Source organism: Scyliorhinus canicula, chromosome 7 (assembly GCF_902713615.1).
Source record: "Scyliorhinus canicula chromosome 7, sScyCan1.1, whole genome shotgun sequence".
Taxonomy (NCBI): Eukaryota; Metazoa; Chordata; class Chondrichthyes; order Carcharhiniformes; family Scyliorhinidae; genus Scyliorhinus; species Scyliorhinus canicula.
In genome coordinates this window covers 127,636,235-127,708,323 of record NC_052152.1, presented here as the reverse complement: position 1 = coordinate 127,708,323, position 72,089 = coordinate 127,636,235, and the positions used below count along the sequence as shown (strand labels likewise).

General features: G+C 46.2%; 1 protein-coding gene across 8 annotated transcripts; it reads left to right on the top strand.

The window, feature by feature from the left end:
• The first annotated feature begins 19,279 nt into the window (after positions 1–19,279).
• On the top strand, positions 19,280–71,538 carry LOC119969363. 8 transcript variants are annotated; one of them, XM_038802913.1, is made up of 4 exons: positions 19,280–19,486; positions 57,613–57,742; positions 68,800–68,908; positions 69,236–71,538. In XM_038802913.1, exon 4 carries the CDS (start codon positions 69,260–69,262, stop codon positions 71,390–71,392), a length of 2,133 nt encoding a protein of 710 aa, XP_038658841.1. In that variant the 5' UTR covers positions 19,280–19,486; positions 57,613–57,742; positions 68,800–68,908; positions 69,236–69,259; the 3' UTR covers positions 71,393–71,538. The 8 variants fall into 8 exon arrangements, with proteins under 8 accessions (XP_038658841.1, XP_038658839.1, XP_038658833.1 ...); XM_038802911.1 differs by having other exon boundaries at positions 68,800–68,921; XM_038802905.1 differs by lacking the exon at positions 68,800–68,908.
• Positions 71,539–72,089: the final 551 nt, after the last annotated feature.

The following is a 72,089-nucleotide window of genomic DNA, read 5'->3' as shown; positions in this document are numbered from 1 at the left end:
CGTGTTGAAGGTGCAGAACCTTCTGCTGGATTCTTCAAGTTGGATTTGCCAAAATTCTTGGGATGCGTCCAATTTTGTGAAGAAGCGCACATGTCCTATCACTTGTGATTTCTTCCATCTTCAGGATGGGGTAATGTTCCCGCATAATGTTTAGATCCTTGGGGTCAATGCAGATGCGTAGGTCCCCCGAAGGCTTCTTTATGCACACCATCAAGCTGACCCAGTCGGTTGGTTCAGTGACCTTGGAGATGATGCCTTTTTGTTGTAGACTCGTGAGCTCTGCCTTCAGCCGCTCTCTAAGTGGAGCAGGGACATGTCGTGGTGCGTGGGCCACTGGCTTAGCATCAGGCCGCAGTAGAATCTTGTACTCGTACGGCAGCGTGCCCATCCCACTAAATACATCTGGGTACTGGGTACTGGGTTAGGATGTCGTCGATGCTGGCCTGAAGATCCAAATGGGACGGCGTTGTGGTGTAGACCCTTTGAATGAGGTTCAGTGTCCACCTCGCGGTGTCGAATTTGTCCAGGATGGTTTGGTACTTCGTTTTGTCCTGCCCTTCAGAAAAGTGAAAGGAGTTGAAGATCACTATCACATGGTCACCCGCAGTGGTGAGGAGAAGAGCTATCTTCCGAGCATCGGTTGCGCCATTGAGATCGGATGCTTCCAAGTGTAGTTGGAATTTCTGCTTGAATGATCGCCAGTTGGCACTAAGATTGCCGGTGATCCTAAGCTGATGAGGAGCCTGAATCTTGTCAATTATAGATTATAGAACAGTACAGCACAGAACAGGCCCTTCGGCCCTCGATGTTGTGCCGAGCAATGATCACCCTACTTAAACCCACGTAACCCGTATACCCGTAACCCAACAATCCCCCCATTAACCTTACACTACGGGCAATTTAGCATGGCCAATCCACCTAACCCGCACATCTTTGGACTGTGGGAGGAAACCGGAGCACCCGGAGGAAACCCACGCACACACGGGGAGGACGTGCAGACTCCACACAGACAGTGACCCAGCCGGGAATCGAACCTGGGACCCTGGAGCTGTGAAGCATTGATGCATTGATGCTAACCACCATGCTACCGTGAGGCCCCTCTGTGCCTGTATTCAGTAGCTGGTTGTCACGAATCTTGCTGAGTTGAACTAAATTGATTGAACAGTCACTCCTGGTATCATGTTGTGTTATGCTGCTTCGGATAACACTGGCTGCTACTTGATGCAGTCTTAACTAAAGGATGCCCCAGACTCTGAAATTAGTTCAACGTATTTATTGCACTATTAACACAGTTCTCAAATGAGGTCAACTCTCTGCGGATCTAACTGTAGTAACTCTGTCTAACTGTATCAGCTTGCTCTAAGCTATGTGGTGGGGTGTGATGCTGATGATCAACCCTGTCTAACCCTCGAGATATCTGTCTGCGGAAGGAGGCAGGGTGAACAAAGAACAAAGAAAATTACAGCACTGGAACAGGCCCTTCGGCCCTCCCAGCATGCGCCGATCCCGATCCTTTATCTAAACCTGTCGCCTATTTTCCAAGGATCTACTTCCCTCTGTTCCCCGCCCGTTCATATATCTGTCCAGATGCATCTTAATTGATGTTGTCGTGCCCGCCGCTACCACCTCTGCTGGCAAAGCATTCCAGGCACCCACCACCCTCTGTGTAAAAAACTTTCCACGCACATCTCCTTTAAACTTTCCCCCTCTCACCTTGAAATCGTGACCCCTTGTAATTGACACCCCCACTCTTGGAAAAAGCTTGTTGCTATCCACCTGTCCAAACCTCTCATAATTTTGTAGACCTCAATCAGGTCCCCCCCAACCTCCGTCTTTCCAATGAAAACAATCCTAATCTACTCAACCTTTCTTCATAGCTAGCACCCTCCATACCAGGCAACATCCTGGTGAACATCCTCTGCACCCTCTCTAAAGCATCCACATCCTTCTGGTAATGTGGCGACAAGAACTGCATGCAGTATTCCAAATGTGGCCTAACCAAAGTCCTATAAAACTGTAACATGACCTGCCGACTCTTCTACTCAATACCCCGTCCAATGAAGGCAAGCATGCTGTATGTCTTCTTGACCACTCTATCGACCTGCGTTGCCACCTTCAGGGTACAATGGACCTGAACTCCCAGATCTCTCTGTACATCAATTTTCCCCAGGACTCTTCCATTGACCTGTAGTCCGCTTTTGAATTGGATCTTCCAAAATGCATCACCTCGCATTTGCCTGGATTGAACTCCATCTGCCATTTCTCTGCCCAACTTTCCAATCTATCTATATTTTGCTGTATTCTCTGACAGTCCTCCTCGCTATCTGCAACTCCACCAATCTTAGTATCATCTACAAATTTGCTAATCAGACCACCTATACCTTCGTCCAGATCATTTATGTATATCACAAACAACAGTGGTCCAAGCACTAGTCACCTTTCTCCATTTTGAGATATTCCCTTCCACCACTACTCTCTGTCTCCTGTTGCCCAGCCAGTTCTTTATCCATCTAGCTAGTACACCCTGAACCGCATGCGACTTCACTTATTCCATCAACCTGCCATGGGAAACGTTATCAAACGCCTTACTGAAGTCCATGTATATGACATCTACAGCCCTTCCCTCATCAATTAACTTTGTCACTTCCTCAAAGAATTCTATTAGGTTTGTAAGACATGACCTTCCCCGCACAAAACCATGTTGCCTATCACTGATAAGTCTGTTTTCTTCCAAATGTGAATAGATCCTATCCCTCAGTATCTTCTCGAACAGTTTGCCGACCACTGACGTCAAGCTCACAGGCCTATAATTCCCTGGATTATACCAGCTACCCTTCTTAAACAAAAGCACAACATTAGCAACTCTCCAGTCCTCCGGGACCTCACCCATGCTCAAGGATGCTGCAAAAATATCTGTTAAGGCCCCAGCTATTTCATCCCTCGCTTCCTTCAATAACCTGGGATAGATCCCATCCGGACCTGGGGACTTGTCCACCTTAATGCCTTTTAGAATACCCACAACATCCCCCTTCCTTATGCCGACTTGACCTAGAATATTTAAACATCCATCCCTAACCTCAACATCCGTGTGAGTGCCTCATCCCTTTTATAGTGTTTATGTCATGCCCCCTTGTGGTGATGCCACCTCTGAGTGTCCTGACTGCCCATTGGTTGTGTCCTATTCTGAGTATTCATTGGTTGTATGTTTGCATATCATGACACCGTCCTAACCTTTTTGGACACTAGGGGCAATTTATCATGGCCAATCCACCTAACCTGCACATGTTTGGACTGTGGGAAGAAACCAAAGCACCCAAAGGCAACGCACGCAGACAGGGGAGAACGTGCAGACTCCACACAGACAGTGACCCATCGGGGAATCGAACCTGCGACCCTGGAGCTGTGAAGCCACAGTGCTAATAACTATGCTACTGTGTTGCCCTTCCCTAAAGGATATTCATGATCAAGATGAGTTTTATGACAATTGAGTATTTTCATAGCCATCATCACAACTGATTTTCAATTCAATTTAAAATAATTTAAGTTCCCCATTTGCTTGCAGGCCTCTGGATTACAAATCCCACAATATCACCACTGTGCTACCATACCCCCAAATTTTATTCCGTCTTTTGCTTCTGAAACCTCATGGAAGGGGCAGTAAAAGATGCTGCTCAAGTGGCATCAATCCGTGTGTTGCGGGATCAGCATTTTGCAGATGCTATGTTCTAAACTAGACTGAGAACTGTGCGAAGGATTGAAAAATGTGAGGAGAACAGGGTACGATCAGAGGTTGAACGGGGTACTTAAGAGTTGTTGGGGTGCTAAACTGTTCAAAGGCTGAGTCAAGGAGCAGCACCACTGTGAGAGGATGTGAAGAAATTGTATATCTTTGATAAAACTTGAACATTTTCAGCAACATTTGAGGAAACAAGGTTCAGACAGGGCACTGGAGGGATACAAAATAGCCAGGAGGGAACTGAAGAAAGGGATTAGGAGAGCTAAGAGAGGGCATGAAAAATCTTTGGCGGGTAGGATCAAGGAAAACCCCAAGGCCTTTTACACATATGTGAGAAATATGAGAATGACTAGAGCGAGGTTAGGTCCAATCAAGGACAGTAGTGGGAGATTGTGTATTGAGTCTGAAGAGATAGGAGAGGTCTTGAACGAGTACTTTTCTTCAGTATTTACAAATGAGAGGGGCCATATTGTTGGAGAGGACAGTGTGAAACAGACTGGTAAACTCGAGGAGATGCGTGTTAGGAAGGAAGATGTGCTGGGCATTTTGAAAAACTTGAGGATAGACAAGTTCCCCGGGCCTGACGGGATATATCCAAAGATTCTATGGGAAGCAAGAGATGAAATTGCAGAGCCATTGGCAATGATCTCACTGTCAACAGGGGTGGTACCAGGGGATTGGAGAGTGGTGAATGTGGTGCCTCTGTTTAAAAAAGGGAATAGGGATAACCCTGGGAATTACAGGCCAGTTAGTCTTACTTTGGTGATAGGCAAAGTAATGGAAAGGGTACTGAGGGATAGGATTTCTGAGCATCTGGAAGGACACTGCTTGATTAGGGATAGTCAGCACGGATTTGTGAGGTGTAGGTCTTGCCTTATTGAATTCTTTGAGGAGGTGACCAAGCATGTGGATGAAGGTAAAGCAGTGGATATAGTGTACATGGATTTTAGTAAGGCATTTGATAAGGTTCCCCATGGGAGGCTTATGCAGAAAGTAAGGAGGTGTGGGATAGTGGGAAATTTGGCCAGTTGGATAACAAACTGGCTAACCAATAGAAGTCAGAGAGTGGTGGTGGCTGGCAAATATTCAACCTGGCGCCTAGTTACCAGTGGCATGCTGCAGGGATCAGTTCTGGGTCCTCTGCTGTTTGTGATTTTCATTAATGACTTGGATGAGGGAGTTGAAGGATGGGTCGGTAAATTTGAAGACAATACGAAGATTGGTGGAGTTGTGGATAGTGAGGAGGGCTGTTGTCAGCTGCAAAGAAACATAGATAGGATGCAGAGCTGGGCTGAGAAGTGACAGATGGAGTTTAACCCTGAAAAGTGTGAGGTTGTCCATTTTGGAAGGACAAATATGAATGCGGAATACAGGGTTATTGGTTCTTGGCAATGTGGAGCAGCAGAGAGATCTTGGGCTCTATGTTCATAGATCTTTGAAAGGTGCCACTCAAGTGGATAGAGATGTGAAGAAGGCCTATGGTGTGCTAGCGTTCATTAGCAGAGGGATTAAATTTAAGAGCCATGAGATGATGATGCAGGCTGTACAAAACCTTGGTAAAGCCACATTTGGAGTACTATGTGCAGTTCTGGTCACCTCATTTTAGGAAGGATGTGGAAGCTTTGTAAAAGGTACAAAGGAGATTTACCAGGATGTTGCCTGGAATGGAGAGTAGGTCTTAAGAGAAAAGGTTGAGGGTGCTAGGCCTTTTCTCATTAGAACGGAGAAGGATGAGGGGCGACTTGATAGAGGTTTACTAGATGATCAGGGGGATAGATAGAGTAGACAGTCAGAGACTTTTTCCCCGGGTGGAACAAACATTACGAGGAGACATAAATTTAAGGTGAATGGTGGAAGATATAGGGGGGATGTCAGAGGTAGGTTCTTTACCCAGAGAGTAGTGGGGGCATGGAATGTACTGCCTGTGGAAGTAGTTGAGTCGGATACATTAGGGACCTTCAAGCGGCTATTGGATAGGTACATGGATTACGGTAGCATGATGGAGTGTAGATTAATTTGTTTTTAAGGGCAGCACGGTAGCATTGTGGATAACACAATTGCTTCACAGCTCCAGGGTCCCAGGTTCGATTCCGGCTTGGGTCACCGTCTATGCAGAGTCTGCACATCCTCCCCGTGTGTGCGTGGATTTCCTCCGGGTGCTCCGGTTTCCTCCCACAGTCCAAAGATGTGCAAGTTAGGTGGATTGGCCATGATAAATTGCCCTTAGTGTCCAAAATTGCCCTTAGTGTTGGGTGGGGTTACTGGGTTACGGGGATAGGGTGGAGGTGTTGACCTTGGGTAAGGTGCTCTTTCCAGGAGCTGGTGCTGACCCGATGGGCCGAATGGCCTCCTTCTGCACTGTAAATTCTATGATAATCTATGATTAATCCAGGACAAACGTTCGGCACAACATCATGGGCCGAAGGACCTGTTCTGTGCTGTATTTTTCTACGTTCTATGTTGCACTTATTTACTTTGTAGAAGAAGGTTAATAAGGTGTAACCAGGAAAAAGCAACACATCATGATTTGTGGCACACTACCACCCAATGGTCAGAGTCTCGAAATACAAACACTATTTCCTCGCATTTTAGCATTGTTAGTACCATTAAGTCAAAATTGGAAACACTCATCACAATGCCACCTGCATGCAGAACATATACTGCAGCTTTTAGTACAGGCTTTCCCACTAAGATAGTGTGATCTTCAACAACTTGCATTTATATTGCATATTTAATGTAGTAAAAACAACCCGAACTTCGGATCATTCGGGAGGCGGAGGAGGTTATTGAGAGGAGTTATAGGGAGGTAGTCACACCTCAGGTAAAAGAAGAAGGTAGATGGGTTACCGTCAGGGGAGGGAGAGGGAACCGGCAGGCAGTGCAGGGATCCCCTGTGGTCGTTCCCCTCTATAACAAGTATACTGTTTTGGATACTGTTGCGGGGGACAACTTACCAGGGGTAAGCAATAGGGTACAGGTCTCTGGCACAGAGTCTGTCCCTGTTGCTCAGAAGGGAAGGGAGAAGAGGAACAGAGCACTTGTCATTGGGGACTCCATAGTTAGAGGAACAGATAGGAGGTTCTGTGGGAACGAAAGAGACTCACGGTTGGTGTGTTGCCTCCCAGGTGCCAGGGTTCGTGATGTCTCTGATCGTGTTTTTGGGATCCTTAAGGGGGAGGGGGAGCAGCCCCAAGTCGTGGTCCACATAGGTACCAACGACATAGGTAGGAAGAGAGATGGGGATTTGAGACAGAAATTCAGGGAGCTAGGGTGGAAGCTGAGGGCTAGAACAAACAGAGTTGTTATAGAACATAGAACATAGAACAGTACAGCACAGAACAGGCCCTTCGGCCCTCGATGTTGTGCCGTGCAATGATCACCCTACTCAAACCCACGTATCCACCCTATACCCGTAACCCAACAATCCCCCCATTAACCTTACAGTACGGGCAATTTAGCATGGCCAATCCACCTAACCCGCACATCTTTGGACTGTGGGAGGAAACCGGAGCACCCGGAGGAAACCCACGCACACACGGGGAGGACGTGCAGACTCCACACAGACAGTGACCCAGCCGGGAATCGAACCTGGGACCCTGGAGCTGTGAAGCATTTATGCTAACCACCATGCTACCGTGCTGCCCTTATCTCTGGGTTGTTACCCGTGCCACGTGCTAGTGAAGTGAGAAATAAGGAGAGAGAGGAGTTGAACACGTGGCTACAGGGATGGTGCAGGAGGGAGGGTTTTGGTTTCCTGGATAATTGGGGCTCATTCTGGGGTAGGTGGGACCTCTACAAACAGGATGGTCTTCACCTGAACCAGAGGGGTACCAATATCCTGGGGGGGAGATTTGCTAGTGCTCTTCGGGGGGGTTTAAACTAATTCAGCAGGGGGATGGGAACCTAAATTGTAGTCCCAGTGTACAGGATGTTGAGAGTAGTGAGGTCAGGGATAGGGTTAAAAGTACGAAAGAGGGCACCGGCAAGCAGGACACTGGTTTGAAGTGTGTCTACTTCAACGCCAGGAGCATCCGGAATAAGGTGGGTGAGCTTGCAGCATGGGTTGGTACCTGGGATCTCGATGTTGTGGCGATTTCGGAGACATGGGTAGAGCAGGGACAGGAATGGTTGTTGCAGGTTCCAGGATTTAGATGTTTCTGTAAGAACAGAGAAGATGGTAAAAGAGGGGGGGGTGTGGCATTGTTAATCAAGGAAAGTATTACGGCGGGAGAAAGGATGTTTGAGGACTCGTCTACTGAGGTAGTATGGGCCGAGGTTAGGAACAGGAGAGGAGAGGTCACCCTGTTGGGAGTTGTCTATAGACCTCCGAATAGTTCCAGAGATGTAGAGGAAAGGATTGCAAAGATGATTCTCGACAGGAGCGAGAGTAACAGGGTAGTTGTTATGGGGGACTTTAACTTTCCAAATATTGACTGGAAATACTATAGTTCGAGTACTATAGATGGGTCAGTTTTTGTACAGTGTGTGCAGGAGGGTTTTCTGACACAGTATGTAGACAGGCCAACAAGGGGCGAGGCCACATTGGATTTGGTACTGGGTAATGAACCCGGCCAGGTGTTAGATTTAGATGTAGGTGAGCACTTTGGTGATAGTGATCACAACTCGGTTATGTTTACTTTAGCAATGGGCAGGGATAGGTATATACCGCAAGGCAAGAATTATAGCTGGGAGAAAGGCAATTATGATGCTATTCGGCAAGATTTAGGATATATAGGATGGGGAAGGAAACTGCAGGGATGGGTACAATCGAAATGTGGAGCTTTTTCAAGGAACAGCTACTGCGTGTCCTTGATAAGTATGTACCTGTCAGGCAGGGAGGAAGTTGTCGAGCAAGGGAACCGTGGTTTACTAAGGAAGTTGAAGCACTTGTCAAGAGGAAGAAGAAGGCTTATGTTAGGATGAGACATGAAGGCTCAGTTAGGGCACTTGAGAGTTGCAAGTTAGCCAGGAAGGACCTAAAGGGAGAGTTAAGAAGAGCGAGGAGAGGACACGAAAAGTCGTTGGCGGATAGGATCAAGGAAAACCCTAAGGCTTTCTATAGGTATATCAGGAACAAAAGAATGACTAGAGTAAGATTAGGGCCAATCAAGGATAGTAGTGGAAAGTTGTGCGTGGAATCAGAGGAGATAGGGGAAGCGTTAAATGGATATTTTTCGTCAGTGTTTACACTGGAGAAAGACAATGTTGTCGAGGAGAATACTCAGGTTCAGTCGACCAGGCTAGATGGAATTGAGGTTCAAAAGGAGGAGGTGTTAGCAATTTTGGAAAATGTCAAAATAGATAAGTCCCCTGGGCCAGATGGGATTTATCCTAGGATTCTCTGGGAAGCCAGGGAGGAGATTGCAGAGCCTTTGTCCTTGATCTTTATGTCGTCTTTGTCGACAGGAATAGTGCCGGAAGACTGGAGGATAGCAAATGTTGTCCCCTTGTTCAAGAAGGGGAGTAGAGACAACCCTGGTAATTATAGACCTGTGAGCCTTACTTCGGTTGTGGGTAAAATGTTGGAAAAGGTTATAAGAGATAGGGTTTATAATCATCTTGAAAAGAACAAGTTGATTAGCGATAGTCAACACGGTTTTGTGAAGGGTAGGTCATGCCTCACAAACCTTATTGAGTTTTTTGAGAAGGTGACCAAACAGGTGGATCAGGGTAAAGCTGTTGATGTGGTGTATATGGATTTCAGTAAGGCGTTTGATAAGGTTCCCCACGGTAGGCTATTGCAGAAAATAAGGAAGTATGGAATTGAAGGTGATTTAGCGGTTTGGATCAGTAATTGGCTAGCTGAAAGAAGACAGAGGGTGGTGGTTGATGGCAAATGTTCATCCTGGAGTTCAGTTACTAGTGGTGTACCGCAAGGATCTGTTTTGGGGCCACTGCTGTTTGTCATTTTTATAAATGACCTGGAAGAGGGTGTAGAAGGATGGGTTAGTAAATTTGCAGATGACACGAAGGTCGGTGGAGTTGTGGATAGTGCTGAAGGATGTTATAGGATACAGAGGGACATAGATAAGCTGCAGAGCTGGGCTGAGAGGTGGCAGATGGAGTTTAATGCGGAAAAGTGTGAGGTGGTTCACTTTGGAAGGAGTAACAGGAATGCAGAGTACTGGGCTAATGGCAAGATTCTTGGTAGTGTAGATGAACAGAGAGATCTCGGCATCCAGGTACATAAATCCCTGAAAGTTGCCACCCAGGTTAATAGGGCTGTTAAGAAGGCATATGGTGTGCTAGCCTTTATAAGCAGGGGGATTGAGTTTCGGAACCACAAGGTCATGCTGCAGCTGTACATAACTCTGGTGCGGCCGCACCTGGAGTACTGCGTGCAGTTCTGGTCACCACATTATAGGAAGGATGTGGAAGCTTTGGAAAGGGTTCAGAGGAGATTTACTAGGATGTTGCCTGGTATGGAGGGAAGGTCTTACGAGGAAAGGCTCAGGGAATTGTGGTTGTTTTCGTTAGAGAGGAGAAGGCTGAGAGGTGACTTAATAGAGACATATAAGATAGTCAGAGGGTTAGATAGGGTGGACAGTGAGAGTCTTTTTCCTCGGATGGTGATGACCAACACGAGGGGACATAGCTTTAAATTGAGGGGTGATAGATATAGGACAGATGTCAGAGGCAGTTTCTTTACTCAGAGAGTAGTAGGGGTGTGGAACGCCCTGCCTGCAACAGTAGTAGACTCGCCAACTTTAAGGGCATTTAAGTGGTCACTGGATAGACATATGGATGAAAATGGAATAGTGTAGGTCAGATAGGCTTCAGATGGTTTCACAGGTCGGCGCAACATCGAGGGCCGAAGGGCTCGTACTGCGCTGTAGTGTTCTATGTTCTAACCCAAGGCACTTCACAGGAGTGTTGGAGTAGTGGTTTAGGAATCTGATGCATCTTGAAATACAACGTTGGGACCACAGAGTTATTTAAAAATAAAATAGATTTCTAATTAAATCCTTACAGCAGAGAAGAGTAGGTTTGAAAGTGATATTAAAAATCATGAAGGGTTTTGATAGAATAATTAAAGAAAATCCGATCCCACCGACTGAAGGGTCAGTGACAAGAGGTCACGGACTAACGATAACTGGTAAAAGAAGCAGAGGTGGAAGAACCACGGGCGGCACGGTGGCACAGTGGTTAGCAATGCTGCCTCGCAGCTCCAGGGTCCCAGGTTCAATTCCAGCCTCGAGTGACTGGGTGGAGTTTTCACATTCTCCCCCTCTCTGCATGGATTTCCTCCAGGTGCTCCAATTTCCTCCCACAGTCCAAAGAGGTGCAGGTGAGGTGGATTGGCCATGCTAAATTGTTCCTTAGTTTCCAAAATGGTAGGTGGGGTTACTAGATTGCAGGGATTGGGTGGAGGCATAGGGTGCTCTTTCCAAGGACCAGTGTAGACCTGATGGGCTGAATGGCTTCCTTCTGCACTGTAGATTCTATGATTCTAGGTGAGATAAGGGGCTAGTTTCTCTGGGCCCTCAGCCGCGTGTTTCTCGGGGGTGCACCGTTTGCTGCTGCTTATCAATGGGATTTTCCATTGAAACCAACCCACGATGTGGGGAACCTGCAGGCAGGGGTCCACTGCCAGCAGGAACAGAGAATGCCAACGGCTGGAGATTTCAGGCCAAGATTTCCTTTTTATGGAGTGAGTTGCTGTATTGTGAAATGCACTGCCTAAAATGTTTTATTTTTAAAAAGGTATATATGTTCTTGAAGGCAAAACATTTCAGGTTTAAGAGGAAAGGACAGAGGAGTAGAGCTCATTAGGTGGCTGAATAGCCTTCATCTGTGCTGTATCATTCTAGCTCACCCCTCAACCCTCTGAACTGCAGGGAATAGCCTGCCCTCATAACATAACCCTTTAAATTATGATAAATCATTTCTAAGGCTAGTATGGCCCTTAACCTCCTCTGCGATCCTGGACTTAAGTCACTGGACCGCCGCACATGTACGGCGCGATGACCCGGAAGTGCGGACAAACGGGTATGCGCATTGGAAGCGAATGGCATTCAAACATTTTTTTGACAGATTGGGTGAAGCACTGCATTGGACCTGCTGAATGCAAATTAAAGGGACAGCGCTAAATTGGTCGACTTGCCCTGATGTTAGTGTGGTGAATCATAATAGCATAATTCACACTGATATCACACATGTTGTACCATGCCTCTGTAAGCTCGGCACATGAGCAGTTGCGCTGCTCTGCCCCTAGGGGGAGGTGTACTGGAAATGTACGGAAGTTTGTACTGGGCTCCACCCTTGGCACCGCCCATGACTCCTCCCCCCCCACTTGTATAAAGCTTGGCAGTCAGAGCCTGCCTGCCAGTTCATCTAGAGTTCATCTCATCACAGGCAGGCTCTCTTGTAAGACGATTAAAACCACTGTTCACTTCTAACCACGTGTCGCGTGAATTGATGGTCTCATCAATTTAATCGTCTTAAGAAACAGTAAGGAACGACTATGGAATCAGCCCTCAAGCCTGATCGACTGGAACTCGACCCACAGGATGCAGAGGCGAAAGAAATCTTTTCACATTGGCTCCGATGTTTTAAGGCCTACCTGACCGAAGCAAGCACCACAGAAACGACGGAGGAGCAGAAACTCAGCCTACTGCACGCAAGGGTGAGCCATCGTATAGCTACTCAGTTAAATTGTACCGACTCATATACAGACGTACGACAAAATGTACGTGAGGCCCGTCAATGAGGTCTACACGCGCCACGTTTTTACTACTCGCCGCCAGCGCCCCACAGAATCGCTAGAAGAATTTCTAAGAGACTTAAAAGCCTTATCCCGGGACTGTAATTACCAGGCAGTAAATGCTGCTGAACATAGAGAACTTGCTGTCCGCGATGTCTTTGTTGCAGGCCTTAGATCGAATTACGTGTAGGTTAAGGTTAAGGGTTACGGGTATAGGGTGGATACATGGGTTTGAGTAGGGTGATCATTGCTCGGCACAACATCGAGGGCCGAAGGGCCTGTTCTGTGCTGTACTGTTCTATGTATTCTACGTGCGCCAGCGACTCCTGGAGAAAGCAGCTCAAAATTTAGAAGAAACTGTTGAACTCGCTACAACTATGCAGGTCTCGTTTCGTAGCCTCACCTCGCTTCCTGCGGATTCCGCGACCTCGTCATGGGCCCCCGACCAGCAACTGCCCCAGGCCTGCGCTGCGCGGCCGCCCAGCCACCATGCTGCCCCAGCCTGCCACTTTTGTGGCCAGTCCCAGCCCCCGCGGCAGCATTGCCCGGCCCGCAACGCGACCTGCAGCAGCTGCGGGTGAAAAGGACACTACGCCAGAGTGTGTCTGGCAAGGAAGGCCCCAGCCCCTAACCCTCCCGCGGCACAAAGCAACCGCTCTCCGCACTTGCAGGACCGCAGGCCCCGGAACGCTGCGGCCTATACCCCGACTCCGCCCCTGCCCGCCACGTGCGATCCATGGGGGGCCGCCATCTTGGCGGAGCCCCACCACGCGGCCGACCACGTGCGACTCATGGGGGCCGCTATCTTGGACACCATCTTCCTCACCGCCCGCCACCTGCGATCCACGGGGGTGGCCATCTTGGGCTCCATCCTCTCCAAACTCAGAAAATTTGATTGAAGACTGCGACCTCAGCGGGCACTCATCGCGGGGCCACCCCAGCGCAGCCGACCGAGCCACCGACAACCCGCAACTCAATGCAGTCACACTGGACCAATCGCGCCGAAAACATCTCCACAACTCTATGACGAACGTCCAAATCAACGGGTACAGTACACCGTGTCTTTTCGACTCCGGGAGCACCGAGAACTTCGTACACCCAGAACTGGTAAGACGCTGTTCGCTCCCTGTTTTTCCTGCACGGCAAACTATCTCCCTCGCTTCGGGCTCCCACTCTGTCCACATCCAAGGACGCACCGTCGCGACTCTAACGATCCAAGGCGCTAGTTACTCTAATTTTCAACTATACATCCTGCCCGAACTCTGTGCCCCAGTCTTACTGGGACTCGATTTTCAGTGCAATCTCAAGAGTCTCACCCTCAGCTTCAGCGGACCTCTACCCCCACTCACTATCTGCAGCCTAGCCACGCTGCGAATCCCCCCTCCCCCCCCCGCTTTGCGAATCTCACTCCGGACTGTAAACCCTTAGCCACTCGCAGCAGGCGGTACAGCCTACAGGACAGGGTGTTCATTCGAACCGAGGTCCGGAGGCTCCTACGTGAGGGGATCATAGAGGCCAGTAACAGTCCCTGGAGAGCTCAGGTGGTGGTCGTCAAGACCGGGGAAAAATTCCGCATGGTCGTAGACTATAGTCGGACTATTAATCGGTTTACGCTCCTCGACGCGTACCCCCTCCCCAGGATTGCAGACATGGTGAATCAGATAGCCCAGTATCGGATTTTCTCCACGGTGGATCTGAAGTTTGCATATCACCAGCTCCCAATCCGCCCAGAGGACCGCCACTTCATGGCGTTCGAGGCCGATGGCCGTCTCTTCCACTTCCTCCGGGTTCCCTTTGGTGTCACAAATGGGGTCTCTGTGTTCCAACGAGCAATGGACCGAATGGTGGACCAGTATGACCAGCAGGACCACGATGCCAACCTCAATCGATTTCTCCAGACGGCCCAGAAGCTTAATCTCACGTACAACAAGGAGAAATGCGTTTTCCGCACAACCAGACTAGCCATCCTCGGCTATGTCGTGGAAAACGGAGTCCTGGGCCCCGACCCGGACCGCATGCTCCATCTTAGAACTCCCTCTCCCTCATTGTCCCAGAGCCCTCAAACGGTGCCTGAGGTTCTTTTCATATTATGCCCAGTGGGTCCCTCAATATGCGGACAAAGCCCGCCCACTCTTTAAGGCCACACTTTTTCCCCCGTCAGCTGAGGCCCGTCAGGCCTTCAACTGCATCAAGGAGGACATCGCCAAAGCGGCCATGCGGGCGGTGGATGAATCCGTCCCTTTCCAGGTTGAGAGCGATGCCTCAGAGGTCGCTCTTGCAGCCACATTAAATCAGGCAGGGAGACCAGTCGCGTTTTTCCCCCGAACCCTCCGCTTCGGAACTTCGGCACTCCTCGGTCGAAAAGGAAGCACAAGCCATTGTGGAGGCTATTCGTCACTGGAGGCACTACCTCGCAGGTAGAAGGTTCACCCTCATCACCGACCAAAGATCAGTTGCCTTCATGTTTGACAACTCGCAAAGGGGCAAAATTCAAAATGATAAAATTCTGAGGTGGAGGATCAAGCTCTCCACCTACAAAAACGATATTATGTATCGACCGGGGAAGCTCAACGAGCCCCCAGATGCCCTGTCCCGCGGCACGTGCGCCAGCATGCAGAGCGACCACTTAAAAACCATCCACAATGACCTCTGCCACCCGGGGATCATCCGGCTCGCCCTATACATTAAAGCCCGTAATCTGCCTTTCTCCACCGAGGAGGTAAAAGCCGTCACCAGGGATTGCCCGATCTGCGCGGAGTGCAAACCGCACTTCTACAGACCAGACAGGGCCCACCTGATCAAGGCTTCTCGGCCCTTTGAACGCCTCACTATCGATTTCAAAGGGCCACTCCCCTCGACTAACCGGAATGTGTACTTCCTAAATGTCATCGACGAGTTCTCCCGATTCCTTTTTGCTATCCCGTGCCCCGACATGACCTCCCACACAGTCATCAGGGCCCTGCATAATAGCTTCACCCTTTTTGGTTTCACCAGCTATGTACACAGCGACCAGGGTTCGTCCTTCATGAGCGACGAGCTGCGTCAGTACCTGCTCGACAAGGGCATCGCCTCGAGCAGGACTACCAGCTATAAGCCCAGGGGAAACGGGCAGGTGGAGAGGGAGAATGCGACGATCTGGAAGACCGTCCTACTGACCCTCCGGTCCAGGAATCTCCCGATCTCCCATTGGCAAGAAGTCCTCCCAGACGCGCTCCACGCTATTAGGTCCCTCTTGTGTACCGCCACCAATCAGACCCCTCACGAGCGGCTCTTTATCTTTTCCAAGGGCACTACCACGGAGGTTTCACTCCCGGCATGGTTGAAGACACCGGGCCCAATGCTCCTCAGGAAGCACGTCAGGGCACACAAAACTGACCCGCTTGTGGAAAAAGTGCTCCTACTACACTCGAACCCCCAATACGCCTTCATAGAGTTCCCTGACGGCCGTCAGGACACCGTATCCCTCCGGGACCTAGCGTCTGCAGGATCAAACCCCACCACTACCACCGCCGAGATACCCCTCACACTACATCCCATCCAACTCGCAACACCCCACGCCCCCGCGCCTACCAGTTCGCTACACATGTTCCGCGTGCCCACACCCGCAAGCTCCCAGCGCCCCCACTCCCCATTCGAACCAGACCGGTACGAAGCTCGGACAGAATCAACCCCGGAGTCCGCCATCGTACCCCAACCGACCGTGATCATCCAGCCACCAGAAGAGACTGCATCCCCAGTGCTCCGCCGATCACAACGGACAACTCGACCACCGGACAGGTTCAATCTGTAAACCATCACCCCCGCCGGACTTTATTTTTTTACAGGGGGTGAATGTGGTGAATCATAATGCCATAATTCACACTGTTATCACACATGTTGTACCATGCCTCTGTAAGCTCGGCACACAAGCAGTTGCGCGGCTCTGCCCCTAGGGGGAGGTGTACTGGGAATGTACGGAAGTTTGTACTGGGCTCCACACTTGGCTCCGCCCATGACTCCTCCCCCCCCCCCCCCCCCCCCACTGGTTGTATAAAGCTTGGCAGTCGGAGCCTGCCTGCCAGTTCATCTAGAGTTCATCTCGTCACAGGCAGGCTCTGTTGTAAGACAATTAAAACCACTGTTCACTTCTAACCACGTGTCGCGTGAATTGATGGTCTCATCAGTTAGGTAAGTTTTTACCCCTTTTTATTTGTACTTTTATTTCTCGGTCCAGGATTCTCGAGAAAAGGCAGGAGATATAGTGAGATATTTGTTTGGTAGGTTAATGCTTTACGTTAACAGTGTTTGGCGTTTATAAATATGTTTAAAATGGCAATAAAGTGAAAGAAAGATACATTTTATTTTTTTTTAACTTTGGTTTGTCATGAGGCTGTTAATTCCCTTAAAGAGATACATTATTGTATAAAGTGAGTTTGGAGTCACAAAAAGTGAAAGAAAGATTTTTTATTAAACTTTGGTTTGTCATGGGGTGTTATTCCATTAAAGGAACTATAATAGATAGAATGGGGTGATCATTCACTAACGAGTATGATTGTTCACTGAAGATACTCCATGTTACTGGTCATGGGTTATGTGGGTTCTTGTGTTGCTGCTGAGCCCGATCCCAGAGCCAAACCTTCAATCACTCACTTGGCAGGAGTTATCTAAAAGGTGAGATCGGTCCTTGGGTGGTAGGGCTCAGGTATTCCTTTCTGAGGCTCCTTTTCCGGGCCTCCTCTTGCCGTCGGGTCTTCTCAAAGAATTGTGTCTCTTCAAATAGGACATTCCTCCAAGTACCTCAAGAGAAAATGCTGGAAAATCTCAGCAGGTCTGGCAGCGTCTGTAGGGAGAGAAAATAGCTAACATTTCGAGTCCAGATGACCCTTTCTCAAAGCTAAAAGGCATAGAAGGTGGGAGATATTTATACTGTGGGGTGAGGGACTGAAAGAGGAGTCATAGCCAAAGAAACCAAGGGAAAAGATGGCTAAAGCCGCAGAAACCAAGGGGAAAGAGTGCTAATGGCAGTCCCCAGAGAGAACAAAAGGTGTGAAAGGCCAAACAGCAGAGAAACTAAAATCAGAGGGTAAACTGTGACAAATGTAGGGGGAAGGGGGAAGTAAAGGGGAGAAAAGTTAAGGACAGGGGGGATGAGATGGGGGGGGGAGAGAATATATATATATATATATATATATATATATATATATATAAAGAAAGACAAGAAATAAATAAAAGGTCATGCCCGGAATTCATTGAGGTGGGGACGTAAGGATATAAAGTTGAGTCCTTTGCTGAAAACAGCATGCTCAGCCTCAGAGAAGGGAAGGTCGGAAGATATGGTGAATACGCAGCATGGGGTACGAGGGAGTGGGACTGGTGGAGAGCTTAGGATGGGAAGTGGTGCTGATAAGTTGTTGAAGCTTGCGTTCCTTAACATCTGCAAGGTAGAATTGAAGTTGAAATCCCCGTGGGGTAAGTCGGAGATGAAGGCAGTCACTGAGGAGGGAAATATGGCTGTGGAAGCTTGTCTTGGTAAATACCATGTCCAACACTAAGAGAGAAATGGAAAGCAGTGAAGGTGGATAACTGGGGAGGGACAGACAGGAATCCTCCAAGTAGGTCTCTTAGCAAAGGTCTGCCAGGCATTGGCGTTTATGTCCCATTTCTTGAGGAAAGCTTTCAAGATATCTTTGAAGAGCTACCTTTGTCCTTGTCTTGTTCGGGATCCTTCCTTGAACTTGGTGAAGAAGATTTACTTTGGCAGTCGAGACTCTGACATCCTAAGCATATAGGCTGCCCAGTGGATTTGGTTTTGGATGATTATGGCCTCGATAATTGTGCTATGACTCTTCACAAACACATTTAAGCATGCCACATGTAAAGTTACATAATAATATAGTGTAGATTTAAATAGTTTCACAGATTACAAAAAATAACCAAACCCATGTTCACTTGGAAATAATCACCTTTAATCATAAAACCAAAATGAAAATTATTTTGAAAGAACCAATAACAGGGCAGCATGGTGGTTCAGTGGTTAGCGCTGCTGCTTCATGATGACGAGGACCCGGATCCGATCCCGGCCCCAGGTTGCTGTCCCTGTGGAATTTGCACATTCTCTGAGTGTCTGCATGGATCTCACCCACAACCCAAAGATATGCAGGGTAGGATGGAACGTCCTCCATCCGTCTCCTGGTGGGGAGAGGGAGGCACATCACCATACTGGAACTCCCAAATGGCTCCAGATATGAGGAACTAAGAAGATAAATTGGAAAAGTTGGGGATGTTTCCCTTAAAGAAAAGAAGGCTGAGAGGGGATTTGATAGAGATTTTCAAAATCATAAAGGATCTGAACAGAGTAGATAGGGAGAAACTGCTCCTACTTACAAAAGGACTGAGAACAAGATTGTACAGCGTATTAGTAAAAGAAGCAAAAGTGGTACGAGGAGAAATAGTTTTGCAGAGCGAATGGTTAGGATTTGGACTGCCTGAGAGTGAGGTGCAGGCAGGTTAGAATGAAGCATTCAAAAGGCAATTAGACTGTTCTCTGAAAAAAAGCAATTGAAGGGTTACAGAGAGAGGGCGGGGAATGGGGCGAGATGTTCATTTGGAGAACCAGTGCAGACACCATCGGTCAAATGGCCTCCTTTTGCACTGTAACAATTCCGTGATATCACCTGTTTTACACCATCACTGAAGATCAATTTGATAGTAATCCATTTTCTGTCCAATGATACAATTTCATGCCTGGCAAACATCAAATTTGTAAAACCTTTCCATGTCATACACTGATTACATCATAAAGACAGTAGTCATCACTGTCATGCTGATTACATAATACAGCCAGCCCTGATATAATTCCTGCCACATACTTCACCTTCTGTCCCACTGTAAATCCTGTCACAAACTGTATATTACAACCTACCCCATTACCCTATCCCTGCCATTCCTACCATACACTGATTACACCATAAAGGCTGCTTCACGATTATTCCAGTTACAGCTGAAGAATTTAGTACGTACTAAAAACAAAATCAAAGACTTGCTGCTAATTCGGCTTGATGTCAATGGTAAGTGATCCGTGGATAATCAGAAACATACCTTGAACAGGCGCTGGGTAGTTGTGTAAAAAAGTGAAAGTTCTGTGTTTGTCCCAGAAATAAGGTTTTGTTACTTTAGAAAAGATTCTTTGGACCCATTTGAAGTTTAAGACGGGGAGAATTTGACATCACTGCTCCAAACAAAGGGTGTGATTCTCCGTTGACCAACGCCGAAATCGGGAAAGGTGATTGGGTGGAGAATAGGTTCTGATGCCAAATCGCGCAGTGCCAATTTGATGCCAAATCGCAATTCTCCATCACCTAGACAGCAGCATCAATGCATTCCGGAATGTACGCACAGTAAACACCATTTGCATGTCATTAGCGGGCGCAAGCGGTAGCCTCCAGGGCCTCCTCGGTGCTCCGCCTTTGATGGGCCGAGTTCCCGATGGCGCGGCTCACTTGTGCTTTTAAAAATCGTGAAGCCGTTGTGGCTGCTGAGGGAGAAAGAGGGGCTACAGAAAGTGTCCAACATCGCCATAGTGTTATATTACTATGATTGGTAATATGTTGTATTTTTGTCTTTTCTTCCAGAATGACCCAATGTAGTGTTGACAAAGAATATACCAATCAAAAGATTGAAACAAAACTAATTTATTATTACACTACTAATTAAATGAAGTTCACACACTCTATTGAGCTACAGAAAATAATTAATTGACATTGAATCTGTCTTACAGTACTCAATAATCTAATTAGTCACTAACTACATTACGATCTAACCTCGTGCTGACTCTATCCACTCTAATCTTCTTCATATGCTTTCATCATGCTTTCTCTTCATGCTACTGCCAGAATTCCCTCAGAGTCTGACTTAAATATAAAGAAGTAGGAACGCTCTGTAGTGTTTGATTTACACAGAAATTTAATTATTTATTTATTTTTTATAAATTTAGAGTATCCAATTTATTTTTTTTCCATTTAAGGGGCAATTTAGCATGGCCAATCCACCTAGCCTGCACATCTTTGGCTTGTGGGGGCGGAACCCACGCAAACACGGGGAGAATGTGCAAACTCCACACAGACAGTAACCCAGAGCCGGGATCGAACCTGGGACCTCGGCGTCGTGAGGCATCAGGGATAACCCACTGCGCCATCAGACTGCGTGCAGAGATGTAATTATTAACCCTTCACTAACCTGACTATTTACATATCATTACAACCCCCTTATTTTTTTAGACATTTCTTTTCTATTATCAAAAGGAAAAAATATATAACATCAGGACACAATACATGATTATGTATCTGACTTTAACATATGAGTGGAAAACAAATCAATAATTAAATAGTCCAACAGGTACGATTCACAAATTGAGTCTGTTTGGCTTCCTTCTATTCCTGGTTGACCTTCTTAAACAACAAAGAGAAGAGTCAGAACTTTTAACGTCTTCTGTGAATCTTCAATAACCTTGGAAGGTATCCTTGTATTGTGAAAGAGACTTTCACGCAGTTGTAGATCTGGAAAAATCTTGTCAGATGGTTTGATTTTCAAAAGTGCTCGTCGATTACATCGAACAATTGAACCTTCATTCGTTTGAATGATATAGAAACGTGGTGCTGCTTGACAAATAACTTTGGCAATGGCAGACCATCCTCCATCAGGAATTCAAATCCTGATTTGATCCCCTGGATTCAGTGTTTCCAGTGGAGTTATATGTTGATTGTAGTATAGTTGTTGTATATCGTGTTGACGTTTCATCTTTTTCATTCCGGGTGGGATGATCTGGATCAGATAGCCTAATGGACAGAAGAGTCGTCCTTAACTCCCTGTTCATCAACAATTGTGCTGGTGATAAACCCGTGGCAAGCGGAGTTGAGTAAAGCAAGGTTCATGTCAGCATGAGAATTAAAGGATTTATGAAGTTGCTTCATTATGTGAATCCCTTTGTCAACTTTCCCATTTGATGTAGATAGTGCGGACTTGATGTACTTGACTTGACTTGATGTGAGCAAAATTATATTCCTTGGTGAGACCGTTCTGAGACATGACAGTGTTCAGAATACCATGTCTCCCAAAGATTTATTTTGTAGCCTTTATAACAGATCGAGAAACAACTTGATGACTTCAGGATAATTCGAAAAGCAGTATATGATTAACACGTAATCACGGCCGTTGAAATGAAACAAATCAATTCCTACTTTTGACCATGGAGTTTTCTCCAGTGCAATGTGGAAGTTTTTCTTTGCATTGTGCAGATTCGAATTTTTGACATTTTCACACTCGAGTATAAGATTTGTGATGTCTCGATTGATACCAGGCCAGTAAACAGCTTGTCTTACTCTTTCATTTTTCAATGCCGTGGTGACCTTCGTGTATCTGGTTCAGAATCATGGGTCTAAGTGACATAGGAATCACTCTGCGATCAAGTCGAAGTAACAATCCATCCATAACTGTTAGTTCAGCTTCTATGTTCCTATACTTGGAATAATGTCCGTTTGGCCAATCGTTGTTTAAATGGCCTATGACATGAAGTAACATTGAATCTTTCTTGGTTTCTCCACGGATGAGTTTCAGTTTGTCCTCTGAGGCAGATAAGGTTTCAGCTCGAAGCAGCACTTGAGCTTCTATGTGCTGAATAAATTCAGATGGTTGCTCTTCTGAATTAACAGAATGTGATAACATGTCAGCAATTATCAATTACTTGCCTGGAGTATATACAAGTCAAAAATCGCATCTCTGTAGCTTCATCAGGATACGCTGTAACCTTGGTGTCATATCATTCAAATCCTTGTGAATGATGTGAACAAGTGGTCTGTGATCAGTCTCGACTGAAAATGTAGGAAGACCATATACATACTAGTGAAACTTGAGAATTTCTGTATACCTAAGCATTCCTCTTCTATTTGGGCATTCCGTTGTTCAGTAGGCGTCATTGCTCTTGAAGCATAGGCAACTGGTAACCATAAAGAATTGTCATCTCTCTATAGAAGAACTGCTCCAATTCCACTTTGACTTGCATCCGTTGAGATTTTTGTTTCTCTGTCGGGTCAACGAAAGAAAGAAGAGGTGCAGTAGTAGTCAATTGAGACTTCAGATCAATCCATTCATTTTGATGAGTGTCAGTCCATGCAAATGTGGTAGGCTTTTTGATGAGATGTCACAAAGAAGTCGTTCTGGATGAGAGGTTAGGAATTAACTTTTCCAGAAAATTCACAACACCGAAGAGTCTCAACACAGCTTTCTTGTCCTCTGGGACTTTCATTTTCTGTATGGCAGCAATCTTGTCATCATCAGGTTGCACACCATGTTCCAAAATTTGATCTCCAAGGAATTTCAGAGTTGAGATACCAGAACTACATTTGGCTCTATTCAGTTTCAAACCAAATTTATGTACTCGTTGGAATACTTGCAACAGCCTTGCATTGTGTTCTTCTCTTATAGATGACCAGACAATTATATCATCCACATGCACTCGTACACCTTCAATACCTTCAGTCATCTACCACATCACTCGATGAAAAATCTCTGATGCTGAGATAATTCCAAATGGCATTCTGTTGAAACAGTATCTACCAAACGGTGTGTTGAACGTACACAACTTCTTGCTCGTGTCATCTAACTGCATTTGACAAAATCCTCAGGAGGCTTCCAGTTTGGAAAAACTTTTAGCATTCGCCATTTCGCTGGTGATTTCTTCACACTTGGGTATAGGATGGTGCTCTCTCTTAATATTTTTATTAAGATCTTTAGGATCGATGCATATCCTTAATTCCCCAGAAGGTTTCTTTATACACACCATTGAACTGACCCAGTCAGTCGGTGCTGTTATTTTGGATATTGTGCCAAGATTTTGCTCGTGCTTCAATCTTTCCCGAAGTGGTGCAGAAACTCTTCTCGGCAGATGTACCACTGGTTTGGCATCTGGCTGTCACTGAATTTTATATTGATAGGGAAAAGTACCCATGTCTTCAAAGACATGCAGAAAGCGATCAAGAATTTCTTGTATGTCGTCTTGGACAGGTGGGTGAGATGAACTCGTGCTATAAATTCTCTGAATTAGGTAAAGATCCTTACAGGGTTGTGCACCTAAGAGTGAAGATTTGTTTGAATCAACAATCTCAAATCTTAGAGATGTGGCAGAGTCGTGATTTGTAACCAATAAATAGCAAGATCCCAATGAGGTGATAGCATTGCCATTATTGCCACGCAGTTGATTTTAGGAGTTTGCTTCAGTTGCAAAAGATCTTGCCTATTGAGCAAGTTTGCAGAAGCTACTGTGTCAAGTTTAAAATTGATTTGAGAGCCATTAACTTGAAGTACTGTATTCCATTCCAATTCCGTATTGATAGAATGAAATACATTGAGAGGAGATGAAACTTCTGTGGCATCAGCACATTTTTCAATAATGCATACGAAGAAGGAATTTTCTAAGCAGTAAGCATCAAGATCATTGGAAAAATTATCTTTCTGAAAAGCTTCACAGATTTCAATTTAAGAGTTGTTCTGCACTATGCAGCAAAGTGGTTATGTTTGCCACTTTGTGAGCTGATTTTTCCTCGTGCTGGACATTTATTTGTGTGGGTGGGCATGTCCACACGTCATGATGTTCACATGGTCACGCATGCGCAGATTGTCTTCTTCCGTCGCGCATCTTTTTGTGAAGTGCGCATGTGTAGGTCGGGAATGCGCGTGAGCAAGATGGCTGCCGTCCGAAATGCACATCTTTGAGCTTCACCACAACTCCAACGCATTCTACCTTGAGGCTTGATTTCGTGCCCTTTTCTCGCTGCAGCATCTCAATATATTGACTTTTGTATAATTGATGCATACAACATATTTCGATAGCGTTTTCAAGCTGGAGATCTTTCTGTCTCAGCAAATGTTCCCTGAGCTTATCATGTTATTCCAAACACAATTTAATCTCTGATCATTGAATCAGTTACAGCAGAGAAATTTCATGTTTGAGCTAAGAGTTTGAGATCAGTCACAGAATTTACAGTGCAGAAGGAGGCCATTCGGCCCATCGAGTCAGCATTGGCCCACTCCTCCACCCTATCCCCGTAACCCCACTCAACCTTTTTGGACACTAAGGGGCAATTTAGCATGGCCAATCCACCTAACTTGCACATCTTTGGATTGTGGGAGGAAACCAGAGCACCCGGAGGAAAAACACGCAGACACGGGGAGAACATGCAGACTCTGCACACAGAGTGACCCAAGCCTGGAATCGAACCTGATACTCTAGTGCTGTGAAGTCACAGTGCAAACCACTTTGCTACCATGCTGTCATGAAGCAATCAATCGATTCCCCATTATTTTACATCCTTCTCTGAAAGACAAAACACTTAAATGTTTCATTAATCTGTTTCTTGCAGTGAAGATCAAATTTTGCTATGACTACATCATATTTAGTCTTATCTTCGACCGGAGCAAATTGAAATGTGTTATACAGTTCTATGGCTTGTGGACGAGCCATCATTAGAAATAATACAAATTTCCGATCATTACTCACATCATTTAAATCAGAAGCTATCAGATATAACTGAAACTGTTGTTTGAACACTCGCCAGTTAACATCTAGTTTACTGGTGATCCGGAGTTGTGGAGCGTGAGCTTTCTCCATGAATCCTGGATTCTTCTCACAGTAACAGGTCTGTTCTTCAAAATTTGAGTTGCGTGTTAGTTCTTTGTTGACTAGATTCTGACTAAACTATTTATATAGCTTGAGAGTCATCTGGTACCATATTATATTGCCATGGTTGGTAATATGTTGTATTCTTTGTCCTTTCTTCCAGAATGACCCGATGTAATATTGACAAAGAATATATCAATCAAAAGATTGAAACAAAACTAAATTATTATTACATTACTAATTAAATGAAGTTTGCACACTCTACTGAGCACAGATAATTAAGTGATATTGAATCTGTCTTACAGTACTCAATAATCTAATTAGTCTCTAACTACACTATGATCTAACCTCGTGCTAACTCTTATCTATTCTAATCTTCCATGCTTTCACCATGCTCTCTCCTTATGCTACTCCCAGAATTCCCTCAGAGTCTGACTTAAATACAGAGAAGTGGTAATGCCCTCTGGTGTTTGATTTACACAGAGATGTAATTATTAACCCTTCACTAACCTGACTATATACATATCATTACAGTGTGCTAACCATTGTGCTGCTGGCCAGGGGGCTTCTGCCAGGGCTGGGGGGAGTAGCGGGGATGGCCAGCGGGTATACGGGCACAGAACACCATTGCTGCAGCCAGCAAGGCAGCCGTGCAATTGCACACGCCACTAACAGTCCACTGTGAACTTAGGGCCACGGGTCATATCAGTCCCCCCCCCCCCCCCCCCCATGGCAACCTCTGGCCCCTGCCAACCCATCAGCTGTATGGGCCTTGTTGGCTGGGAAGAGTGTGTGTGGGGAGTGTAATGTCTATGTGGAAACTGGCGCAACAGCTGTACCGATTCAGCTACTTCAAATGGGCTAGCACCATTACCACTTGGAATGCAATCAATTCCATGTAAAATGGTGCCGGATTTGCTGGGTCCATGATTGGCGCTCATGAGGCTCACACACCGCAGCCGCACTTAAACAATCCTTCCCCGCACACACCTTCCCAGTCAATAAGATGGATGAAAGGAGAGCAGCGCCACGGTTCAAGGACACTGAACTGGAGACCCTCATGGACGCCGTGTAGGAGAGGTAGATGACCGTGTAACCCGGCCCGGGACGAAGGGTACCATTGCCGCCGTTCGTGTGCCTGGGCGCAGGTGGCCGAGGCTGTGGGCAAATTCGTCCAGACTGGCATCCAGTGCCGGAATAAACTCCGCGACCTACTCAGGGTGGCCAGTGTGAACATAGAACATTACAGCGCAGTACAGGCCCTTCGGCCCTCGATGTTGCGCCGACCTGTGAAACCCCTCTAAAGCCCATCTACACTATTCCCTTATCGTCCATATGCCTACCCAATGACCATTTGAATGCGTTTAGTGTTGGCGAGTCCACTACTGTTGCAGGCAGGGCATTCCACGCCCTTAATACTCTCTGAGTAAAGAACCTACCTCTGACATCTATCCTATATCTATCTCCCCTCAATTTAAAGCTATGTCCCCTCGTGCTAGACATCACCATCCGAGGAAAAAGGCTCTCACTGTCCACCCAATCTAATCCTCTGATCATCTTGTATGCCTCTATTAAGTCACCTCTTAACCTTCTTCTCTCTAACAAAAACAGCCTCAAGTCCCTCAGCCTTTCCTCATAAGATCTTCCCTCCATACCAGGCAACATCCTGGTTAATCTCCTCTGCGCCCTTTCCAATTCCTCCACATCCTTCCTATAATGCGCCGACCAGAACTGAACGCAATACTCCAAATGCGGCCGCACCAGAGTTTTGTACAGCTGCAACATGACTTCATGGCTCCGAAACTCAATTCCTCTACCAATAAAAGCTAACACACCATATGCCTTCTTAACAACCCTCTCAACCTGGGTGGCAACTTTCAGGGATCTATGTACATGGACACCAAGATCTCTCTGCTCATCCACACTACCAAGAATCTTACCATTAGCCCAGTATTCTGTCTTCCTGTTATTCCTTCCAAAATGAATCAACACACTTTTCTGGCGTTGGCTGCACCATGCCCCTGGCACTAACCCCGCCCCCCCACACCCCCGTAACCCGGCATCTCCTCCCCCCAGGGGACGGCCAAACCCCCATCCTGCACCACATGCCAGCCGCCATAGCCAGGTGCCCTGGCCACTGAGGCCACCATCTACCCAACCCCTGGGCTGCATGCGTCGGAACGTCTAACGGTTTTGCAGTTTGTGTCCCCAAAACCCCCTCCCCAGGAGAAGACTGCGCACAACCTCCGGGAGTTGGAGAAGACCGGAGGGGAACACCAGAACTGCGGCCCCATCCAGTCCCAGCCACAGTGCAGGTGCAGTCAGAGACACAGGGACTACGGGAGGGGATGACGGTGGGCTTCCAGCACCTGCAAGCGCAAGTGGAGGAGTCCATCCGCATGCAGAAGTAGGGGGTGGTGCCAGTCATGTGTGCCACCCAGGCTGACACCGCACAGGTGGCATCCGCGGTGGAGGCATTGGGGACGACAGTTTCAGCCATGGATCAGCGTGGCCAAGGCCTAGGGCATTCTGTGCAGGCGGCGGCTGAAGCCCAGGACATGGCTGCCCTCTCACAGAAGGCATGTGCCAGAGCCACCTGGACATTGCAGTGGCGCGCCTCAGAATGTCACAGCAGGCCATTGCTGAGAACATCGGCGGCATTGCCCAGGTGCTGTCTGACGTTGCACAGACATTGGGTGGGGTGGCCCAATCCCAGAGGAAGGTGGCCCAGTCACTGGCTGATGTGGTACAGTACAGTGTGATGTGGTGTAGTCCCAGATAGCGAAGGTCCACTCCCTGTGCTCCATGGCCGCAAGCATGCAGACCCTGGTTGAGACCAGAGCGGGCCTCCAGGACTGCCCCGACCGTCCCCAGCACCCACACCCCAGGGATTCGACACCAGCTCGCATGCAGGGACCACCCAAGTGGAAGATGCTACTGTGGGCATGTCAGACATTGTCACGCGATGTGGAGCACCAGAGCTCATCGTAGAGCAGGTTGTCACCATCCTCCATTCCATGGACCAGACCCACTATCACTGCCAACCCAGGGCCGCACTTGAAACAAACTCTTTCAAAGGTTGGACATTGCCCTGGGCCATGTCAATTGCTGAATTTCTGACACAAGATGGCGGCTCCTGTCAGCCTCTTGAAATGGCCACCCGCACTGAGACTACGTTTCTTCACGACAAGCGTGACAGCACTAATGGCGCTGTTGTATTCCTCTGTGTTGGCACCACAATGTCTCGGGCTGAGTGCACTGTTTTGCTGTGTAGCCACCTCACTCGCAAGGCACATCTGAATAGGGCTTTTTGATTAAAGCCCTTCTTTCTGGGTATGCGTACTAACTATGTCACGTTCACATACTTCGTTATTTTCAATAGAGCAATACCAATCAAAGTACTTTAACACTTCATCTTGGTTCTTGTTCTGCTCTTTGCTGCCACAGGCAAAGGTATTATATAGTTTTGTTGCTTGGGGACCTGCTGCCGCAAGCAGCAATGTCGTCAGGCTGTGCCTGCAGGCCCAGAGCTACAATATAGAATCCAAATTGCTGCTTAAAGCAAGCCAATTTTGTTCTACGTTACCCGTGAATTGAAGCCAGTTGGGGTCCTTTTATACCGTCCATCTCTAACTCCATCCTTCGATTGCGCTGAGTCTCCAATGGTCACAGTTCAACAGGTCAGTTCATCCACCAACTTTTAGCTTTGTCACTGCCATCGTTACCTTCAAATCGTCATCACTCTGGTACCGTGTCGTGTGCGATGCCCAGCAAAGAATCCATAGAACTTCTTGTGACTTGCCCAAACCAGGATCATTATAAATCACACATGGAGTTTTGTGGTAGTAACCACTGCTGTATATATTAGGGTATGTATGGTAAGGCCCTGTACTACAGGTACGGGGGTAGTCCTTGCTTGCTGGCTCTGCCCAGTAGGCAGAGTATAAATATGTATGCTACTCGTACAGCAGCCATTTCGCCAGCTGCTGTAGGAGGCCACACATCTTAGTGTAATAAAGCCTCAGTTGTATTCAACTCTCGTCTTTGTGCAATTAATCGTGCATCAATTTATTACACTAAAGTTTTCAGAAGATGGACCTCCGCATCAAGTCAGATCGCCTGCAGCTGGATCCGCAATCAAGCAACGCCAAAAAGGACTTTGAACACTGGTTAGCTTGTTTCGAAGCTTACATCAGGTTTGCACCAGACCCAATTCCGGAAGCTCAGAAGATCCAGATCCTCTACACGCAGCTGAGCTCCAGCATTTTTCCACTTATCCAGGACGTGCCGACCTACGATGAAGCCATGGCGCTACTGAAAGAGAATTACGCTCAGCGGACTAACACGCTTTACGCCAGGCACGTCCTCTCAACTCGTAGCCAACTCCCTGGTGAGTCAATAGACGATTTCTGGCGTGCCCCAATTCCCCTGGTCAGAGACTGTGACTGTCAGGCCGTCACGGCCACGGAACACTTGAATTTACTCATGCGGCACGCTTTCGTTGCGGGGATTGCGTCAGATCACATCCGCCAGCGACTTTTAGAGGGGGCAACGCTCGATCTCGCGGCAACCAAAAAGCTGGCGCTATCAATGATGGTCGACTCGCGCAATATCCAAGCCTACACCCCTGGCCGCGCGGCCCACCCCTCCTACGCATCGTGGACTCAGCCAACCCTACGCCTATGCCACGCGCCAACCAGCCAACCCCAGGGGTCCCAGATGTTACATCTGCGGGCAGCCAAAACACCCCGTCAACGCTGCCCGGCCCGGAGCGCCCTTTGCAAGGCCTGCGGCAAAAAGGGGCACTTCTCTGTGGTGTGCCAGGCTCGCTCAGTCGCCACTATTACTCCGACCCCCCTCGCATACGGACAGGGGGCGCTGACATTCTCCCCACCCCCCCCCCCCCCCCCCCCCCCCGCAGACCACACACGGCCAGTGGGCGCCGCCATCTTCCCCTCCCCAGGCCAAGTGCGGCCCATGGGCGCCGCCATCTTGTCCTCCTCAGGATCGTCAGGTGCCACCATCTTGTCTCCCCCACAGCACCTAGGCGCCACCATCGTTCCAGGCCCCGTCTCCCCCCCAGGCACCCCATTGTCTGATACCAGCGGCAACCGGCCGTGGCTCGCCTCGGTCACGATCGACCAGTCTCGCCCACACAATCTAGCAACCGCCTCCACAAGCGTGAAAATCGATGGGCACGAGATCTCCTGTCTGCTGGACTCCGGGAGCACCGAGAGCTTCATACATCCCGATACGGTAAGGCACTGCTCCCTTGCGGTACACCCCGCCAATCAGAGAATCTCCCTGGCCTCCGGGTCCACTCCGTAGCGATCAGGGGGTACTGCATAGCCACGCTCACTATCCAGGGCGTAGAGTTCAGCGGCTTCCGCCTCTATGTCCTCCCCAACCTCTGCACTGCCCTGCTACTCGGCCTGGACTTCCAGTGTAACCTCCAGAGCCTAACATTGAAATTCGGTGGGCCCGTACCACCCCTTAATGTGTGCTGCCTCGTGACCCTAAAGGTCGACCCACCTTCTCTATTCGCAAACCTAACCCCGGATTGCAAACCCGTCGCCACCAGGAGCAGACGGTAGAGCACCCAGGACAGGACCTTCACCGGTCCGAGGTCCAGCGGCTGCTTCGGGAAGGCATCATCGAGGCCAGCAACAGCCCCTGGAGAGCTCAAGTGGTAGTGATGAAAACGGGGGAGAAACACAAAATGGTCGTGGACTACAGCCAGACCATCAATCGGTACACGCAGCTCGACGCGTACCCCCTCCCACGCATACCTGATATGGTCAGTCAGATTGCACAGTACCGGGTCTTCTCAACTGTAAACCTAAAATCCGCCTTCCACCAGCTCCCCATCCGTAAGGCGGACCGCCCATACACTGCCTCCGAGGCAGATGGCCGCCTCTACCACTTTCTTAGGGTTCCCTTCGGTGTCACCAATGGGGTCTCGGTCTTCCAAAGGGAGATGGACCGAATGGTTGACCAGTATGGGCTGAGGGCCACTTTCCCGTACCTAGACAATGTCACCATCTGCGGCCACGACCAGCAGGACCACGACGCCAACCTTGCCAAATTTCTACGCACCGTCACTCTCCTAAACCTCACTTTTAACAAGGAGAAGTGCGTATTCAGTACGAACCGCTTAGCCATCCTCGGCTATGTGGTCCAGAATGAAGTTCTGGGGCCCGACCCCGACCGCATGCGCCCCCTCATGGAACTCCCCCTTCCCCACTGTCCCAAGGCCCTCAAACGCTGCCTGGGGTTCGTTTCTTGCTACGCTCAGTGGGTTCCAAATTATGCGGACAAGGCCCACTCATCCAGTCCACCCTTTTCCCCCTGATGGCTGAGGCTCAACAGGCCTTCAACCGTATTAGGGCTGACATCGCTAAGGCCGGGATGCACGCAGTCGACGAGACGTTACCCTTTCAAGTGGAGAGCAACACATCAGTCGTCGCTCTAGCCGCCACCCTCAACCAGGCAGGCAGGCCCGTGGCATTCTTTTCACAAACCCTTCATGCCTCCGAATTTCGGCACTCCTCCATCGAAAAAGAGGCCCAGGCCATTGTTGAAGCTGTGCGACATTGGAGGCATTACCTGGCCGGCAGGAGATTCACTCTCCTCACTGACCAACGGTCAGTAGCCTTCATGTTTAACAACACACAGCGGGGCAAGATCAAAAATGATAAAATCTTGAGGTGGAGGATTGAGCTCTCCACCTAAAACTACGAGATTTTGTGTCGCCTCGGTATGCTCAACGAGCCCCCCAATGCCTTGTCCCGAGGTACATGTGCCAGCGCACAGGTCGACCGACTCCGGACTCTGCACGACAACCTTTGTCACCCGGGAGTCACACGGTTGTACCACTTCATTAAGGCCCACAATCTGCCCTACTCCGTCGAGGAAGTCAGGGCTATCACCAGAGACTGCCAGGTCTGTGCAGAATGCAAACCGCACTATTACCAGCCGGACCGTGCGCGCCTGGTGAAGGCTTCCCGCCCCTTTGAACGCCTCAGTGTGGACTTCAAAGGGCTCCACCGACCGGAACATGTATTTCCTCAGTGTGGTTGATGAATACTCCAGATTCCCCTTCGCCATCCCATGCCCCGACATGACGTCTGCCACCATCATCAAAGCCCTCAACACCATCTTCGCTCTGTTCGGCTTCCCCGCCTACTTCCTCAGTGACAGGGGATCCACATTCATGAGCAATGAGCTGCGTCAGTTCCAGCACCACAAGGGTATCGCCTCGAGCAGGACGACCAGCTATAATCCCCGGGGAAACGGACAGGTGGAGAGGGAGAATGGGACGGTCTGGAGTGCCGTCCAGCTGGCCCTACGGTCCAGAAATCCCCCGGCCTCCCGCTGGCAGGAGGTCCTCCCCAATGCACTGCACTTCATTCGGTCGCTCGTATGCACTGCGACTAACGGCACACCCCATGAACGTCTCTTTGCCTTCCCCAGGAAGTCCACCTCCGGGGTGTCGCTCCCGACTTGGCTCGCAGCTCCAGGACCCGTACTCCTCCTTAAGCAAGTACGACTCCACAAGGCGGACCCGTTGGTGGAAAGGGTACAGTTACTCCATGCCAACCCCCAGTATGCCAACCCCCAGTACCCCGACGGCCGCCAAGATACTGTCTCTTTCAGGGACCTGGCACCAGCAGGTTCCACACACACACACGCCCCCAGCCCAGCGCCACCCTCCCCTCACCTGGCACACCCAGCAGCAGCCCCCCCAGGACCACCCGTCCTGCCCACGCCCAAAGATGAAGAGGATCTCGGAAGGCTCCCGGAGTCATCAAGGACCCAACCGACACCAGAATCGCCACCGCCACTGTGTCGCTCCCAATGTCAGATCAAGACTCCGGACTGGCTAAACCTGTAATTGGTTCTGGATTCAAATATTTTTTCTCTGTATATTAAACTTGTGCTGTACATAGTTCTCCACCCCCGCCGGACTCTAACGGGGTGAATGTGGTAGTAACCACTGCTGTATATATTAGGGTATGTATGGTAAGGCCCTGTACTACAGGTACGGGGATAGCCCCTGCCTGCTGGCTCCGCCCAGTAGGCGGAGTATAAATATGTGTGCTCCTCGTACAGCAGCCATTTCGCCAACTGCTGTAGGAGGCCACTCATCTTAGTGTAATAAAGCCTCAGTTGTATTCAACTCTCGTCTGTACAATTGATCGTGCATCAAATTTCTTTATACTCCCCTCGAACTACCCCTATGCACGATTGTCCTCATGTACGTCTTATAACCATCTCCCAATCACCGGATGTGCCCGCACATAGTGCCTGTTCACATGACCACAGTCTCAATACCGCACAGTGGATCTGTACCCCCACCTGCTGGTCGGAGGTCGCAACACCAGCTATCTGCAATATTGTTTACAAGCATATCACCGGGGGGCATGTTCACAATCCAGTTGTCCCCAGGGCTCCGCGAGTATGGGTCTGCCATTTTGGGGGCGTTCAGTCTGGCTTGCCATGCCCACATGCCTATTAATGTCTATTAATGCTCCTTAGCCTTGATCGACAAGCTATTTATGCTCAGTTGCTTAATTGTGATTCATCCTCCTGCCATGAGTTAACCCATTGCACAATGAGCTTCCAATTCCATGAATTCAAAGGCTTACCTTCAGCATACGCTGAGAGGACCATAAAGGGTCACAGAGAGTGGCCACTCAGAGGCAACATTATTGGGCCAGAGTTGACCGACAATGGCTGATGTTCTTGGGGATGAGTGAGAACCAGAAGGAGTCACCAGTTTCCAAGGTCACGATCACACATCTTTGCCAGATTCTGCAAGTGTTAGCAGCATATGGCGTCAGAGGCCACCCATTGCCTGTCAGTCCTGAAGGTCACAGCCACCCTAAATCTCTATCCGTGGCTCCTTTCAAGGCTGCACTGGTGACCTTTGTGGCATCCCCCAGGCCTCCGCAAATAAGTGCATCAGGAAGGTCATGGATGTGCCCTTCACATCATACATTAATTTTGACCAGGCCAGAGCCATGGGGGTCACCCAGATAGCTGGCTTCCCACAAGTGCAGGGAGCCATTGACTGCATCCACAAACTCTCTGTTTTGCATGGCATCAAGGAGTCCCTTTCATAAATCCACTCCTTGAATGTCCAGCTCATCTATGGCCATGGAAAGCATCCCGCTGGTGTGGGCTAGGTTCCTGGAGAATGTCTCCAACAACTACATCCTTGGCCGTTCTCACATAGAACATAGAACGATACAGCGCAGAACAGGCCCTTCGGCCCACGATGTTGCACCGACATGGGAAGTCAAAAACTAAAGGCCATCTAACCTACACTATGCCATTATCATCCATATGCTTATCCAATAAACTTTTAAATGCCCTCAATGTTGGCGAGTTCACTACTGTTGCAGGTAGAGCATTCCACGGCCTCACCACTCTTTGCGTAAAAAACCTACCTCTGACCTCTGTCCGAAATCTATTACCCCTCAATTTAAGGCTATGTCCCCTCGTGCTAGCCACCTCCATCCGCGGGAGAAGGCTCTCACTGTCCACCCTATCTAACCCTCTGATCATTTTGTATGCCTCTATTAAGTCACCTCTTAACCTTCTTCTCTCTAACGAAAACAACCTCACGTCCATCAGCCTTTCCTCATAAGATTTTCCCTCCATACCAGGCAACTTCCTGGTAAATCTCCTCTGCACCCGTTCCAAAGCTTCCACGTCCTTCCTATAATGAGGCGACCAGAACTGTACGCAATACTCCAAATGCGGCCGTACCAGAGTTTTGTACAGCTGCAACATTACCTCATGGCTCCGGAACTCAATCCCTCTACCAATAAAGGCCAACACACCATGGGCCTTCTTCACAAGCCTATCAACCTGGGTGGCAACTTTCAGGGATCTATGTACATGGACACCGAGATCCCTCTGCTCATCCACACTGCTAAGAATTTTACCATTAGCCAAATATTCCGCGTTCCTGTTATTCTTTCCAAAGTGAATCACCTCACACTTCTCTACATTAAACTCCATTTGCCACCTCTCAGCCCAGCTCTGCAGCTTATCTGTGTCCCTCTGTAACCTGCAACATCCTTCCACACTGTCTACAACTCCACCGACTTTAGTGTCGTCTGCAAATTTACTCACCCAATCTTCTGTGCCCTCCTCTAGGTCATTTATAAAAATGACAAACAGCAACGGCCCCAGAACAGATCCTTGTGGTACGCCACTCGTAACTGAACTCCATTCTGAACATTTGCCATCAACCACCACTCTCTGTCTTCTTTCAACTAGCCAATTTCTGATCCACATCTCTAAATCACCCTCAATCCCCAGCCACCGTATGTTCTGCAATAGACGACCGTGGGGAACCTTATCAAACGCTTTACTGAAATCCATATACACCACATCAACTGCTCTACCCTCATCTACCTGTTCAGTCACCTTCTCAAAGAACTCGATAAGGTTTGTGAGGCATGACCTACCCTTCACAAAACCATGCTGACTATCCCTAATCATATTATTCCTATCTAGATGATTATAAATCGTATCTCTTATAATCCTCTCCAAGACTTTACCCACAACAGACGTGAGGCTCACCGGCCTATAGTTACCGGGGTTATCTCTACTCCCCTTCTTGAACAAAGGGACCACATTTGCTATCCTCCAGTCCTCTGGCACTATTCCTGTAGCCAATGATAACATAAAAATCAAAGCCAAAGGCTCAGCAATCTCTTCCCTGGCTTCCCAGAGAATCCTAGGATAAATCCCATCAGGCCCCGGGGACTTATCTATTTTCACCTTGTCCAGAATTGCCAACACTTCTTCCCTACGCACCTCAATGCCATCTATTCTAATAGCCTGGGTCTCAGCATTCTCCTCCACAACATTATCTTTTTCCTGAGTGAAAAGTATTCATTTAGTATCTCGCTTATCTCCTCAGCCTCCACACACAACTTCCCACCACTGTCCTTGACTGGGCCTACTCTTACCCTAGTCGTTCTTTTATTCCTGACATACCTATAGAAAGCTTTTGGGTTTTCCTTGATCCTACCTGCCAAAGACTTCTCATGTCCCCTCCTTGCTCGTCTTAGCTCTCTCTTTAGATCCTTCCTCGCTTCCTTGTAACTATCAAGCGCCCCAACTGAAACTTCACGCCTCATCTTCCCATAGTCCTCCTTCTTCCTCTTAACAAGAGATTCCACTTCTTTGGTAAACCACGGTTCCCTCGCTCGACCCCTTCCTCCCTGCCTGACTGGTACGTACTTATCAAGTACATGCAATAGCTGTTCCTTGAACAAGCTCCACATATCCAGTGTGCCCAACCCTTGCAGCCTTCTTCTCCAACCTACACATCCTAAGTCATGTCTAATGGCATCATAATTGCCCTTCCCCCAGCTATAACTCTTGCCCTGCGGGGTATACTTATCCCTTTCCATCACTAACGTAAAGGTCACCGAATTGTGGTCACTGTTTCCAAAGTGCTCACCTACCTCCAGATCTAACACCTGGCCTGGTTCATTACCCAAAACCAAATCCAATGTGGCCTCGCCTCTTGTTGGCCTGTCAACATATTGTGTCAGGAAACCCTCCTGCACACATTGTACAAAGAACGACCTATTTAACGTACTCGAACTATATCTTTTCCAGTCAATATTTGGAAAGTTAAAGTCTCCCACAACAACTACCCTGTTACTTTCGCTCTTTTCCAGAATCATCTTCGCCATTCTTTCCTCTACATCCCTAGAACTATTAGGCGGCCTATAGAAAACTCCCAACAGGGTGACCTCTCCTTTCCTGTTTCTAACCTCAGCCCATACTACGTCGGAAGAAGAGTCCCCATCTAGCATCCTTTCCGCCACCGTAATACTGTCCTTGACTAGCAGCACCACACCTCCCCCTCTTTTGCCCCCTTCTCTGTGCTTACTAAAACACCTAAACCCCGGAACCTGCAACAACCATTCCTGTCCCTGCTCTATCCATGTCTCTGAAATGGCCACAACATCGAAGTCCCAGGTACCAAACCATGCTGCCAGTTCCCCTACCTTATTACGTATACTCCTGGCATTGAAGTAGACACACTTCAAACCACCTACCTGAACACTGGCACCCTCCTGCGAAGTCAAATCTGTGCTCCTGACCTCTATACTCTCAATCTCCCGTACCCCAAAACTACAATCCAGGTTCCCATGCCCCTGCTGCATTAGTTTAAACCCCCCCAAAGAGCACTAACAAATCTCCCCCCCAGGATATTGGTGCCCCTCAGGTTCAGATGTAGACCATCCTGTCTATAGAGGTCCCACCTTCCCCAGAAAGAGCCCCAGTTATCCAGATGCCCAAGATATTTGAGGGAGGTCATCAGCTCCAGGGTTAGCTCCTCGGGGACAAGAAAATATGGCTGCTGACCTGTGTGGAGGCCACAGAATGCACAGAACATGTTGAAGTGTAGCAGAATGTTTGAGCTGGTGGCTGTGGCTAAAGTGGGGCATCCCATAAAGCGTCCCAGCAGTCACTCAGTCACTGACTAAAATCACCAAGAAATCGCCCAAGAAGCGAAGGCAAATCTGCAAACAGAGGTACTTTCACCTACATGGGTGCTGACCCAGGTCCACCCTTCCACCCAGATCTCATTCAAGGCCATGATCGTCATAAGCTCCATTTTGAGATTTTCGAGTGCATCGCCTCCAGGGCCTCACTCAGTACAACAAGTGGCATACCATTTCAGCCCAGGAGATCAAGAGCATCTTTTGCCTCATACTACCAGGGGAACTGGTCAAGCATGCCATCTCCGAGGGCACAAAGTGGTCACCAAGTACACCAACTCTGTTTAGGCAGACCATACTGAAAGATTATAATGAAGCTCATGCTGCTATTCGTGCTTTGGTACAACAGGCAATCAGCCTGCTGAAGGTATACATTTCAGGTGCGTGGACCGGTCAGGTGGAGCCCTCCAGTAAAACCCCCAGAAGGTTTTGCACATTGTTGTGATGTGCTGTGCCCTCCACAACCTGGCACTGCAATGGGGCGAGCAGCTGGCAGAGGAGGAGAAGGACGAGCAGCACATCTCTTATGAGGAGGACATCGAGGATGATGCCAGATGGGAACCCCTGGAGGAGGAAGAAGAAGTCTATCAGGCAATGGCGAGGGCCTTTTAAATAAAATATCTTAAAAAAAACAATGGCGAGGGCCCGAATAGGGAGGAGAGCTTGGGATGCCCTGATAGCTTTCCACTTCACTGATGACCAGGACTAGGGTGGGCAATGAGGTTCCAAAATGGGATGTGGCCCTTCTTCATTGTGTGGAGATAATGCAATTACAGCCCTGAGACTGATTGCTCCAACCCCATAGGTCCCGTGCGGGTTATAACATCCCTCTCCCACAATGTCTGAAGATTCCTCTGATGACTGTGGAGTAGGATGGTGCTGGATTCTCTTCACATTTGTGCTTCTTCCACTCGCACTGCTGGATCTGCCGATGTATATCTGGATGGCGATCGTCGCTTCCAATTGGAACGTTATGGTGGATCCACTAAACGAGGTTGCTGCAGTGTTTGCTCCCCGTTGGAGACCTCTGATTCCTGAGTTTCCATGTCTGAATCTGTATCTACGACCTCTCATGTTGGTATCTAAACCCCCTTGCGGCAATGCTCTAGCCCAGGAGTTCTCAACCTTTTTTAACCCATGGACCCCTTTTTCTCTTAATTTTTTTTGTGGACCCCCATAGCCATTCCACAGGGAAAAAAGCTTCTTATATGCATGGTAAACTAATCGTAAAGTCCATCTACCTTACCGTGAGGGTTGGAAACGGATTAGCGGTATTTTCGTACGTTGCCAAACTTATTCTAGTATGAAAAGTTATGAAAAAAACTTTTTACTGACTAAATTGAATTAAATTACTCTAAAAATAACCAATTCATATCAAATATACAGTTTCTAGTGATTACTGTGTTAAAGAGAGAGAGAGAGAAAGGTGAATATTCATCATGAAAACAAACATTTTTTTCTTCTACTTGATTCTCAGTAATAACAATTGTTCTGAAGTAGAATTGCTCTATGGACCACTAAAATATCACCGTGGACCCCCAATTCGGTATTTTTTTTGTGTGGACCCCCAGTAATGTTACATGGACCCCCAGGGTCCATGTGGACCCCGGTTGAGAACCACTGCTCTAGCCTCTTTGGACATCAGGTAAGGTTTGACAATAACTTTCCTCTCCTGAGGAATTTTACAAAGAACTAGTCATCTGGACTGAATGTGATCAAGGCGCTTTTGCATGATGTGACCTTGCACCTGCATTTGATGAGGTACAGCTCTGTCTGGTGAATAATTGACCTGAAGATCCACTGGGCCCTGTCAGCAAAGTTTCTAACATAGACTGCGTCACCTGGTACAAAGAGTCTAGGCGGTTTTCGTTGAACAGCGCAACTTCCTTGCAGCTGTTGGCTGAAGCGCACTTTCCCACCTATAGCAGGGAAAACCATACTGAGATGGGTCCGAAGCCTCCAGCCCACCAGCAATTCAGCCAGCGCCAGCCCGGTTGCAGCATGCGGAATAGTCCTATAGCAGAACAAGAACTTGGCCAGCCTTGTGTCTATCGATCATGAAGACTGCTTTTTCAGTCCACGTTTGAATGTTTGTACCACCCTTTCCACCAGCCTGTTTGAGGCCAGGTAATACAGGGCCATACAGATGTGCCCCATCCTCCCAACAACTGCCAGGAATCACTCAGTCAGTCATTACACTCCATTCCCCTTCAGAAGTTCAAATTCCTTCAATGGAGCACAACAATACTCTAGTACAACACGAATGGACAAAAGCATAGTATTTTCCATAGCTACTGCTAACCTGATAACCTACTTCCTTGTCATTATTAATAGTCCTTCAGACATACCCCTCATCTTCAATATGTTGTCTACAAATGGCTTGTAATTATTACCTGATTATCAGCTATGTTATGTTGGCAACCGAACATCTAATTATAATCTGTACCATTTTGTCAGTTGAAGCATTGTCTAACTATTATTTAATTTTCAACTGTATTCTGTTGACAGTTACAATAGTGTCTCATTATCATTATTACTTGCAGTACAGAAAGGAAGGCAGTATTTTGTGGTGCTGGCTGTGACATAGTCAGGTTGTCAGATAGCCTTTTTTAGGCTACAGATAGGAAAGAAGAAAGACTCACATTCATGTAGCAACTTTCATGTCCTCAGAATGACCCAAAATGTTTCACAACCAATAGGATAGTTTTGAAATGTAGGAAGACTACAGGAGGAACTGGTACCAAACACAAGTGATAAAAAAGAGGGGAAAGGGATAAAGGGCCACAAGCTTTTGAAGCATTTGGTTATTGTTGTCGACCAGAGTTATGGATGCCTTTACAGCACAGGTCTTGTCCGGCAAGGGATCGGGGTCATATTTGTCAGAAGCAAATGTTGATTTTTAATTGGTGATGCAGAGCAGAGTTCTCCCTCTAATAATTTTGAAAAGTCCAATATTAGCTATCTTATTTTAATTCAGTGATGTGAAGGCAATACACATGCAAGCAAAGTATCATTTATTCAAATGTTAATCCTCCAAATAAGATAAATCAAGAACCTCAAATTAAGGAAGCAAGGTTATGATTGCAAACTTTAAGTTCAAACTTTATTCAATCAAAATGTGGGGTTGCACAGTGGGGTTATGGGCAGCACGGTGGCACAGTGGTTAGCACTGCTGCCTCACTGTGCCAGGGACCCGGGTTCAATTTCAGCCTTGGGTGACTGCTTGGAGTTTGCACATTCTCCCCATTTCTGCATGGGTTTCCTCCAGGTGCTCCGGTTTCCTCCCACAGTCCAAAGATGTGCAGGTTAGGTGGATTGATCATGCTAATCTAACAATAATTTAAATATTTATTTTAAATGAATTAACTTGTGCTTAAATGTCACTCAGCGGGGTGCAGTGCTCTAACTGTGAGATGTGGCAGATCTGTGATGCTTACAGCGTTCCGGTTGACTACCTCTGCAGCAAGTGTAACCAATGGCAGCTCCTCAGAGGAGCAGCAGTTGGCTGCACAGGAGCATGCAGGTGGTGGGAAGGCTGGGAACAAACGAAGCCTGTGTGGAATATAAGGAACGTAGGGAGGAACTTAAGCAAGGAGTCAGGAGGGCTAAAAGGGGTCACGAAAAGTCATTGGCAAATAGGGTTAAGGAAAATCCCAAGGCTTTCTACACGTACATAAAAAGCAAGAGGGTAGCCAGGGAAAGGGTTGGCCCACTGAAAGATAGGCAAGGGAATCTATGTGTGGAGCCAGAAGAAATGGGCGAAGTACTAAATGAATACCTTGCATCAGTATTCACCAAAGAGAAGGAATTTGTGGATGTTGAGTCTGGAGAAGGGTGTGTAGATAGCCTGGGTCACATTGAGATCCAAAAAGACGAGGTGAAAAATGAAATGAAAATGAAAATCGCTTATTGTTACAAGTAGGCTTCAAATGAAGTTACTGTGAAAAGTCCCTAGTCACCACATTCCGGCGCCTGTTCGGGGAGGCTGGTGCGGGATTTGAACGGTGATGCTGGCCTGCCTTGATCTGCTTTCAAAGCCAGCAATTTAACCCTGTGCAAAACCATCTTGAAAAATATTAAAATGGAAAAGTCCCCAGGGCCTGATGGGATCTACCCCAGAATACTGAAGGAGGCTAGAAAGGGACCTTTGCTGTTCGTAGTACATAGAAATGAAATTGCTGAGGCCTTGACGGAAATCTTTGGATCCTCACTGTCTTCAGGTGATGTCCCGGAGGACTGGAGAATAGCCAATGTTGTTCCTTTGTTTAAGAAGGGTCGCAAGGATAATCCAAGGAACTACAGGCTGGTGAGCCTTACATCAGTGGTAGGAAAATTACTGGAGAGAATTCTTCGAGACAGGATCTACTTCCATTTGGAAGGAAATGGACCTATGAACGAGAGGCAGCATGGTTTTGTGAAGGGAAGGTCGTGTCTCACTAACTTGATAGAGTTTTTCGAAGAGGTCACAAAGATCATTGATGCAGGTAGAGCAGTGGATGTTTTATATATGGACTTCAGGAAGGCCTTTGACAAGGTCCCTCATGGTAGACTGGTATAAAAGGTAAAGTCACACGGGATCAGGGGTGAGATGGCAAGATGGATACAGAACTGGCTAGGTCATAGAAGGCAGAGAGTAGCAATGGAAGGGTGCTTTTCTAATTGGAGGGCTGTGACTAGTGGCGTTCCGCAGGGACCTTTGCTGTTCGTAGTATATGTAAATGATTTGGAGGAAAATGTAACTGGTCTGATTAGTAAATTTGCAGACGACACAAAGGTTGGTGGAATTGCAGATGGTGATGAGGACTATCAGAGGATACAGCAGCATTTAGATCGTTTGGAGACTTGGGTAGAGAGATGGCACGTGGAGTTTAATCCGGACAAATGTGAGGTAATGCATTTTGGAAGCTCTAATGCAGGGAGGGTATATACAGTGAATGATAGAACCCTCAAGAGTATTGAAAGTCAGAGAGATCTAGAGGTACAGGTCCACAGGTCACTGAAAGGGGCAACACAGGTGGAGAAGGCAGTCAAGAAGGCATTGCCTTCATTGGCTGGGGCATTGAGTATAAGAATTGGCAAGTCATATTGCAGCTGTATAGAATCTTAGTTCGGCCATATTTGGAGTATAGTGTTCAATTCTGGTCGCCACACTATCAGAAGGATGTGGAGGCTTTAGAGAGGGTGCAGAAGAGATTTACCAGGATGTTGTCTGGTATGGAGGGCATTAGCTATGAGGAACAGTTGAATAAACTCGGTTTGTTGTCACTGGAACGACGGACGTTGTGGGGCGACCTGTTAGAGGTCTACAAAATACTGAGGGGCATAGACAGAGTGGATAGTCAGAGGCTTTTTCCCAGGGTAGAGGGGTCAATTACTAGGGGGCATAGGTTTCAGGTGCGAGGAGCAAGGTTTAGATGAGAAGTACGAGGCAAGTTTTTTTACACAGAGGGTAGTGGGTGCCTGGAACTCGCTGCCGGAGAAGATGGTGAAAGCAGGGATGATAGTGACATTTAAGGGGCATCTTGACAAATACATGAATAGGATGGGAATAGAGGGATACGGACCCAGGAAATGTAGAAGATTTTAGTTTCGACAGGCAGCATGGTTGGCACAGGCTTGGAGGGTCGAAGGGCCTGTTCCTGTGCTGTACTTTTCTTTGTCCTTTTGTTCTTTGTTCTTTGTCATAGATAGGAGTCATAGAGACGTGGTCACACCCGAGGTACAGGCACTCAGATGGGTGACCGCTAGAAAGGGCAGGCAGTCAGTGCAGGAATCCTCTGTGGCTGTCTCCCTCTCTAACGGTACGTATACCGTTTTAAAGACTGTTGAGGGGGATCGCCTATCAGGTGAAAACAACAGCAGCCAGAACAGTGACACCACAAAGGCTTCTGTTGCTTAGCTGGGGAGGGCAAAGTGCAGGAGAGCAATTGTTATAGGGGACTCTATAGTAAGGGACAAGATAGGCACTTCTGTGGAAATGAAAGAGATTCCAGGATGGTATGTTGCCTCCCGGTGCCAGGATCAAGGATGTCTCTGAACGAACACAGGACGTCCTGAAGGGGGAGGGTGAACAGCCAAAGGTTGTAGTACACATAGGTACTAATGACATAGGCAGGAAGAGCGACAAGATCCTCCAGAAGGAGTTCAGGGAGGCAGTAAGCTAAAAACCAGGCCCTATAGGGTTGTAATCTCAGGATTACTCACTGTGCCACATGTCAGTGAGGCTAGAAATACGAGGATAGTGCAGCTAAACACGTGGCTGAACTGGTGTAGGCAGGAGGGCTTCAGATACCTGGACCATTGGGATCACTTCCGGGACAGGTGGGACCTGTGCAAGGACGGGTTGCATCTAAACTAGAGGGGCACCGATATCCTGGCTGGAAAGTTTGCTGGAGTCACTCGGGAGGATTTAAACTAGTATGGCAGGGGAGTGGGAACTAGAATGTGAGCTTAGAAGGTGTAATAACTGAAGGGGCAGTAGAGAACAAAAATAAGAGAACAACATCACCCTCAGGCAGAACAAAATAGGTGACAAGTGTGAGAAGGGAGGTGGTCAATGCAGGATTCAGGGTGTTGTACTTAAATGCATGCAGTATACAGATCAAGGTAAACGAGCTTGTTGCGCACATTGAAGTTGGCCGGTACGATGTTGTGGGCATCACAGAGACGCGGCTGCAAGGGGGTCAGGGGTGGGATCTAAATATACAAGGATCAAAAGAACAGGTAGATGGCAAAGAGGGTGCGGTTGCATTTTTAAATGACCCCACAGGCCCCATAGCAGTAGTCAGGATGTGGAGCAGAAATAAATTGGGGAGATAGAAACGGCATGTAAAAAGGCAATATTACAATAATCATGGGGAACTTCAATATCCAGGTCGACTGGGAAAATCAGATTGGTAGTGTATCCCAAGGAAAGGAATTTGTGGAATTTCTAAGAGATGGATTTTTGGAGCAGCTTGTGACAGCCTACTAGGGAACGGGCACTACTGGATTTGGTGGTGTGTAATGAGGCACATTTGATTAGGGAACTTAAGGAATTCTTAGGGAGCAGTAACCACAATATGATAGAATTTACCCTGCAGTTTGAAAGGGAGAATCAGATGCAATGGTATTACAATTAAATAAGGGTAACTACAAAGACATGAGGGAGGAACTGGGAGCTAAATATACAAGGATCGAAAGAACAGGCATTGACCACCTCCCTTCTCACACTTGTCACCTTTTTCGTTCTGCCTTGAGTTGATTGGAAAAGGAGCTGAGCAGGGAAGACAGTGGAACAACAATGGCAGACGCTTTTGGGGGTTATTCGGGAGGCACAACAGAAATTCATCCCAAGAAGGAGAAAACATGCTAAGGGGAAGACAAGGCATCCATGACTGCGAGGGAAGTCAAGGATAGTATAAAAGCAAAAGAAAAAGCATACAAAGTGGCTAGGATTTGTTGGAAGCCAAAGGATTGAGAAGCCTTTAAAAGCAAGCAGAGGATAACTAAAGAAGCAATAAGGGGGGATAAGATGAAATAAGGTAGTAATATAAAGGAAGATAGGAAGAGTGTTTTTCAATATATAAAAGGTAAGAGAGGCAAAAATAAACATTGTAAAATGTGACTGGTGAAGTAATAATAGGAAACAAAGAAATGGCAGAGGAACTGAACAGTTACTTTACATCAGTCTTTACAAAGATGTGCGGGTTAGGTGGATTGGCCATGCTAAATTGCCCGTAGTGTCCTAAAAAGTAAGGTTAAAGGGGGGGTTGTTGGGTTACGGGTATAGGGTGGATATGTGGGTTTGAGTGGGGTGATCATTGCTCGGCACAACATCGAGTGCCGAAGGGCCTGTTCTGTACTGTACTGTTCTATGTTCTATGTTTACGGTGGAAGACACTAATGAGATGCCAGAGCTCCAGGAGAACCAGGGGACAGAGGTGAGTGCAGTGACCATCACTAAGGAGAAGGTTCTGGGAAAACTGATAGGTGTGAAGGTGGATAAATCACCTGGACCGGATGGATTTCACCCCAGGATTCTAAAAGAGATCGCTGAGGAAATGGTGGCGGCATTGGTGATGATCTTTCAGGAATCACTGGAGGCAGGAAGAGTCCCAGAGGACTGGAAAGTGGCTAATGTCACCGCTGTTTAAGAAGGGAGGGAGGCAGAAGACGGGAAATTATAGGCCGGTTAGCCTGACTTCGGTCATTGGTAAGATTTTAGAGTTCATTATCAAAGATGAGATCGCTGAGTACTTGGAAGCACTTGATAAAATAGGACTGAGTCAGCATGGCTTCATCAAGGGGAGGTCATGTCAGACAAATCTGTTGGCGTTCTTTGAGGGACTAACAAGGAGTTTAGACAAAGGAGAACCAGTGGATGTGATTTATTTAGATTTCCAGAAGGCCTTTGACAAAGTGCCACATATAGGAGATTATTAAATAAGTTAAGAGCCCATGGTGTTAAGGGTAAGATCCTGGCATGGATAGAGGATTGGCTGACTGGCAGAAGGCAGAATGGGGATAAAGGGGTCTTTTTCAGGATGGCAGCCGGTGACTAGTGGTATACCTCAGGGATCAGTGCTGGGACCACAACTTTTCACAATATACATTAATGACCTGGAAGAAGGAACTAAAGGCACTGTTGCTAAGTTTGCAGATGGTACAAAGATTTGTAGAGGGACAGGTAGTATTGAGGAAGCAGGCGGGCTGCAGAAGAACTTGGACAGGCTAGGAGAATGGGAAAAGAAGTGGCAGATGGAATAAAATGTGGAAAAGTGTGAGGTTATGCACTTTGGAGAAGAAATGGAGGCGTAGACTATTTTCCAAATGGGGAGATGCTTAGGAAATCAGACACACAAAGGGACTTGGGAGTCCTTGTTCAAGATTCTCTTTTTTTTTATAAATTTAGATTACCCAATTATTTTTTCCAATTAAGGGGCAATTTAGCGTGGCCAATCCACCTACTCTGCACATTTTTGGGTTGTGGGGGCGAAACCCACGCAGACACGGGGAGAATGTGTAAACTCCACACAGACAGTGACCCAGAGCCGGGATCGAACCTGGGACCTCAGCGCCGTGAAGCGGTTGTACTAACCACTAGGCCACCGTGCTGCCCTATTCAAGATTCTCTTAAGGTTAACGTGCAGGTTCAGTCAGTAGTTAGGAAGGCAAATACAATGTTGGCATTCATGTCAAGAGGGCTTGACTACAAGACCGGGGATGTACCTCTGAGGCTATATAAGGCTCTGGTCAGACCCCATTTGGAGTATTGTAAGCAGTTTTGGGCCCCATATCTAAGGAAGGGGATGTGCTGGCCTTGGAAATGGTCCAGAGGAGGTTCACAAGAATGATCCCTGGAATGAAGAGCTTGTCGTATGAGGAACGGTTCAGGACTCTGGTTCTATACTCGTTGGAGTTTAGAAGGATGAGGGTGGGATCTTATTGAAACTTACAGGATACTGCGAGGCCTGGATAGAGTGGATGTGGAATGGATGCTTCCACTTGGAGGAAAAACTAGAAGCAGTGGACACAATCTCAGACTAAAGGGACGATCCTTTAAAACAGAGATGAGGAGGAATTTCTTCAGCCAAGGGTGGTGAATGTATGGAACTCATTGCCGCAGAAGACTGTGGAGACTGAGTGTCTTTAAGACAGAGATAGATAGGTTCTTTAATGAGAAGGGGATCAGGGGTTATCGGGTGAAGGCTGGAGAATGGGGATGAGAAAATATCAGCCATGATTGAATGGCGAAGCAGACTCGATGGGCCGAATAGCCTAATTCTGCTCTTGTCTGATGGACTGGCTCTATATGGATTCCCCAATCTGTACCTGATATGTTTTTCTTATTATCTTGAGAATCTCAATCAATGTCCTTTTATCCTAAATTCCAGGAAATACTAGTTTGTTTGATCTCTCCTCATAATCTACACTGCGCTCCCTCCAGGGTCAATACATCTTCCTAAATTGCAGTGTCAGGATTGCTCACAGTACTGCAGGTGTATTCTAACCAAGGCTTCGTATAACTGAAGCATGACTTCTCCCCCCTTGTATTTTACTCCTCTGGATATGGAGGCCAGATTCTGTTTGTCTTTGTGATCATTTTCAGTACCTTTTCATGATATTTTAAGGATCCCTCTACCTGGAAACCTAAGCCCTTTGATTACCCATTATCTCTAGCTTTGCACCATTTAGAAAGTGCCTTCTCTATCCTCTATAGGTCCAAAGTCGATGATCCACATTAACCTGCATTTAAATCCATTTGATATTGTTTTGTCGATATCTCATTATGAATTTTTTTTAAATTTAGAGTACTCAATTATTTTATTTTTCCAATTAAGGGGAAATTAAGCGTGGCCAATCCAATTAGACTGCACATCTTTGAGTTATGCGACCCACACAGACATGGGGAGAATATGCAAATTTCACACGTCAGTGATCTGGGGCCAGGATCGAATCTGGGTCCTCAGTGCCGTGAGGCAGCAGTGCTAACCTCTACGCCACCATGCCGCCCCTATCTCATTATAATTTTAATCTTACATTGGCACTGATTATAATACCACCAATCTATATCATCAACAAGTTTGCATATGTAGATTTCTGTCCCATCATCTAAGTCATTGATAAATACAATTGAGGCCACAAAACAGACCTTTGCAGATACCCTGCCAATTAGAGTACCAGCCTCAGTTTCTTTCTGCTCAACCAATTTGGTAAACTGGTCATTAATACGCTTTCAATTCCAATAGTTTAATTACAGTTAATAGTCTCTTATCATAAAACTTACAGTGCAGAAGGAGGCCATTCGACCCATCGAGTTTGCACAGGCCCATGGAAATAGTACCTACTTAAGCCCACGCCTCTACCCTATCCCCGTAACCCAACCTAACCTTTTGAAAACTAAAGGGCATGTCCAATTCACCCAACCTGCACATCTTTGGACTGTGGGAGGAAACGAGAGCACTCAGAGGAAACCACACAGACACGGGGAGAAAGTGAAAACTCCACACAGACAGTCACCCAAGATCGGAATTAAAACCGGGCCCCTGGAGCTGTGAGACAGCAGTGCTAACCACTATGCCACCGTGCATCAAATACCTTTAGAAGTCCATATAAATAGCATCCAAATTGACATCACCATCCTCAGTGAGACTCACCTTCCTGGGGAGAGACAGCTGAAGGAACAAGCAGAAGGATACACCTTCTGCTGGCTGACAGTGACCTTCATGAAAATGAAAATCACTTATTGTCACGAGTAGGCTTCAATGAAGTTACTGTGAAAAGCCCCTAGTCGCCACATTCCGGCGCTTGTAGAGGAAAGGATTGCAAAGATGATTCTCGACAGGAGCGAGAGTAACAGGGTAGTTGTTATGGGGGACTTTAACTTTCCAAATATTGACTGGAAATACTATAGTTCGAGTACTATAGATGGGTCAGTTTTTGTACAGTGTGTGCAAGGAGGGTTTTGTGACACAGTATGTAGACAGGCCAACAAGGGGCGAGGCCACATTGGATTTGGTACTGGGTAATGAACTCGGCCAGGTGTTAGATTTAGATGTAGGTGAGCACTTTGGTGATAGTGATCACAACTCGGTTATGTTTACTTTAGCAATGGGCAGGGATAGGTATATACCGCAAGGCAAGAATTATACCTGGGAGAAAGGCAATTATGATGCTATTCGGCAAGATTTAGGATGTATAGGATGGGGAAGGAAACTGCAGGGGATGGGTACAATCAAAATGTGGAGCTTTTTCAAGGAACAGCTACTGCATGTCCTTGATAAGTATGTACCTGTCAGGCAGGGAGGAAGTTGTCGAGCAAGGGAACCGTGGTTTACTAAGGAAGTTGAAGCACTTGTCAAGAGGAAGAAGAAGGCTTATGTTAGGATGAGACATGAAGGCTCAGTTAGGGCACTTGAGAGTTACAAGTTAGCCAGGAAGGACCTAAAGGGAGAGTTAAGAAGAGCGAGGAGAGGACACGAAAAGTCGTTGGCGGATAGGATCAAAGAAAACCCTAAGGCTTTCTATAGGTATATCAAGAACAAAAGAATGACTAGAGTAAGATTAGGGCCAATCAAGGATAGTAGTGGAAAGTTGTGTGTGGAATCAGAGGAGATAGGGGAAGCGTTAAATGGATATTTTTCGTCAGTGTTTACACTGGAGAAAGACAATGTTGTCGAGGAGAATACTCAGGTTCAGTCGACCAGGCTAGATGGAATTGGGGTTCAAAAGGAGGAGGTGTTAGCAATTTTGGAAAATGTCAAAATAGATAAGTCCCCTGGGCCAGATGGGATTTATCATAGGATTCTCTGGGAAGCCAGGGAGGAGATTGCAGAGCCTTTGTCCTTGATCTTTATGTCGTCTTTGTCGACAGGAATAGTGCCGGAAGACTTGAGGATAGCAAATGTTGTCCCCTTGTTCAAGAAGGGGGAGTCGAGACAACCCTGTAATTATAGACCTGTGAGCCTTACTTCGGTTGTGGGTAGAATGTTGGAAAAGGTTATAAGAGATAGGGTTTATAATCATCTTGAAAAGAACAAGTTGATTAGCGATAGTCAACACGGTTTTGTGAAGGGTAGGTCATGCCTCACAAACCTTATTGAGTTTTTTGAGAAGGTGACCAAACAGGTGGATGAGGGTAAAGCGGTTGATGTGGTGTATATGGATTTCAGTAAGGCGTTTGATAAGGTTCCCCACGGTAGGCTATTGCAGAAAATAAGGAAGTATGGGATTGAAGGTGATTTAGCGGTTTGGATCAGTAATTGGCTAGCTGAAAGAAGACAGAGGGTGGTGGTTGATGGCAAATGTTCATCCTGGAGTTCAGTTACTAGTGGTGTACCGCAAGGATCTGTTTTGGGGCCACTGCTGTTTGTCATTTTTATAAATGACCTGGAAGAGGGTGTAGGAGGATGGGTTAGTAAATTTGCAGATGACACGAAGGTTGGTGGAGTTGTGGATAGTGCTGAAGGATGTTATAGGATACAGAGGGTCATAGATAAGCTGCAGAGCTGGGCTGAGAGGTGGCAGATGGAGTTTAATGCGGAAAAGTGTGAGGTGGTTCACTTTGGAAGGAGTAACAGGAATGCAGAGTACTGGGCTAATGGCAAGATTCTTGGTAGTGTAGATGAACAGAGAGATCTCGGCATCCAGGTACATAAATCCCTGAAAGTTGCCACCCAGGTTAATAGGACTGTTAAGAAGGCATATGGTGTGCTAGCCTTTATCAGCAGGGGGATTGAGTTTCGGAGCCACAAGGTCATGCTGCAGCTGTATATAACTCTGGTGCGGCCGCACCTGGAGTACTGCGTGCAGTTCTGGTCACCACATTATAGGAAGGATGTGGAAGCTTTGGAAAGGGTTCAGAGGAGATTTACTAGGATGTTGCCTGGTATGGAGGGAAGGTCTTACGAGGAAAGGCTCAGGGACTTGAAGTTGTTTTCGTTAGAGAGGAGAAGGCTGAGAGGTGACTTAATAGAGACATATAAGATAGTCAGAGGGTTAGATAGGGTGGACAGTGAGAGTCTTTTTCCTCGGTTGGTGATGACCAACACGAGGGGACATAGCTTTAAATTGAGGGGTGGTAGATATAGGACAGATGTCAGAGGCAGTTTCTTTACTCAGAGAGTAGTAGGGGTGTGGAACGCCCTGCCTGCAACAGTAGTAGACTCGCCAACTTTAAGGGCATTTAAGTGGTCACTGGATAGACATATGGATGAAAATGGAATAGTGTAGGTCAGATAGGCTTCAGATGGTTTCACAGGTCGGCGCAACATCGAGGGCCGAAGGGCCCGTACTGCGCTGTAATGTTCTATGTTCTATGTCCGGGGCGGCTGGTACGGGAGTCGAACCGTGCTGCTGGCCTGCTTGGTCTGCTTTAAAAGCCAGCGATTTAGCTCAGTGAGCTAAACCAGCCCCGATGTCTGGGCTGTCCATGGAGTTAATTTTCGTTCATATGGGGAGGGAAGGTGGCCAGAGTTAGAAAGGAGTTGCTACAGAGGGAAAAGCAGGCAGGGGGTTTGGGTCTTCCAAACCTCATGTATTATTACAAGGCACCCTCCTGTTGACAATATGTGCTCAGCATGGTCTCATTCTAACAAACACCCTTTTCTGCCAGAAGGGTAAATGCAAAACCACCATAGAGGTATCTTAGATCAAAGCATTGGTATCTCTTGATTATGTAATTGATTGAATTAAAGATCTGAATGAGGTGGGGAATGCCAATGCAAATGACACCCTACTGTCATGTTTAAAATAAGGGGTTGCTTATTTAAGACAGAGATGAGGAGAACCTCTCAGAGGGCCGTGAGTCTTTGGAATTCTCTTCCTTAAAAGGCAGTGGAAGCAGAATCTTTACAGCAGAGCCAAACAGATTTGTGATTAACAAGGGGGTGAAAGGCTATCAGGTTTATGTAGGAATGTGGGGTTGAGGTTACAGTCAGATCAGCAATGATTTTATTGAATGACAGAGCAGGCCTGTGGGGCCAGGTGGCCTACTCCTAATTTGTATGTTTGTATCACAAAGCTCGAAAGTCCAGTAGGAAAATGATGAATGTCTCAGCTAAAGCAGCCTAAAAAAAGAAATTAATGTACAACTCACACCGATCTGGGAAATCCACTGTTATAAGCTCCACGGATGTCAAGGAATAAGGACAATCAGATTCCCCGCGACCTCTACGGAATATGTACTTCCACGGTAATAGAGGCGGCGGGGATTTCTCTGAACAAAGGGAGCCCTCACTATATAAAAGCCTTGATCTGGGTGCAGGTAAGGGAGGGAGGCCCTTCAGAGAGTGGAGAGTTGATTGTATTGCTAATAAACTTTGTTCATCATTTTCTACCTGCTGTTTCATGCATGCTGCTTTGGCAGATCCAACATCTACACAATCCAACTCAATTGCAAAACATTAGGATGAAATAAATTCAGATCCTGGGCCCAGACCATTGGGTTCAAGCATCATCTTCACTAAGGTTGGTCTGATGTTTACAATGCTGAAACAAAAATGAGCAGCCACAAATCAAGAAGGCAGCACTGCAGCAGCTCAAGGCTGATATCCAAAGACAAATCCAGAAGATAAAGGACATGTGGGAAGAGAAAGCCTGAAAGATCCAACAATATGCTGACCATCATGATATGCAAAGCTTTTATGAAGCCACCAGGACCAATCTATAGTCAAAGGTAAAATGGGCAAAATCTGTTTTCAGATCACAAGATGGTGTTTTTCTCATTAAGGATGACAAAGTTGATTACCTCGTTCATATGGGGAGGAAGGGTGGCCAGAGTTAGAAAGGTGCTGCTACAGAGGGGAAGGCAGCCAGGGGGTTTGGGTCTTCCAAACCTATGTATTATTACAAGGTGGCGAATGTGGAGAAGATGCGGAGCTGGGCAGAGGGGTTGATTCCCAGTGGGTCAGAATGGAGGAGAGTTAGCTAGCAACAGCCCCGCTCCCGATGGCCCCGGGGAAATACTCAGTGAGTCCGGTAATAATAACTTCATTGAGAATTTGGAGGCAATTTCGCCAACAGTTCGGGTTGGGGGCAGGGTCAAGGGAAATGCCGATTTGGGGGAACCACAGATTTGAGCCAGGGAAGAGGGACGGAAATTTTCAGAAATGGGAGAAGGGGTTAAGACACTAAAAGATTTGTTTCTTGGGGGTCAGTTTGCAGGATTGAAGGAGCTGGGAGCAAAGTATGGGCTGGAGCAGGGGGAAATGTTTAGATACATGCAGCTTCGAGATTTTGCCAGGAAGGAGTTACAGAGCTTCCCGGTGGAGCTGGCCTCCACATTGCTGAAGGAGGTGCTGACGACAGAGGGACTGGAGAAAGGGGTGGTGTTGGCAGTTTACGGGCTATTTTGGAAGAGAAGATGGCACCACTAGAAGGGATCAAAACAAAGTGGAAGGAAGAGTTGGGAGAGGGATGGAGGAGGGGTTCTGGTGTGAGGTGCTCTGGAGGGTGAACGCCTTCACCTCATGCGCGAGGTTGGGGCTGATACAGGTGAAGGTGGTATATAGAGCACACCTCACAAGGGAAAGGATGCGCCAGCTCCTTGAGGGGGTGGAAGATGTGTGTGAAACTTGTGGGAGTGCCCCGCAAACCATGTTCATATATTTTGGTCCTGTCCAAATCTGGAGGATTACAGGAAGGAGGTTTTTGGGGTAATCTCTGAAGTGGTGCATGTGAAACTGGACCCGGGTCCTCAGGAGGCCATATTCGGGGTGTCGGGCCAGCCAGGGTTGGAAACAGGTGCGGAGGCAGATGTTGTAGCCTTCGCTTTGCTTCGTTGATCACCCAAAGGCATATCCTGTTGGGATGGAGAGTAACCTCTCCACCTTGTGCCCTGGTGTGGCGGGGGGACCTGCTGGAATTATTGACCCTTGAGAATGTTAAGTTTGAACTGAGGGGAAGGATGGAGGGGTTCTACAATTCATGGGTGTTATTCATTATGCACTTTCAAGAATTGGATTACATCGAACATTAGGGGGGGTTGGGAGGTTTGGGGAGAGGAGGACTGTATGTGTTAATGGTGACGATGGGTGATTCCTGATTTCTTTTTGTTATTTGTTTGTGTTAACATGCGGGCTAATGTTTGGGGGTTGGTGGGAAGATGGGATTGTTGTTGATATGTAGATTGACATTATATTCATTACTGCTTATTGTTTATTGTTAGTGGGTGGAAATTTGAGAAAAAATTTGAAAAAGGAGGAGAATAAAAATATATATTTTTTAAAAAGGATGGCAAAGTCATCCATCAATGCTGTAAAGAACATTTTCAACAACTCATGTAAATCCGCAGTGGCAGCTGATACTTTCCAAGCTATTCCCTGTTCTGTACGACTATCCGAAGTGAATGATGAACTACAGCGCATCTAAGTTTAAATAATTTATTATGTTACAACTGCAGATTGGACACTGCATCTGGATAGCCGAAAATCTTCCTCCCTGCCAGGTCCTGTTTCTCAATTGTCAAACGGCCACATTTACAAAGAAAATGCTACAAAGGCACGGAAGCTCTTCTTGAAGCACGGCAGGACTGGCTCTAATGATTGTGAGGAGATTAGCATATATGACCTGACTTGGATATTTATCCACTGGCTTGGAAATATAAAACATGTTGTTGCAGAATCAAAATCTTGGAAATCACTACTTAGCAGTATTGTGGATGCATTTTAATTGCATGGATGAAATGGTTTAAGAAGAAGATCCACTGCCACCACTCAAGGGCAACTAGAGATAAGGGCCGGGATTCTCCGAAGTGTTGACGCCGACGTCAAAATCGGTGCTTCTTCCAGTTTCTATCTGAGAAAACGATGCCAGATACTTGATGCCTTTGAAAATATGAACTCTTTGGAACTGAAGTGGCCCTGGCCTTCTGGATGTTGAGTCCCAGGACATTTTGATCCAGGCTACATTTCCACTGATGTTGCTGCATCGGCAGCTGAGGCCAATCTTCATTCAGTTACATAAGCAGACATCAAAGACAACTGACTGCATAGCCCATCAGACAAAAGAGCACCATCAAGTTGCTGATCTCTTTGTATGCATTTGTACAGTTGAAGTGTGCACTTGTAGCCCGGAATTCCCTTCTGAACAGCACTATGGGTGTCCCTGCACCACGTGAACTTCAGTGGTTCAAGATGACGGCTCACAACCACCTTCTCAAGGGCAATTAAGGATGGGCAATAAATGCTGGCCCAGTCAGCGATTACCACATCCAATACAAAAATGTTTTAAAACTGTGTACAACTGTCAACCCATGAGCAGGACAGGCGAGCTGGTGGTAACAATTAGCTTCTACAATTTCTCGGAGATTCTGCTCCAATGCTCTCAAAAGCCATTCATCATTATTGTCTCCTGTGGACTCCCAGCTCCAATTTAGAAACATGACTAATCTGGAGGCCTCCCTAAAAGCTGGATATTCCTGGAGCTACAGCATGCTCCAGGAATGGCACAAAGGATGGCATTGTATTTATTTTTAATGCCTCTACCTAGCTGTGATGCACATCCAGCAACCTTGGGCTTGATTCTCCATTTGGAGTATTCCTGCCGGGACTGAATAATGTGTGATTTGCTTTTCCATTGGAGATGCTATTCGTTCAACGATTCAGGACATGGAAATGGATCAGTTCTCTGCCGGCGTGAATTGGAAGCTCAGAGGAGCCAGAATTAACGTTAAAGAGCCTAACAGTTTCTAAACACTTCACGCATCAGACATGCATTGCAGCCATGGAGATCAAAGATGGCTTAGCGAAGACCTGCCCCCCCACAAACACACACACACTTTCAGGAGTCTGTGATAGACCCACTGCTCAACCAATGAGGAGAATAGGGACATCCTTTTCGCAGGATGGGCTGCAGACTCCAGCCACCCTCCTGAACAGTGTATTCAAGCTGGTGGCAGAGGTAGTCAATGCTGCCAGCCTCACCAGGAGGATAAACCCCATGATCTGAGGGGTGGGGGGCACTGGTGAGGCCTCTGCCCTGAGAGGGGCAAAGAACCAGGAAGGGTACCAAACGTCATGGTGTAGGTGTGGTTAGCTCTGCTGATCCCCTGCTTCCTCTGCAATGGGGCAGCGCCTCTGAGGAGTGCCAACATCCAGTTATTGAACTTTGCCACGCCCATTCCCCAGTTGAAACTGCTGGGTATGAGGGTATCCAGAGGGGTGGCCTGGGTGGGCTCCCACATCACCAGAGGTTCTGTGAACATTTACAGGACACAGTAAGCAGTCACCGGAGTGAACACCAGGAGCCTGTACGTAGCACCAAAGGTGTGCGTTTAAAAGACATACTACAGCCATAGCGGTCTGAGCAAGCCCACCCCAATCCTGAGGGGGATACCCCGAGTCCACGGGCTTGGCACCAAGCCATACCCTGCAATTGCCCACCCCCTCACCACCGGCCAGGGCAGCCATTCTCCAGAAAACACGACAATTTTTGAGAGTTTTTCAGAATTTGGTTTAGCCTCCTGCTGCCCCTCAACATCTATAGGGCTCAGGCCCTATTCACGCCTGATAGGGGTGGAAAATCGTGGAGGGGTGGAGAATGAAGTGTCCAACCCGCTAATAATAGTTAAATCCATGCAAATGACTGTTTTGCATGGAGCCGACAGCGCAAACTTCAATAACGCTGCTATTGAGGGGCCGGAGCATAGCGACGGAATCAGCGCCTTGTGCAAATTGCAATCTTTCCATTGCAAGCTATTCTCCGCCCGATCGCAATTTTCGCTGCCAACGTAACAAAGCAGAAAATTCAGCCCGTTCTATTCAGAACAGAACAATTGGGAATACAATCCACAGACCCCAGCTCCAAAGCCTTAATTCAGCAATATCAGATTCCACTTATACTGCTAATTCCTCGTGTTATGTTGGTCAATAAGTCGCATATTCTCATAGCCATTTGAATTCACACCAGGTGTATCTTTCAGCTGATGTGTGTGAGAGCAAGAGTAAATGTTGGCAAGACGAGGATGTGATAATCTGACGTGAGGCAGAAGGTCCTTGGCCATTTGTTCACCTTTCTGCTGTGACTTATTTTTCTGCTTGCCTGAAGGAAATGAAGATGAAGAGAAGTTAAAATATTAGCAGGAAAGTTGAAGTGTTTTGTGTAGCATTTGTAGGTGCATGAGCAAGTTGCAAAATGCGACCAGTCCTGAACCATAAACTGTAGAAGTATCAGACATTCCAGCTGCCTTTGTTCTGCCTACTTTGCTCCCACAATGGTCTTTGCAATGTGCCTATGCTGTGCTTCTTCCTTGTGAATAGTGAGAAGTATATGCTGGGGAATGGGAACTCCATCATAAATCAGGGAATGAGAAACATCTGAGAATGTTGGTCATAAATGATGGACTATGATATGACATGCGTAAGTATGAACTGTAAAAGTTGAACAAAGCATTCATGAGAAAAGTAAGACACATCACGCAATAATAGGATCTGCAGACAAGAATGGGCAGTTTTGGTGTTTGGCAGGGCTTTCTACTAATGTAAAGGTTGCATGTATGTTACAGTAATGGAAGTGTACAGTGCAGCCTGCTGGAGCAGCCCGTGAGCAGAGTAAGGGTAAGGCATGAAGGATTACCACATGTGTGAAGAACATTGAAGAAAAATATGGAGGAAAAAACAAAAAAATATGCTCTGGTGAGTTAATTGAAAATTTTCCAGCACTGGAATAGAAAACTGGAGGGGAATCAATATCCTGGGAGGCAGATTTGCTAGTGCTACAAGTGTTATGGGCCAGGGTTTAGAGAACCCCAAAGTGTACCATGGAGTTCACCTGACCCACAGCTTTTAATAGATTGTGGTATGAGGAGCACACGGCCCACTCTACAGGTGTGGTACAGCAGAAATGAAAAAGTATTTTTTAAAGCAAAACAATGTTTATTCTATGCACTCAAGTTAACCTTTTTAAAACATACAGTGAACATCTTAGCAACCATTAATTCATATACAACCCCCAAAGAATACAACACTTAAGCTTTCCTTTAAACATCCATACAATTTAAAAACACCTTTTAACAGAAGCACATTAGGTTTACATTCACTACTGAGAACATTTATAATTCTGAATTCACCAAATGATCAAGAGATAGTCTTTTCATGGCAGAGAGATCAACAGTACACCTGGTCTGTCTGGCTTCAGCTCCAAGAGACTGAAAACAAAACTAAAACACACCTTGCAGCCTGCTCAAAAACAAAAGTAAAAAGCTGACAGATAGCCCAGCTCCACCCACTGTCTGACATCACTACAGTAATAAACACCCATTTCTTAAAGGTACTCTCACTACAGATATTCATATACACACCCATTTATAAACACCCATTTCTTAAAGGTACTCTCACTACAAATATGTATGTACACACCCATTTTTAAAGATATTCTCACATGACACCTCCCCCCAAGAAAAAAAATAAACCACCAACTTCATGATGGTTTCATTTCTCACCTTTCAACCATTCTTGAAGAAATGCACACAATAAATATACTTTCTCATTTCAAAAAGAAAACACACGCAAACAGGTATAAAAATATAGTCCTTTTTTTTCCGTTCTTCCTCCAACTGAAATCCATCTCTATTGACAGTCTCTTTGAACAAGAAGGTCTCTGCACGATCCATCCATTGCTCGACGCCTTGGCATTTCTTTTTAAAGTCAGATACTTTAGTTCAATCTGATTAAGAGTCCCTTGCAATTCTCCAACACAGAAGCATTGGTTATCACAGCATTCAGGCTGTCAAATGCCTGTTGAAAGTCCGCTGTCCATTGAAATTTTCGATGTTTCTTCAGCAAGTCCATCAGTGGAGCAATCATGCTACAAAACTTTTTCACAAATGACAATCAAATCCACTCATGCCAAGAAATCGCACTATTTCCCTTTGTCTTGAGGGTATCGGAAACTCCTCAATAACTGTTGGTTTCACATCCTGTGTGAACATTTGACCCTGTCCATTTGTATGGCCAAGGAAAGTGACTTGGGCCTTTCCACATTCACTTTTGACTGGGGTTATCACCAAACCCGCCTCCTGATGTTAATTGAATAACTCCATCAGATGTTTTAAATGTTCTGTCCATGTCTGGCTGAAAATTATCAGATCGTCGATATATAACGTACAATTGGGTAATCCTGAAACAACTTTTAAGTTCACCGTTGAAATGTGGCTGGTGCGTTTTCATGCCAAATGGCATAACTTTGAATTGGTACATACCATCTGGAGTCACAAAAGCTGAAATCTCCTTTGCCCTTTCGGATAAAGGTACCTGCCAGTAACCTTTTAAGTAAATCCAGTTTAGAAATAAAAGCTGATTGTCCCACTTTCTCTTTTTTTTTATAAATTTAGATTAGCCAATTATTTATTTTTTTCCAATTAAGGGGCAATTTAGCGTGGCCAATCCACCTACTCTGCACATTTTTGGGTTGTGGGGGCGAAACCCACGCAGACACGGGGAGAACGTGCAAACTCCACACGAACAGTGACCCAGAGCCGGGATCGAACCTGGGACCTCAGCGCCGTGAGGCGGTTGTGCTAACCACTAGGCCACCGTGCTGCCCTCTGTCCCACTTTCTCAATGCAATCTTCCAAACGTGGAATAGGATAAGACTCCGTTCTTGTAACTGCATTAACCTTTCTATAGTCCACACACAACCGTTGGGTGAGCTCCATTGGCTGAAAACCACTTCAATTATGCCATTTTTAAGCATACTCTCAATCTCTTTGTTAACCTGTGCCAATTTTAAAGGGTTAAGTTTATATGGATGTTGTTTGATTGGAACAGAATTTCCCACATCAACATCATGTATAGCCATTTTAGTACTCCCCAATTTATCTCTACAAACTTGCCCATGTGATATCAATAACTCTTTCAGGTCAGTCTGTTTTTCCTCTGGAAGGTAATTTAACAATTCATCCCAATTTTTAAGAACATCCTCATTTTTCAATTTAATTAGAGGTATGTCAAATTTGCAGTCATCTAGATTTAGTTCGTCACTTTGTGTTAGAATCATTAAAACCTCCTCCTTTTTCTCTCCTTCCCTTTCAAAGTACCTTTAAAGCATATTCACATGACAACTTGGTGAGTCTTCCTTCTATCTGGTGTTTTTACCACATAATTCACCTCACTTAATTTCCTTTCAATCTGATAAGGTCCACAAAATCTTGCTTTTAAAGGTTCACCTACCACAGGTAACAATACTAAAATTTTATCTCCACAGGCAAAACTACGAACTTTGGATTTCTTGTCCGCTACCTGTTTCATCACATTTGTGCAACTTTGAAATGTTGTCCAGCCAATTCACCTGCGCTATTTAATCATTTCCTAAAATTTGACACGTAATCCAATAATGTAATTTCCAATTTCTCACTCACCAATCTTTCCTTAATCAATTTAAGTGGTCCTCTTACCTCATGACCAAAAATTAGTTCAAAAGGACTAAATTTGGTTGATTCATGAGGTGCATCCCTAATTGCAAACAGTACGAATGGAATTCCTTTATCCCAATCCTCTGGATAATCTTGACAATAAGCCCTCAACACTGTCTTTAAAGTCTGTGTCACCTTTCTAACGCTCCCTGCGATTCTGGATGGTACGCAGTTGATTTAAATTGTTTTATTGCTAAGCTATCCATAACTTCTTTGAATAACCTGGATGTAAAATTTGATCCTTGATCCGATTGTATTTCTATGGGTAGTCCATATCTAGTAAAGAATTTAAGTGACTCCTCCACAATCTTTTTAGCTGTAATATTACATACTGGAATGGCCTCTTGAAACCTACTAACACATCCATTAGCGTCAAAAGATATTGATTCCCACTTTTTGTTTTCAGAAGTGGTCCTACGCAATCAATTAGGACCCTTGTAAAAGGTTCCTCAAATGCTGGCATGGGTATTAAGGGTGCTGGTTTTATCACTGCTTGAGGTTTCCCTATCACTTGACATGCGTGACATGATTGACAAAATTTAATTGCTCTATTTAACTACATCTTTATGTGTCCAGGCCAATAAAAATGTTTTTGGATTTTAGCTTGAATTTTCCTTATTCCCAAATGACCTCCCACTGGTACCTCATGTGCAACTCGCAACACCTCCTTTCTATACCCTACCGGCGATACTACTTGATAAACTTCTGCCCACTTTTCATCCACCTGCATATGTAAAGATCTCCATTTTCTCATCAAGACATCACTTTTACGGTAATAGCACTCTGGTATACATGCAGATTCCTCTTCCGTGTATGCTTTCTGATACATCCGTTTTATTTCTACATCTTTCTGTTGTAACTCTGCCAATTTTCCTGAACTAAAAATATCCGCCTCATCCTCCATCTGTTCTTGTGCTTTTTCAACCATCTGATCAAAAATCGTTTCTGATAATTGCACTTCAACTTCATCTTAACTCTTCGATTTCTCCTCTTGTCTTAACCTGTGACTTTGCGACCTTGTTATCACACAATCCAGAAAAATCACAGGATATTCATCCTTCAACACTTCAGTTGTCTGATTTTCCACTGGCTTATCAACCACAGTAGGCATCACTCCCACCTGCGATCCAGCTATATCATTACCCAAGATATTCCTGTATTCCTGGACAAGATAGTTTCTCTATTACTCCGACTACCGCTTCACCACTCTTCACTGGACTTTCCAATCTTACCGTATATAATTGAACACTACTCCTCTCAACCTGAATTCCACATATTACCACCTTTTCTGACAACATTCTTCCCAAACTACATAACTCCTCATCTCTTACCATTAAAGATTGACTAGCTCCCGTATCTCTTAAAATTGTGACTTCTTTACCTGCTCCTCCTGATACACATGAGTAAACTTTACCCGCACAAGTAAATTCTTTAAAGAGATGTGGCACTTTCTTATCAATCACCTCTTGATCAGGCTGTACAATCTTTTGCACCTCCTTCACTTCACTTGAGCTTTCCTTTACCACTTTAACAAACCCTACTGTCTTATCCTGTTTTACCACATCAGCCTTCCCAGTGCTTTTCTTCAACCACCAACACTGGGACTTTACATGGCCTAGTTTATTACAGTGAAAACATTTGAAACTTTTAATTTCTTTTCCACCCTCCTGGATTTCTTTTTTAACCTGAGGTACACTCTCCTTATTATCTCCCATCAGATGACCTTTGCCTCTACCACTTGAGTATTTCTCATGTCCTCAGATTCTATCCCTCACAGGCTGAAACTGATGTTGGAAATCAAGCTTTGATTTATGAACTAATTCATAATTATCTGCCATTTCTGCTGCTAATTTCGCAGTTTTAACCCTCTGCTCTTCCACATGAGTTCTCACTACATCAGGAATTGAATTTTTAAACTCCTCCAAAAGTATCATTTCTCTGAGAGCTTCATACGTTTGGTCTATTTTCAAAGCCCTTATCCACCGATCAAAATTACTCTGTTTGATCCTCTCAAACTCCATGTATGTTTGACAAAATTCTTTCCTGAAATTTCTAAACCTTTGTCGGCTTCAGGCACTATGTCATTTACACCTAAGATGGATTTTTTCACCTCCTCATACGTCCCAGATACCTCCTCCGGTAGCGATGCAAACACTTCACTAGCTCTACCTACCAGCTTTGTTTGAATCAGTAATACCCACATGTCCTGTGGCCATTTCATTTGTTTAGCTACCTTCTCAAATGAAATTAAAAAGGCTTCTACCTCCTTCTTGTCAAACCTTGGCAATGCTTGGACATATTTAAATAGATCCCCACCAAGCCTTTGACTGTGACGCTCTTTCTCACTATCCTCATCACTATCCTCCAACTGTACGTTTCCCTTTACGTCTGCTAAGTTTAACTGACTGTCATGTTTCATGGCCATTTTCTGAAGTTCAAACTCTCTCTCTTTATCTTTTTCCCTGATCTGTATCTCCCTTTCTCTTTTTGTTCTGCTAGGGCTATTCTTTCTTTTCTCCTTTCTTCTCTCTCTCTTTCCTTTTCCTCTCTTTCTCTCTTTTCTCTCGAACTCTTTCTCTCTCTCTTTCTTTCTCCTCTCCATCTCTTTCTCTCGCTCTCTCTTTTTCCTCTCTATCTCTTTCGTATTCAAGCTGCTTTAATTCTTTCCCATGTTCTATTTATTTAATTTGCAACTGAATTTTGGCCATTTCCAATGAGTCAAACTATATGTCAGGCAACTTTAAATGCTTAGCCACCGCCATAATGACCTAATCTTTTCACATTTTGTCAGGTAACATTAACTGAAATGTTTTTGCCAAATCTAACAGTCTGATTTTAGTCTCTGTCCGTAATGTACTGCGTGTGACCGTCTCCACCCCCAAAAACTTCAGAGCCTCTGAAAGAGCCATTGTGCACAACACACTCCCTACTTAAACTAAAATACCACACCTGAAAAGCACCCACAATATGCTCACCCCTCACTGTCTTTAAGTTCACTAAGCCAATCCAATAGATAGATTTTTATCCCCCTCGAATCTCCAGTTTGTTATGAGCCAGGGTTTAGAGAACCCCAAAGTGTAGCATGGAGTTTACCTGGCACACAACATTTAATAGATTGTGCTATGGGGAGCACACAACCCACTCTACTGGAACAGCAGAAATGGAAAAGTTTTTTAAAGCAAAACAATGTTATTCTGTGAACTCAAGTTAACCTTTTTAAAACATACAGTGAAAATCTTAGCAACCATTAATTCAAATACAACCCCCAAAGAACACAACACTAAGTAATCCTTTAAACTTTCCTTTTAACATCCATACGACTTAAAAACGCCTTTTAACAGAAGCGCATTAGGTTTACATTCACTACTGAGAACATTTATAATTCTGAATTCACCAAATGATCAAGAGATAGTCTTTTCATGGCAAAGAGATCAACAGTACACTTGCTCTGTCTGGCTTCAGCTCCAACACTGAAAACAAAACTAAAACACACCCTGCAGCCTGCTCAAAAACAAAAGTAAAAAGCTGACAGACAGCCCAGCTCTGACATCACTACAGTATTAAACACCCATTTCTTAAAGGTACTCTCACTACAGATATTTATATACACACCCATTTATAAACTCCCATTTCTTAAAGGTACTCTCACATGACACAAGGGTGGGTTTAAACTAGATTTTCAGGGGGTGGGATCCTCAGCAGGAGGGAAGCAAATGACGGGCTGAAAGGAGATGCAGTACTCAGCAGTGGCAGGCCGAATAGTTATGATAGGCAGGAGCATGCTAGGGAGTGGGGGGAACCTGTTGGATTAAATTGCATCTATTTCAATGCAAGAGGGCTGACAGGTAAGACTGATGAACACGGCATGGATAGGTGCGTGGTACTGGGATATTATAGCCATAACTGAAACATGGCTAAGGGAGGGGCGTGACTGGCAGCTTAATGTTCCAGGGTACAAGTGCTTTCGGCGGGACAGAGGTGGAGGAAAGAGAGGAGGGAGAGTTGCATTTTTGATGAAAGGGAGCATCACGTCAGTAGTCAGAGATGAAATATCCAGTGAGGCTTTGTGAGTGGAACTAAGAAATAAGAAGGGGATGATATCCTAATTGGGGTTGTGCTATTGGCCCTCAAACAGGGAATTAGAAGAACAAATATGCAGGGAGATTGGGGAGACTTGCAGGAGTAATAGGATTGTCATAGTCTGGGATTTTAATTTTCCTGACATAGACTGGGACTGCCAAAGTGCCAACTGACTTAAATGGGGTGGAATTTGTTGAGTGTTCAGGAAAATTTCCTCAGGCAGTATGTGGAGGGTCCTACTTGGGAAAGTGCAAAACATGACCTACTCTTGGGAAATAGGGCAGGGCAAGTGACTGAGGTGACGGTGGGGGACCACTTTGGTACTCGAGACCATCGTTCTATCAATTTTAAAATAGTTTTGGAAAAGGATAAAACTGGTCCACAGATGCAATTCTAAATTGGGGCAAGGAGAATTTTGATGGAATTAGACAGGAGTTTTTAAAGTGTTGTTTGGAATAGCTTGTTTGAGGGCAAAGGGGCCTCTGGCAAGTGGGAGGCCTTTAAAAGTGAGACAGCTGGAGTTCAGGTTGTATCTGTTCCTGTTATGGTGAAGGGCAAGGCTGGCAGGAGCAGGAAACCCTGGATGACAAAACATATTGATGTTTTGGCCAGGAGAAATAAGGTGGCATGGCTCAGGTACAAGCAGCTGGAATCAAGGGATTCCCTGGGGTTGTGCAGGGGATACAGGAGTATACTCAAGAAGGAAATTAGGAGGGCAAAAAAGGGGCATGAGATAGCTTTGGCCGAGAGGATTAAGATGAATCCAAAGGGATTCTTTAAGTACATTAAAAGAAAAAGAATAACTAGAGAGAGAATAGGACCCCACAAGGACCAAGGTGGACACATATGTGTGGACCACAGGAGATGGGCGACGTTCTCAATTAATATTTCTCATTTGTGCAGAAGGACATAAAGACCTGGGAACCTGGGAATGTTAGTGGTGATATGTTGGGGATAGTTCGCATTACAGCAGATGAGCTGATGGTGTATTAAAATGTATGAAGGTGGATAAATCTCCTGGCCCTGACCAGGTATATCAAAGAACACTGCTGAGGCTAGAGAAGAAAATGCGGAAGCCCTGGCTAAGATGCTTACATCATCGTTAGCCATGGGTGAGGTACCGGAAAACTGGAGGGCTGCAAAGAAAAACCTGAACATTATAGACCGGTAAGCCTAACATCTGTGGTGAGTAAGTTACTGGAGAGGATTCTGAGGGATAAGATGTACAGACATTTGAAAAGACAGGGCTTGATTAGGAATAGTCAGAATGATTTATGCATGGGAGATCATGCCTTACAAATTTGTTAGAGTTGTTTGATGAAGTGACCAGGAAGGTTGATGAGGACAGGGCGGTAGACGTAGTCTATATGGACTTCAGTAAGGCCTTTAAGAAAGTTCCACATTGTAGGCTGCTCTGGAAGGTGCGATCCCATGGAATCCAGGGAGAGGTGGCAAATTGGATATACAATTGGCTTGATGGTCGCAAGGATAGGGTAATGGTGGAAGGGTGTTTGTCGGACTGGAAGCCTGTGACTAGTGGTGTGCCTTGGGGCCAGTGCTGGGCCCATTGCTGTCTGTCGTCTGTATCAATGATTTGAATGAGAATATATAAGGCATGATCAGTAAGTTTGCAGATGACATTAAAATAGGTGATATTGTAGACAGTGAGGAAGGTTATCAAAAATTGCAGCAGGATCTTGATCAGCTGGGGAAGTGGGCCAAGAAATGGCAAATGAAGGTCAATACTAATAAGTGTGAGTTGTTTTGGAAAGTCAAAACAGGGTAAGACTTTCACCTACCAGGTATATCCAAGAACACTGCTGAGGCTAGAGAAGAAAATGGGGAAGCCCTGGTAGGACCTTAGGGAGCATCATGGAACAGAGGGACCTTGGAGTTCGGGTGCACGGTTCTCTAAAGGTGGAATCACAGATAGATAGGGCAGTGAAGAAGACTTTTGGCATGCTGGCCTTTATCAGTCAGGGCATTGAGTGTGGAAGTTAGGAAGTTATGTTACAATTGTTGATGAGGCCGCACCGCTGTTCGGTTTTGGTCGCCTTGCTATAGGAAAGATGTTATTAAACGGGAGAGAATGCAGAAGAGATTTACAAGGATGTTGTCAGGACTCAAGAGTATGAGTTTTCGGGAGAGATTGGATGAAGAACAATACAGAGACAGGCCCTTCGGCCCTCCAAGGCTGTACTGGTCATAATACCAGTACAATTGGCCAAAACCCTCAGCACTTCCTCATGCCATTTCTCCTCTACACCCATCCTATCCATGTATTTGTTAGGCTAGGATTTTTTTCTTTGGAGCGTAGGAGACTGAGGGGTGATCTTATAAGAGGTGTATAAGATCATGAGAGTCATTGATAGGGCAAACGCACTCAGTCTTTTTCCCAGGGTTGGGGAATTGAGAAATAGAGAGCATAGGTTTAAGTTAAGTGGGAAAAGAATTAATGGGAACCTGAGGAGCAACCTTTTTTACACAGAGGGTCGTACGTATGTGGAATGAGCTGCCGGAGGAAATGTTTGAGGCAGGGACATTGATAACATATAAAAGATATTTGGACAGATACATGGATAGGAAAGGTTTAGAGGAATATGGGCCAATTGTAGGCACATGGGGTCAGCTTAGATGGGCTTTTTGGTTGGCATGGACCAGTTTGGGCCGAAGGGCCTGTCTCCATACCATAGATTCCATGATTCTATGAACTAGTGTTGGGGAGGGACATTGGCCACCAAAGCTGCCTGCCTGTACAGAATTAAGGGGATGCCTTCTAACTATCCCAAAGATCCATCCAACTGCACTGTATCTCATTCAGTACACCAATTCTGATTGAAAAATTTGCTGCTCCTCATCTTTTCCCCATTGTTAACTTCTTGGTTATGAGGCCACTTTCAGTGCGACTATCAAGCCTTTTCGCAGCAACAGCTTTTTTAATATCCTGCTGCTGCACCAAGTCTCCAACCATCCTGCACAACACCACCCCACCCCCTCCCCTCAGGGCCAGCACGGTAGCATAGTGGTTAGCACAATTACTTCACAGCGCCAGGGTCCTAGGTTCGATTCCCGGCTTGGGTCACTGTCTGTGCGGAGTCTGCACGTTCTCCCCGTGTGTGCGTGGGTTTCCTCCGGGTGCTCCGGTTTCCTCCCACAGACCAAAGATGTGGAGGTTAGGTGGATTGGCCATGTTAAATTGCCCTTGGTATCCAAAATTGCTCTCAGTGTTGGGTGGGGTTACTGGGTTATGGGAATAGGGTGGAAGTGTGGGCTTGGGTAGGGTGCTCTTTCCAAGAGCTGAATCGCCTCCTTTTGCACTGTAAGTTCTATGAAATTCTATGAAATCGCCCCTCCCCAGCCTTGTCCAATTTATAAATGTCATAAGGCTTCATCTCGAGTCTTGTTTTTTGACTCTGATGTAGCATAACTTTGGCATGGCAGCCTCCTTTTCAACAGTTTACTCCGCTTGAATTGTGTAAATAAACTAATTTGACAGCTTCCTGTAGTGTCAGTGGCAAAGTTAAATGCACTCTAAGATGCACTACAGCCCTCTGAAGAATCTTTAGACCAAATACGTTTTTCCAATGTACCTATAGAGTCCCTACAGTGCAGAAGGAGGGCATTCGGCCCATCGAGTCTGCACCGATCCTCTGAAAGAGCACCTTACCTAGGCCCACTCACCTGCCATATATCCATAACACCACCTAACCTGCACAGCTTTGGACACTAAGGGGCAGTTTTAGTGTGGCCAATCTACCTAACCTGCATACCTTTGGACTGTGGGAGGAAGCCGGACCACCTGGAAAAAACCCACGCAGGCACGGGGAGAGCGTGCAAACACCACACAGACAGTCACCCGAGGTCAGAATTAAACCCAGGTCGCTGGCACTGTGAGGCAGCAGTGCCAACTGCTGTGCCACCTATGAAGTCTGGAATTACATCTTGAGCATCGACCTATTCTTCAAAAATGTAGTTCTCCTGCCCACTCCAGAGTTGTAAAATTGACCATTTATACAAGTGATAACGTGAATGCTTAAAAGGTATGAAGCCAGCATCTTACAGCTGCATCCTGAGTTGCAAATTTATTTTACTTTCCTTTACCATTATTCATTAAATTCTTTGTTACTGGTTAAATTCATTAAACTGTTTCAAAAGCTTTCTCACCAAAAGCAAAACTATTCACCTGATGAATTTCTTTAGAAAAAAGGATGTGATGATCATGTAGCCAGAGGAACTGAACCTGCAATAAAGAGAAGGAATAACTGGGCCTAATATTCTGTACCTGTTTGGAGAGTTTACTACTTTAAAGGTGTGATATAATTGTAAGTTGTTCATGTTCCTAAAATTTCATCCAATACTTCGTTCCTTGGTGCTAAAGTTTAGGACACCTGAGGAACTGTCTGTCCAAGGGCACAAAAATCTTAGTTTGACCTTTCAATTGAAAAGAAAATTGTGCATGTAATATAAGGCACAGCGACTAGTTTGGATTATGTTTTACAAGATAATGACACAACCAGAGAGTTTAGATGGTTTTGTAAACAGCCTTCAGCTGTAATCTGTCACACCATTTGAACCTGATTGTGTAACATACTGCAGAACCAGCTGTTACCTAAATAATAGATGGTGAATTCTTCAGGAATATGAAAAGGCATCATATCCTATGGGAACCTATGCCACATCTCAGTATCCTGTGGGAACCTATGCCAAAATTCCATATTCTGTGAGGACCAGTGCTACACCTCAGTACCCTGTGAGCACCTATGCTACATCTCAATATCCTGCGAGCACCTTTGCTGCACTTCAGTATCCTGTGTATCCTGCAAGTACCTATGCTGCACCTCAGTATCCTGCGAACATCTATGCGACACCTCAGTATCGTGCAGGCACTTATGCTACACCTCAGTATCCTGCGAACAGCTATGCTACCCCTCAGTATCCTGCGAGCACCTATGCTACACCTCAGTATCCTGTGAACACCTATGTTACATCTCAGTATCCTGTGGGGACCTACGTCACATCTCAGTATCCTGTAGGAAACTATACCACACCTCAGTATCCTGTAGAGACCTATGCCACCTCTCAGTATCCTGCAGGAACCTATGCTGCATACAATTATGCTGTTAACTACACCACAGCTCAGTATCCTGTGGGGACCTATGCTGCATCTCAGTATCCTGTGAACTATGCCGCATCTCAGTATCCTGTGGGGACCTATGTCGCAGCTCAGTATCCATTCAAGACCTATGCCACATCTCAATATCCTGTCAGGACCTATGCCACATCTCAGTATCCTTTGAATCGCCACGCAACAAATCAATATCCGATAAGGAACTACGTCATGGGCCAATATGACATGGCCGCCTACAGCCTATTTCCATATCAGTTAAGGAGCTACATCACGGATCAGTATCCTCCGATGGCCTACATCATGCGGCAGAATCCTATGAAGAATTACATCATTGCTCCTGATTCTGTGCAAAACCAAAGCACACATCAGAATCCAATGCAAAAGTCTGCAACACCTTATGATTCTACAAAGACTGATGCCATGAGTCATAATCCTATGATAACCATTGATACAGTTGAGGATCTTACAAGTACTAACAGCACAGAAGATGATTTTGACAGGGTCGATAGTGCTAACAAACTTGAAAGAGTCAGTAGTGCAGACCGGGATTTTGAAAGGGTCAACAGTAAAGATAAAGATCTTGAAAGAATCAACAGTGCACAACGGGAACTTGATCAGGTTGATAATGCAGACCAGGATCTTGAAAGGTTTGACAGTATATACAGAGGTCTTGAAAGGATCAACAGTGCAGATCAGGATCTTAAAAGGAGCAACAGTGAAGACCAGGATTCTGTGAATGCTTATAGCAGAGACCAGGATCCTAATAGGACCAACAGCGTAGACCAGGATGTGGAGAGAACACAAATTAAAGCAGAGGGTCCCACAAGGACAGTGTTCATACCTCAGCATCCAGAAAACACTTACCACATAGGCCAGTATCCTGTGATGGCCAATGTTGCAGGCCAGTATCTTGTGAAGGCTTACCCTATGCCTCAATATGCTATGGCAACATACATTGCAAGCCCTGTTCCCGCAAGTATCTATACAAAAGTCCAGGATTCTATTCTGACTGTAGGCTCAAACCAAGATCCTGAAAAACATAGAAGTTCAACCCAGAGCTCTGTAAAGACGGAAAGTCCATTCCAGAGTCCTGGAAAGACCAGAAGCCAATCCCAGACTTCTGTGAAAACCAGAAGCACCTCCCAGAGTCCTGTGAAGACCAGAAGTCCACCCCAGAGTCCTGTGAAGACCGGAAGTCCACCCCAGAGTCCTATAAAGACTAGAAGTCCATCCCAGAGTTCTGAGAAGTCCAGAAGTGCATTCCAGAGTCCTGTGAAGACCAGAAGTACAGCCATGAATTCTGAAAAGACCATAAGCCCATCCCACAGTCCTACAATTATCAGAAGCTCATTCCAAAGCCCTGTTAAGTATAGCAGCCAAGAACAGGGTTCTGTGATAAGCACAGACCCAGAATCTGTGGACAATAATGTCTCTGCTCGTTATCCTATGGCATTCCATTTTCCAAACTTTTATCCGATTAAGAGCTACATAACTCAATATCCTTTAGCCACCTACTTTACACCTTTGTATCCTTTGAGGAACTGTGTCACGCCTCAATATCCATTGCAAACCAATGGTTTACCACAACATCCTGTGAGACCGTTCAAAGGTGTTTCGAAGAACACCATTGGACTTACGTATCCTGTGAAGTCCATCAGTGTTTAGACATGGCATCAATGATCCTATCAGGACATCCATCATACCTTAGTATCCTGTGAATGCCAACCTCATAGGAAAGATAAGCAGTCACCATTAATAAACACAAAAAAGAACTTACTGAAAATGGAATAAAGCCAGTCCTGACCACTCCACATGCATGTTTGTTTTTTAATAAATGTTTTGTGCTCATTAAAGTGAAGGATGTTAGTTCTGTGGAATGGAATACCATTACCATTGTCAGCATCTATTGCTCCCAACTCAGACAATTGCAAAATAGAGATATCTTTCTTGAGTATCCAGCAATGTGGCTTGCTGCAACTTTAAAGATCGCACCATGCTGCAATGGGTGAAACATATTTCCCATTCATCCTATGGCACTACTGAAAGGGATTGACCATTTATTATCAAATTAGAGAATGTTTTGTGTTTTACATTATTGCTTACCAAGAGCTGAGTTGAGACTTCCAAATTTATTTCACGTAGATGCATAGGACAGAAGAGACTTGTATCCCATTAGTCAAATGCCTGCTTATAAGTCGAGACATTCAGAACTGTCTTAACCCACTGCATAGGTGTGAACTGCACAATCCTATAGGAATAAAAGTATTGTCTCAATACCAACTATTTACACACGTGACAATTCTACAGACTACAGGGTGTGCTATGTTCTCCAAAAGATTTTTTAAAATTATCTTTAAAGATC

Coding starts and splice junctions, on each gene's coding strand:
- LOC119969363 (XM_038802905.1), top strand. CDS start 57,713: ATGGAGGAAAAAACAAAAAAATATGCTCTG. Junction 57,743..69,235: donor AAACAAAAAAATATGCTCTG/GTGAGTTAATTG, acceptor TGAATTCTTCAG/GAATATGAAAAGGCATCATA.